This window comes from Cajanus cajan, chromosome 1 (genome assembly GCF_000230855.2).
Source record: "Cajanus cajan strain Asha chromosome 1, NIPB_CcT2T_4, whole genome shotgun sequence".
Taxonomy (NCBI): domain Eukaryota; kingdom Viridiplantae; phylum Streptophyta; class Magnoliopsida; order Fabales; family Fabaceae; genus Cajanus; species Cajanus cajan.
In genome coordinates, this window is record NC_138517.1 from 34278118 (window position 1) to 34349781 (window position 71664).

At 32.0% G+C, this 71664-nt stretch overlaps 8 protein-coding genes across 13 annotated transcripts in view; 5 read left to right on the top strand and 3 right to left on the bottom strand.

The window, feature by feature from the left end:
- Positions 1-2234: 2234 nt before the first annotated feature.
- Positions 2235-5206, top strand: LOC109803678 (uncharacterized). The gene is made up of 6 exons (XM_020365363.3): positions 2235-2406; positions 2497-2551; positions 2642-2692; positions 4377-4468; positions 4549-4626; positions 4841-5206. The coding sequence occupies exons 1-6, from the start codon at positions 2351-2353 to the stop codon at positions 4986-4988; spliced, it is 480 nt and encodes a 159-aa protein (XP_020220952.1). The 5' UTR covers positions 2235-2350; the 3' UTR covers positions 4989-5206.
- A 1417-nt stretch (positions 5207-6623) lies between these two features.
- On the bottom strand, positions 6624-12975 carry LOC109803207 (DNA repair protein recA homolog 3, mitochondrial). The gene is made up of 8 exons (XM_020364674.3): positions 12798-12975; positions 12609-12672; positions 12048-12265; positions 11655-11742; positions 10649-10821; positions 9952-10098; positions 7905-8039; positions 6624-7465 (listed from the first exon to the last, which is right to left on the bottom strand). The coding sequence occupies exons 1-8, from the start codon at positions 12867-12869 to the stop codon at positions 7088-7090; spliced, it is 1275 nt and encodes a 424-aa protein (XP_020220263.1). The 5' UTR covers positions 12870-12975; the 3' UTR covers positions 6624-7087.
- A 5064-nt stretch (positions 12976-18039) lies between these two features.
- LOC109803630 (small ribosomal subunit protein bS16m/bS16c) lies at positions 18040-19991 on the top strand. 4 transcript variants are annotated; one of them, XM_029272572.2, is made up of 6 exons: positions 18093-18197; positions 18378-18428; positions 18561-18594; positions 18701-19045; positions 19128-19173; positions 19392-19991. In XM_029272572.2, exons 4-6 carry the CDS (start codon positions 18913-18915, stop codon positions 19609-19611), a joined length of 399 nt encoding a protein of 132 aa, XP_029128405.1. In that variant the 5' UTR covers positions 18093-18197; positions 18378-18428; positions 18561-18594; positions 18701-18912; the 3' UTR covers positions 19612-19991. The 4 variants fall into 4 exon arrangements, with proteins under 4 accessions (XP_020220885.1, XP_020220886.1, XP_082915660.1 ...); XM_020365297.3 differs by lacking the exon at positions 18378-18428 and having other exon boundaries at positions 18089-18197; XM_083059534.1 differs by lacking the exon at positions 18561-18594 and having other exon boundaries at positions 18092-18197.
- Positions 19992-30188: 10197 nt separating this feature from the next.
- LOC109804056 (uncharacterized) lies at positions 30189-34473 on the top strand. 2 transcript variants are annotated; one of them, XM_020365808.3, is made up of 10 exons: positions 30191-30544; positions 31005-31099; positions 31467-31534; positions 31644-31687; positions 31850-31927; positions 32023-32176; positions 33109-33261; positions 33391-33501; positions 33928-33993; positions 34093-34473. In XM_020365808.3, the coding sequence occupies exons 1-10, from the start codon at positions 30294-30296 to the stop codon at positions 34189-34191; spliced, it is 1119 nt and encodes a 372-aa protein (XP_020221397.1). In that variant the 5' UTR covers positions 30191-30293; the 3' UTR covers positions 34192-34473. The 2 variants fall into 2 exon arrangements, 1 of the variants encoding a protein (XP_020221397.1); XR_014427771.1 differs by lacking the exon at positions 34093-34473 and having other exon boundaries at positions 30189-30544; positions 33333-33501.
- Positions 34474-38230: 3757 nt separating this feature from the next.
- NPR1 (regulatory protein (NPR1)) lies at positions 38231-41247 on the bottom strand. The gene is made up of 4 exons (XM_020366279.3): positions 40393-41247; positions 39547-40294; positions 39011-39214; positions 38231-38691 (listed from the first exon to the last, which is right to left on the bottom strand). Exons 1-4 carry the CDS (start codon positions 40873-40875, stop codon positions 38420-38422), a joined length of 1707 nt encoding a protein of 568 aa, XP_020221868.1. The 5' UTR covers positions 40876-41247; the 3' UTR covers positions 38231-38419.
- Positions 41248-45002: 3755 nt separating this feature from the next.
- On the top strand, positions 45003-47027 carry LOC145954333 (uncharacterized). The gene is made up of 2 exons (XM_083068357.1): positions 45003-45559; positions 45611-47027. The coding sequence occupies exons 1-2, from the start codon at positions 45003-45005 to the stop codon at positions 47025-47027; spliced, it is 1974 nt and encodes a 657-aa protein (XP_082924483.1).
- A 16137-nt stretch (positions 47028-63164) lies between these two features.
- LOC109804242 (uncharacterized) lies at positions 63165-65257 on the bottom strand. 2 transcript variants are annotated; one of them, XM_020366034.3, is made up of 4 exons: positions 65055-65257; positions 64436-64652; positions 64254-64315; positions 63165-63593 (listed from the first exon to the last, which is right to left on the bottom strand). In XM_020366034.3, the coding sequence occupies exons 1-4, from the start codon at positions 65098-65100 to the stop codon at positions 63352-63354; spliced, it is 567 nt and encodes a 188-aa protein (XP_020221623.1). In that variant the 5' UTR covers positions 65101-65257; the 3' UTR covers positions 63165-63351. The 2 variants fall into 2 exon arrangements, with proteins under 2 accessions (XP_020221623.1, XP_082915671.1); XM_083059545.1 differs by lacking the exon at positions 65055-65257 and adding an exon at positions 64844-65025.
- A 6121-nt stretch (positions 65258-71378) lies between these two features.
- The window catches only part of LOC145954337 (uncharacterized), a 5309-nt gene continuing 5023 nt past the window's right edge, over positions 71379-71664 (top strand). The window contains exon 1 of the mRNA XM_083068358.1: positions 71379-71664. This exon is cut by the window's right edge and continues 744 nt beyond it. Within this exon, the coding sequence (XP_082924484.1) occupies positions 71379-71664 (286 nt within the window).

Sequence of the window (71664 nt, forward strand, 5' to 3'; positions counted from 1 at the left end):
CAAATTGATCTAAATCAATGATCACTGTAACAGTCTAAACATACTAGAATGAAAGGGATTCAAAGATTTGTAAAAGTGTGAGATTGTATAGTTTAGGATGACTTAAAATAATTAATTTATACTACATATATCAATAAAATGCATCTATTTTTTGATAGATCATCACATAATTTTTTCACAATTAAGCGTGCTTGACTTGGAATGATTTAGGGATAAGTGACCTTTCATGAAGTTTCCCAAAAAGTGTGCAAGTGAGGACAAAGCATGCTAAAAAATCTTGTGTTGGTTTATGAGGATAGTCGTTGATCCTAAAAGTGGTCAGACATCTCAAAAAGAGCTACCTAAAAAGGATTCTAATTGATTAAAGATTCTGACCAACGAGAGATTGTGTGAAATGTTACCGTGTCAAGTACTATGAGCTGGAGTCGTTGAGACATCAAATTTGATGGGTGTTACAATCACCCCTAAAAACTAGGATGCAAGACTAGAGGTGCCCATTGAATAAAATCACTAGATTAGAAGTGATGAAAATCCACTTGTAGAAAAGTCTTAATACCATAGTTGGTAGGGAAACTAATATATATCAATCTTATATTAGGTCTAATATTACATATGTTATTAGTGTTGCCAATCAATTTATGACCCCATGACAGACACATTCAAGTAGTTGAGAGAATTCTTCATTAGTTGAAAGCAAGTCTAAAGAATAGATTTATTGTTTAGATGAGAAGGTTCATTGTCCATAGAGATATAAATTAATATTAACTACTTCTGGGAAGTTTTCCAAATAGTGTGCGAGTGAAAATAAAGTACGCTAAAAAGTCTTATGTAGATTTGTAGAGACAATCTTTGATCCTAAAGGCGTCTAGGCATCTTAAAAATGGCAACCTACAAAGGGTTCTGACCAATGAAGGATTCTAATCAACAAGAAATTTTGTGAAATGTTACTATGTGAAGTGTTGTGGAGTGAAGTCACTCAGATGCTAAATTTGAGGGATGTTACATCACCCTAAAAGATGGGATGCAAGACTACAAAGGTACCCATTAAACAAAATCACTAAATTAGAAGTAATGAAAGTCCACCATTAGAAAAGTCTCAATACTATAGTTCGTAGGGAAATTGATATATCAATCTCATATTAGGTCTAATATTGCATATGCTATTAGTGTTTCCAACCAATTTATGTATAATCCTATCATAGACACATTCAAGTAGTTGAGAGGATTTTCTATTATCTGAAAACAAGTATAGAGAATAGATTTATTGTTTAGACAAGAAGGTCCATTGTTCATGAAGATATACATCAATGCTAGCTATGTAGGGTCAATCAATCTACTTTCGATTGTTACATGTTTCTAGGTAGGAATATGGTAAAATGGAAAAACAAGAAACAAAATGTAGTTGTTTGATCTTGTGCAAAAATTGAGTTTTGAGTTATGGCAATGACATATGTAAAGGATTATGGATAAAATTATTCTTAATGACCTCAAAGTTAAATATGAGGGCATTGTGAAGATGTTTTATGATTATAATTTGACTATCAACATTGTTCATCACTTAAATCAACATATAGAAGGAAACATATACAAATTATTGGGCACTTCATTAAAGAAAAGATGGTTAGTGACCTTATAGTTACATCTTGTGTATATAAGACTTAGAAGATATCTTCACAAAGGAACTTCTCATTACTAGATTCCAAGAGTTGAGAATTATTGATATTCATTTCCAATATGATAAGACATGGGAGTGTTCTAAATATGATATATATTTAAGATATTTGAAATATCTTAATATCATTAGATATATTATTTTCTATTTTTGTATTATTGTTATTTTTTTTTAAGTACTATGTAAAAGGGAAATTAAGGATACAAAATATATAATATATAATTAAATTTTTTATTTAATAATGTTTTTAGTCTTTCAATAGGGTGTATATATTTTGGTCCTCCAAATTCAAAATTTATTCTTTTAGTCAAAATATAAAATTAAAAAAAAAACATTATTCTAGTCACTTAAATTTAAAATTTATTATTTTAGTCAGACTTTCAAAAAATAAATATTGTTTTAGTCACTAAAACATTGAGAGAGATGAAAATAATAATTTTCTTACAAATTTTTAATTTAAAAAATGAAAAATACATTTTTAAAAAATAAACTAAAAGAATCGAATTAAATGATTAAAAAAACAAAATTTAAGCTTAATAAAATTGAAATTAGAATGAGAAAGAGTTATGCACTTTCTCTCACTTCAAAACATTTCACTTCACACTTGTTTGTGCGCCGGTGTGCAGAGAGTGCAGCGGGAGAAAGGAAGCTCGCTAGGGTTTCTGCGTTTCCGCCAAAATGACGAAGTTCAGGAAACTGGGTCGACCCACCGCTCACCGAATGTCCATGCTCAGGTCACTTAACGCTTTCAATTCATTCTTTTTTTCATTTCTTTGCAATGCAAACAAACATGTTCAATCAATCGTTGGTTCCCATTTCTTCAGAACCATGGTCTCGCAATTGGTGAAGCACGAGCGCATCGAAACTACTGTGGCCAAGGTACCGATCAAAGCGACGCCGTTTAAGTCTCTGCCAATTTCGGATTTTATTTTGCATAATGATAACATACATTTTGTAATTTGGTCGCAGGCCAAAGAGATCAGAAGACTTGCGGATAATATGGTGCAGCTTGGAAAAGAGGTCTGTATGCGTTTATTTATGATTCTTATGTAATTCGTGTTGGATTCAATTTGTTTGCTCTATAAGTTTTTTGTTCAAAATCCCTTATGGAATAGTGATGAGGCCATAATTGGTGAAAACATAATTTGCGGGTGAAAACATCGTATTAAACCTAGCTGATACTAAATAACGGTCTTAATCTGTTGTCACTCATTGTCAGTTATGCTACAAGTGGCCAGCGAGACTAAAATAAGATTTTTTGAAAATTGAAGATTAATTTAAAATTTGAAGAATTAAGAATAAATTTAGCCTTAATTTGAGGGACTAGACATATTTAAACCTTCGAAGCTTATTGAAGCTCTGTATTTGTTAGTGGCAACTAATGAAGTGCTAGTATGGTTGGCACTTGCCATTGTGGGGGAATGGCTTGGTGGGTTTTGGTCCTTTTGCCATCCAAATTTCAAGATATACATGGATGGAGCTAGAGTATACGATTTGTAGGGGCAAAATAGAAATTTTAATATTAGTTTTGCCTTTGGTGGCATTGAAGGTTGCTAATTGTTGTGCTGTGGTAAATGGCTTCTATTGCTACAGCAACTATTTATTTGCTGCTACAGAGGAGAAATTACTTATCTGCATGAGCCCACCGGCTTCAAATTTTTAGCGCAAGCTAGGTTTATCTTAGTTTATTTTCCCCTTTTGGCACTTGCGTCTCCTTTTCCCCCTTCAAATCAGTATTTTATAGTTTTTTTCACCTCAATCAGAGCATATGGCAAGTTTTTGGAGGTGGAGGGGGTCCTCATTTGTTTCGTGTAGATTTGATTTTGTGAAACTTTGTATAATAAACTTGTCCTTGTATAATGAATGAATTTGCATGTAGGGATGACAATATGGGTTGAATCCAGTATGTCAACCCGCCTATTTTTAGTGGGTTGGGTTGGACAAATAAACCCACTCAACCCAGCGGATTTAATCCGCCAACCCACTTTTTTGTATTTTATGTTGTTAAAAGATAAATTTATAGTAGATTTATGTTGGATCAATGTTTGTATTTTATAGTTTAACTTCTCTTCTAGGTAATTATTCTCATTTTATATGCTATAGAAGTATATTGTTTTAATCATATTTTTTACTAGTACATTTTTATGTATAGAATCTTTTTTTAATAAAAATATATATTACTTTGCCCCTTTTCATGAAAAATATAGCACCTCTAATTGATTTTACAAATAATAAATTTATCATAGGTTGATGTGATAATGTATATTGAAATATTTTAATTGAGATTTTTTTTAAAAAAAATTGGGTGGGTTGAAGGTGGGTTAATTTGTCAACCCACAATTTTAAAACCACCAACTCACTAAAGTGGATCAATCCGTCAACGCGTTAATTTCAACCCATTTTCTTTACTGGGCTAACTCGCTCCGCTCTACTTCTTTGGTGGGTAAAACTGTCTCGCTTTAGGTGGATTGACCTACTTTGCCACCCCTATTTGCATGAAACTTGCTACCAGCATGTTTACTTTCTACATGGCTGTTTTTTTCCGTATCCCCATATTCTATTTACTAAACTGCTGGTAGAAACAGATAAATGTGCGCAAAAAAATTTCACCCTTGCCTTGAGAATGAACTTCTTGGAAGGATAAATTTTCCATTTAGCTTGATTGCTGGGATTGGCATATAGTTTACATTATAAATTGGTATAGGGATCCCAATGTGCTGCAAGACGTGCTGCTAGTTTTGTGCGAGGAGATGATGTCCTTCACAAGCTGTTTACAGAACTGGCTTATCGGTACAAGTAAGTAATAAACCTGATATCATTTTGGTTGCTGGTTCATGGCAGTAAGTTGTACACTGACCAGACATTATGTTGTGCAGGGATAGAGCTGGTGGATACACCAGATTGCTTCGAACCCGTATTCGAGTTGGTGATGCTGCACCAATGGCCTATATTGAGTGAGTACATTGCTACTTTTTGATAGGTTCTGTTATTTGGGTAACCCCACTTGATTTCACTAAAGTGATTGTTTCCTCATTGTTCTTGATGTTGCATGTCTGCCTAATATATTGTGCTATGTTGTTATAGTTTAATCCTTCAAATCTTCAAGGTTACTTAAAATGAGGTTTAAATTGAAACTTTTTGTAAAAATAATTATATGCTTTGGATCAGGTTTATTGACAGAGAGAATGAGCTTAGGCAGTCAAAGCCACCAACTCCTCAACCACCACAGAGAGCACCCCTTGATCCCTGGACACGTTCCCGTCTCAGCAGGCAATTTGCACCTCCTAAAGAGGAAAAATCTGGATCTGATTTGTGATTCATTCGAATCTAATGCCATGTAATGCCGATAATGTGTTTTCCCCCATAGCGTGGGATATCTGGATTTTGGTCTTATTGACAAATGGTTTGAAAAAATAAATCTATTTTCTGCTTATTACTAGAGAAAAATGTTCATTGCTATGTAAGAATTATTTGACTGAATCTGTAACTGAGAAAGGAAAAGAAAAATCTGATGACACCTTTATCTCTGTATGAGTTTTGATGCCGAGTGTGCTTTTTTTTTTTTAATTGGAACTTGATAGTTTTATTGTAATAATCGCATAGAGTTATAGACAATGAAATTGTATTTCAGCCTAACATGGGAAAAAAAAAAAGTTAAATGAATGGAACTCGATAGTGCTAACACGGAGCTTTTTTTTCTCCTTCTGATTGCGGATTTTTCTAAAACTACCCTCAGGAGTAAGACTGCAAAATTCCAACAAATATTTGAACAAAAGTTGGGAAATTATTCCATACATTTGGTGAAACAATGTTGAAACTACAAAATAATTACGTAATGGGGAATGTTTACTAATCCAAGTTTCATACAGAAATGTTTGTCATAATGTCACATTAGTTGGTTAGGTTGGACTAGAAAATTTTATGCTTAACTGATGCACACATACACAAGTGACGCTTTCTTGACTTTTCAAAATGCACCTTGATTACGCAGTCACTTCCAGTTCAACTTTCCAAAGTAAAAATAGTGACTTGTTTCATTAACTAATTGACTTCTCTATTGTTTTTTAATTTGTCATTTCAATACCTAAAACTAATTGACATCCGCGGTCAGCACAGTATATCGGTTGAACTAATTGCTTAGTGTCAATTAAATCAGTTTTGTTAAAGATAATTAAGATATTAATAAATAAATAAATTATTAAAATTCAAGGTGAAAAATGTATGAGTAACATTAAATTTTACAGTTTTCTTAAACATGTATTTATATTTTAATCATTACCCTTAATAAAACCATAATGAAATTACTTCATATTTGCATGCTTGTTTTCTGTTAGTAGAACGTACTGAACAAATAATTATACTTGCCTATTTTTGCCAATTATAATTTGTTAATTAAAAAAATTCATTGATTAGAATGTAATTGATTTTAAATATCTCAAAATCGAGCAGTAGATAAAAGAAAAACAGGATAGAAAGTTGTAGAATCAAATCATTAGTATAATCAATTAATATTTCACATTAATAACATGATTATCAAAAACATATTATGATTTGATGATTCTCGACAGATAAGGAAGCACACCAACTCATGCCGTGGTCCATCAACATTGATAAACAAATTTCAACATAGCAGAATACTTTTTCAATCAATAGTGTTATTGCCTAAAACGTCATATAATCATGATTCAGTAATTTTTAACTGACCCTTCGAGCTATTTCAGGTAACGATCACTCATACAGTCATACTCATACTAATATACTATACACATCACTCCTAAACATGGAATGTCCGAGCTATACATTTCTTTATCTAAGTATATCTAAATTCTAGTTACTGTATCAAAGATTATCATAAAATAATCATTAGAAGTAAAACCAACAGCACCATGAGATGGAACCAGACTCCCTTCAAATTTATCACATGCAATCAACAACTCAAAACAATAGGATAAAATGCAAATGGCTGAAATCATTAACACGTATTAAGTTTGATTTGGTAAGATAAAATGATCTGTCTTCCCTGGTTCCATAAATGCATGCAAAAAGTTTACTGTTAGGAATACATATACACATACCATTATATAACTTGCAGATTAATATCCTTCCAAATAATCAGCACTGACTTAACTATTGATCAGCTTAGAGCCCTTGATTCCCCCCTTGAGTGTCTGTTCCTCCAAATAACAAAACTAAGACGACCCACATGACTCATGGCTCGCATAAAATGACCAAAATTTTTAATTTACAAAGGCAATGTGCCTTGTGCTTGCAAGAAGGAAGTGTTGTTCCAAACTAGGAAGCAAAGGCATCTGTTGTTTTACTTTTAGAGCCACCTTCATCTGTAAAACCCTTGAGTAGGGTCCATTTTGAAGCAGGGAAACAAGAGCACCCCATATTTTGTGGTTACTTGCAAATTCATGCTACTATAGCTGCTGCTTCATCAGTGGAATCAAGCGATACCATTTCTTCCGTGACATCTCCCATCATCACTGGTACCTCCGGCACCAGTTCTGGATCAGCATTAAGAATCTTCTCCCTAAGCTTTGTTGCTAATTCTTGTACACCATCTGTGTCTGCCAAGAACCTCTTTAGAGCATCCTTACCATGGAAATTTTGGCCATTATATTCATAAAATGAACCACTCTTCCTTATAATTTTGTATTTTATGCTCAACTCTATGATCTCGGCTTCTCTACTTATACCCTTGCCAAACTCAAGCTCAAACTGTGCAGTTTTAAATGGAGGGGCATGCTTGTTCTTCACAACCTTGACAAGGACCTGGCTTGCTAAAGTCTGCATAATAAAATGCCATAAAAGAATTATTCATCCCATAAATTAGACGCTAATGTGTTCTGTTAGCAGAATATTAGGAGGAATACTAATATGTTCAAAGCAATATTAGGAACAAACAGATATCACATATAAAAGATAAGCATGAGAGCGAGGAGCCTATCCAAGATAGCTAGTGAAGAGCACTGGTTTGAGAATCAGCATTAGAACATTCTTGCATCCAACGAACAAACAAGTAGACTGTTTTGCTTGGCTCCTTAATCCTAAATTCCTAATAAAAATCCTTCGATCAAACTGTCATTCAAGTACTTGTATAAAAGTACAAGACATTGGGAGGAGTTCAGAAATTTACTCGAGCTTATTTGAAACCATACTATTTGGGCAGGCATGGCAATAGTAATGCAGGATGCACAAAAGAGGAGAATTTTAAGATGTTTTGTACCTCTTCACCCTTCTTGATAAACCCTATTCGTTTGATATTTAGCCGCACAGAAGCATAGAACTTCAGTGCATTACCACCACAAGTAACTTCAGTGGGCCCAGCAAATCCCCCAAAAGTAGAAATCTTTGATCTCACCTGGAGAAGCATGCACAAGCACAAGAATTCCCATAATTAAAAAATAAACACTTTTCTAAAGTAATTTCAAAAAAGTTACGGATAAAAAGAAAATATACACATTCTTGTACAATATATAAAGTATAAACAGTAATATATAATACCAAGCATGTCAAGAACGTTCCCTAGGATCAAACAACTATCCCAATCAAACACAATCATGTAGGCCTGGCAGAGCATGCCAACTCTCCACAAACTTACAAAATTTGGTGAACTAGCAAATGAAAACATTGTCACACCAATACATCAGTCCAAATAGATCAGTATCACATTCAATTAATTTAGATAATCAGGAGGGTAAGAGTACATCAACACATTCCATCTTATTTAAGAGTTTAATGGGTCTGCTATTTACACCAGCAATGAAACTAGCATTCTTATTGGATAGAATTTATTGAAAACTACAAAATTAAGATAAAGTTATTAAATAGGGTATGAGACCTACCAAATTGTGTTTTCCGATAAACTTCAACTAACTAAAGAGTGTATTAAAAGAATGTGTTAGAAAGTGTATTATTAACATTTCTCATATCCATAAAATTATCTTGCTATTAGAAGAAAAAAAAAACAACAAAAGCAACAAATCACTAGGTGAGATTGGGTATATATATCACATGACGTCATTCAGCCTAGTTAAAGACGAAATATTCAAAGATATTCACCATGAGATTCCTTGTAACAACTTCCTCCAATGTTATTGGTCTTTCCTCTCCTTTTCACAAGACTAAAAACCATGCAACCTACTCTCCTCACAAGTGCTTCCAATGGCTTTCTTTGCACGTGTCCACACCACCTTAACCAATTTTCTACCATTTTTCCTCAATAGGCATCATATCAATATCCCCATGTATACAACCATTTCATATCTTATTCTTTCTTATATCGTCACACACCTATCTTAGCATTCTCATTTCTACTATTCCCTCCTTTTTTCTCTTGTCCCTTTAAAGCCCAAAATTCACTACCATAAAGTATAGCTAGATGTATAATGGTACGATAGAACTTGTCTTTGATCTGGAAAATACTTTGTGATCACAAATAACTCTCAATGCCTTTCTCTATTATAGTGATCTCACTTGTATCCAGTATGATATCCTCATTAATTTCCCTCATCATTTTGTAGACCCTAGATATTTAAACATAGGATTGTATAACATGTTCTCCCAATTTTACTTCCAAGTCATATTCCTATTGTCTCTTGTTAAAATTGTAATGCATATACTTTGTCTTGCTTCCTACTTAACACAGACCTTTTATTTCCAAAGTTTACCTCCGAAGCTCAAGGTTAAAGTTAATTGCTTCCCTTGATTCCTTAATCAGAGATATCATCCGCAAAAAAGAATGCATGTTATATATCCTCATTGTAAAAAGTTTTTAAGTCAATTAATATAAAGTTTGAGCTTTTTACCTCCAAAGTCTACACTTTTCACACATAAAAGCATGCACTCAATTTTTCATGCTTGCAACTTAAGCTGGGTAAAAAGGAAAGAGTGAAAATGTAGCTAGGCAAAATGACACTAAATAGGAAAGAACACCAGCAGAACAAAGCTAGAAAGGGGACAAACGTTTAATTTCACCATAACAATGGGTAAAAGTTATAAAACATACTAATTATAACAGAAAAATCATAATAATGAACCTAAAAACATGTTGGCTGTTAGACTAACCAAGCCCAACCTCAACCACTAAATGAAAGTGAAGCACTTTGGCTCAGAGGGACAGAAAATATAATCATACACCAAGATTAGTACACATCAGACTATCCCAAGACAAAAAAAATTATGCATGCTAAGTTGCTCAATATAAATAAATAAATATTCACAATTTGACCATAGGAAAATTGATGACAGAGCAACGCAACTGTAGCTGATACCTGGTTTATAAAAACCAATATACACTGTGAAAGTGACAAGGAGTGACACAATTTCCGAAGAGCCTGGCTCATCAACCTAGCCTGCATTGCCATGTGAGCATCACCCATCTCACCATCAAGCTCGCCTTTAGGAACAAGAGCAGCCACCTATAAATGGAAATATAGCAAAAAAGTTTAAGATATTAACTCAACTTATATAAGAACATCAACCCAGTGAAACACGATATCAGAGAAATAATCTAAACCCTATCAAAGTTAAAAGAGCAAAAATAAGGTAAAATATTTTAACAACTAAAATTAGACTGTCTATGCTAAAAAATGTGTCATTTCCAGAACAGCATCCAATTCCACAACACATATTTCAGGCTCCCAAGAACCTGCAATTAAACACATTATTTGCTGCATAATACAGGCAGCAACAAAGATCTCCAAGTGCAAAACTTACATCAGGAATATTTCATTATATACATACTGACACATAATGTCAGAAGCATTCAAGTGTCAGAAGAATTATTTGTTACAATACAATCATAATAGATAGTTAACATTAGATTTAAGCAAAATCATATTTATGGCGCATGTATAGTCATATGTAAAGCAAAATTAATGCTCTCACACCATGCGTACATGGACACAAACTGACAAACATATACAGTAAGTATTAATAAAAACAAAAAATGCAGAGCTCCATACTTACACTGTCAACAACAATTACATCAACTGAACCACTCCTGATTAAGGTATCCACAAGGCTAAGTGCTTGTTCACCACAATCTGGTTGTGAGAGAAGCAAGTTCTTAGTATTTACACCAATTGACTCTGCAAGTGTCTTATCCAGTGCATGCTCAGCATCAACAAAGGCGCAATAGCCTGCATGATACATACAAATCAATTAACAGAGATACTATTGACAAGTTAAACAGTACCAAGAATATACAGCCTTCTTGTTATCATTATTTTATGGGAGCATAGGCCCCCAATGATAAATTTTCTTTAAAACTTAAATTATACAAACAACCTCTTCCTTCTATACATAGTAAAATGTATGACAAGTGGGGAGGGCACAGGGTAGAATACAACCCTGTCTATCCAACTGAAAATCAGGAAGCACCTAATTGTTGGTATAGGACCAATTTGGATTAGCTTCTAACTTATGGGAGTTTTTTAACAGTAAAATTTATAATAATTAAGACTTTTAAAAGGAAAGAATGCGGAGCTCTCTTAAGTTTATAGACGCTTACAAAGAAGCTAATTACGGAACTTCTGAAAAAGTTGAGGTACAAAAGTTAATTTTAACTTAAGTGAAAATTTTGATTAATTTTAAAGTTTGTACAGAAGTTTATCAAAATTGGCTCATAGTAATGAAGCATGGATTGATAAACTTAGAACTCTTGCTTGGATTAAAATCACAAATTTCCACTTCCAAACAATACTAATCAAAAGAGTGTGTTAGAAAATGATTTAGACATTCATTAAAAAAAATCAAAAAGCATCCATCTAAAGTATTACCTCAGCCACACAAAAGAGAAAGGGAAAATTATTATAAAAAAAAATGTGACTGCATGACAAATGACCACTACATTACTGTTATGGTTGTATTTACCAAAAACATGCTAAAATTGTAATCGTAAATTGTAAATCTAATACAAGCAAAAGCGGTAGACATTTTAATTATCACTTTCAAAACAGCATATAAAGACAACCTCCTAGCTTTTGTGCTTCTGCAATCACATGCAGAGCAAGGGTTGTTTTCCCAGAAGCCTCTGGACCAAATATTTCCACAACACGCCCCTACAGACATCGCAGTTACTTATAAGTATCAGAATATAGCAGTCGCATAATGAAACATGAGATAGTTTCTCTCCTTGCTCTGTCTCAACATATATCCCTAACACATAAGGAAACCAAAATGCAAGCAACATGAAATAACCAGAAACATATTTTGCAGTTGCAGAGTACACTATCAAAACCAAAACAATCTGTCAAGAATATTAACAAGAGATAATGGCCATATAAACTGAAATAGACACTGATATTTTCAAAGGAGAAGATAAAACTGTATTATTGTAATTGGCAAATACACAAGAGAAATATACCTTTGGAAGACCTCCAACCCCAAGTGCTATATCCAGAGCAAAAGAACCAGTAGACACCACAGGTACATTTTTTGGTGCCACGGAACGACCAAGCCACATGATAGACCCCTTTCCATGAGCAGAGGTGATCTGATCAATAGCTTGCTGCAGGGCCAAATCTTTCTTAGACATGTTTTCTTCACCTGAGTCACTTGCATCTGATTTAGACCTCCTTTTACCTTCAAGTGCATAAAATATGAAAAATATCATTAACTTAAAATCAGCACAAACTCAAAGAAAAACCCAAAAAAAATATTATAATAATAATAACAACAACAAAAATCTTACATAAAGAAAAGGGCAAAAACTCCTAAGCCAGTATATGTAATTACTTTGACTAAAATGCTACAAACTTCATAGAATTATAAATAAACTAAAATGCACATTTTTCTTTTCTTGGATCAGAGCTACAGAAAATGAATAGTCACCAAAATGAATAGGTATTGGTGGTTCCTGACAGACAGAGTCCCTATATCACAATGTTATGTTAGACAACGAAACACAAATAATACTTTGAAAAACCTTTATGGGTTGAAAAGCTCAAAATTTTAGACGTGCCCAATACTCCTGGTTCAAGGCAAAAGCGCTGCAAGCAAAAGGGTAAATAAAAAATTCATCATCCATTCACGCACCAATCCAAAAAAACAAAAAACAAAAAAGGTCTTTAAATTTTTTTTAAAAAAAAATTAGAAGAAAAATATAATGCATCACCGTTAGAAGGTCGGAGTGGAAGAGGGAACGTTTGAGGAGGGAAGTGTTGGCGTTGCGAAGCAGCCTCGCCATGGAATAGAAGAACAAAAAAGAGGAACAATTATTTGTTTTTGTTCACAAATGAAGTGTGCAGTGTCAGTGAGTGAAGTAAACTAGAATGTCTTTTTCCTTTTTATTATTTATTTTAGTTTTATATTTATATTGGTGCCATGAAAGAACACTTTAGCCGGTTATTAGGGTTTGCTTTCCCTCCATTTTCAATTTCCATCCTCGCTGAACGAAATTTTTTAGATATTTATTGGGCCTGGCCCATGAAATTTAACTGTTTTCCAATCTTGACTTTCATTACCTCCATTCACCTTTTTTTTTTCTCTTTATTTGTACAGAGTGGTTAAGGCGCTTTATGTCTCTAATAATTAGACACAGACAAATATTATAAATTATGGATAGTTATTTAAAAAAATTAAAAATATTTTTTTTATATTCAAGAAGTATAATCGTCCACAAAAAAATGAAGACCAAATGGGTGGTTACCAAAATATATCTCTTTTATAATATGTATAGATTAAGAATTGATACACTTTTTTAATATTCAAGAGATATAATGGTCTATTAAAAAATAAATACAAAAAATGATTACATATCATGGTATTTCTTTTATAATAGGTATAAATTAGATATTACATGATTGTATGTGATTATTCAAAGAGGATGAAAAGTTATATTTTTTAACATCCGAGGAATATAATAATTCATTAAAAAATGGAGATAAAAAATGGTTACATATTATGATATCTCCTTTATAATAGATATAGATTTCAAAAAAATCATTTTCCAAAAGGTAATTCTAAAAGATAAAAAAAAAATTAAAAATACCTTTTGAAAATATATTTTAATAATCACTCTTATATCGAAAGAGCAAAAATATATTTTTAAAAAATACTTTTCAAAGGAGAAAAAATATATTTCTAAAAAATACTTTTTAGAAGAGTAAAAATATACTTTCAGAAAGTATTTTCTAGAAGAGTAAATACATTTTCTCTTCCAAAAAATACTTTATAAAAGTATATTTTAAAAACCACGAAGCACAATTTCAAAGCAATAATAACAAAAAAAATGTTAAACATGTTTTAAGTCCACGATCTTTTGTCAACTTTTGTTTTTAGTCTTTAAACAAAATTTATTCAGTTTTAATCTTTGAAAAATTTTCTAATAAACGAAAAACATTGATGTTAGTTGATTAGATAAGAAGCATTCAATCTAACATTTTATAAGAGGATTTTGAAATTTTACATGTGATCAATCACAAAAACACAACTTAAAAAGAGAGTGATAAAAAGGTGAGAAATGGTTCCTAACCATTTTGTTGACAAGTACAAATATAGTTTTTGTACCTAAAATGGGATACAATGGTAAATTCATCCTCTTTCTATAAGCTCCTAGTCTTAGGTTCCATAGTCTTTAGTAAGTGATATCTGGCTTAATATGTTTGAGGAGAAAAGGGATGTACGTACAAAAAGTCACTTTAATACTCAAGTTGGTATTGACCTCGATAAGAGTGATGCAATAAATATTGTTATAAATGCAATGTTAAAAAGTGTCATTTCATCTTACATAATATAATTATTTATATTATACTCTTATTGGGCTTGGGCCTTGATGATAGGCCCAAAACATCAAACTAATTACTTTTAACTTCTATGATAGACATTTTACCATGTCTTTGGTACATGTCACTTCCAAATTGTCTTTAGTAAGAACCCAACAAGTCCTCAATCAAACCCCTACCAGTATACATGTCCCATGCTTTCAAGATTTTAATGACTTACTATTAATTCATAAAATTGAGAAAACCTTATTACTTAACCTGCCAATGTGTTTCTTTATATTCCTCAATTAATGTTATTGTTTCATCATTACTTTTAACTATGTTGGAGCTAAAACCTTTCATCATGAGGGGGTTGGTCACTTCATCTTCTCCATGAAACAAAACGTTTCTCTTTCTTAGTAAATGAAAGGTTGCATGTTGGTGACCATTGATTATGTTTGAATCAAACGGTTGTGGCTCTTGCTATCGTTTGCTTTTTGCAAACTTTCCTCTTGTAAATAGGAGTTTATTTCTCTGAGGCTCTCACTCTAAGATCGAGAACCTTTTTTCTATTTCTTTGAATCCTCGACTTTATCAATAACAAGGATGAGTAACTCTACTTCTTTCTTAGTGGACTCATCTTTGTCCTTTTTCTCTTCTTTATCTTCTTCTTCCAAGAGTCATCATGCTAATGATCGAAAAAAGCATTTGGTCGAGGGTGAGGACTCAAATTCAAGTCCTGGTGACTCTTCCAAGACCCCATCAAGTCCATTATTATTCATGGTTTCAAATGGGTCCATAGTGTCATTGTTACATGCAACTCCCGTTTTAGTGATCCAAAAATCCTTCATAACTTTGTTTCTAACATAAAAATATATACATTTCTTATTGAAGAACAACCTTTTCGTGTATATATTTGGTGTTGTAAGATCAATGTCTCTCTAAGACCAAATTATATTTTTGTTGGAAAAACTCCTCAAGATAAAAGTCATTTTTTTTTCTTTATGTATGTTTGCATTTTTAGAAATTTTAGTATTACCCGTCATATGAATCCTTTTTTTCACTAGTGTGCTTCGGGTATTGAATGTTACCGTTACTCAACTTCATCCTAATAGCTAGACCGCTATGAAAGCAATCTAGTATTTATGAAAATATACCCATGTAACCCTATTTCTAACTTATTTTTGCATCACTACTATTGTTGTCCGAGTGATAAGGCTAAATGGGTTTCATTAGCTCGTCACCCTTCTCGAAAACTTTTGAAACCTTACACTTCTTTATATAAAAATGTTAAAGTTAGTTTTTAAAAATCGAGATTCACCCTTTGGGCCATGCCTATTTTTTTTATAGTAATGACAAACCTCTTTTTCCTTTTTATTAGGCTCGTGTGCCAAGAATATATGACAAACTCCCTCTTGCTTATTTATCCCCCAATGAGCACTCAGATCTTTCCTTTGTAAACACCCTTCTTCATAATCTTCCCTCCAGATGTTTAATTGAGATGCATAAATGCCATAAGCCCCATGGAGATATTAATGATAAGCTTTATTCCTATGGAGTTTTTATTAATATACTATTTTGATTGTTGACTTCTTTATTTTTTTAGGTATTATGGCTTCAACTGGTGCTAAGATTCTCTCTTTTTGTCAAGTGCACAAGGAACGGACTCGATTCAACATTGTTGCTCTTGCTGCCATTAAGAACTCTTCGGCTTTGATTGCTACTCCTTTGCCTTACTCCTATTGATACTTTACCCCTAAGCTTAGAGAAGAATAAAAATGGTAAAAGTCCCAAGAAAAAAAAACCCTAAGTATAAAGTGAATAAGTGTGCCGAGGATGTAACAAAAAAAACAAAAAGGATAAAATAAAGGAAAATGCCTTTTTATATGGGGAGCCATGCTATCCCCCCTCAATTGATGCAACTATTTTTCCTTCTCCCTCCATCAAAACTCAAGAACTCTTCGGCCAAGGCATATTATCATCTGAAGGTCGAGAGTTTCTTTCCTATGATAACTCTTTGACGAAATGGTCTATCATTTGTGAATTGATGGATCGTTCTCTTGGTATTGCTCAAACTTTATTTATGGAGTCCATATTTGAGACCGACAAATTGAGGACAAGGCTTAAGGAGTCAAAGATTGCCCTTACCTCTACCATATCCACCAATCAAGAAATTCATATTCACAATGAGAAGATTGAGATAGGAAAAGGCTTCAAGACTTAGTTGATAGCATAAAAGAAAAACTAGAAGAATCAAATGATGTTAAGACCAAGTTGGTGTCCACTTTGACATGCTGTCTTGCGTAAGCCATATCCGAAGCTTCCAAACTCAAAATTAGACAGTCTTGGTGTCCCAAGAAAGCTAAGTCAGAGTTCTATAACTTCTTTGTTGGGAGTTTCACCCACTTTAAACGTCTTAGGGTCCAAAAATGTGCATCAATGTTATGTTTCTACTCTTCATTTTGGGTTTACTTTAGGAACTTATTGTATTAGTAGTCTAACCTTGTTAATTAGTTTATTAGTGGGTCGAACCTTGTAAATATTCTGATCAAGCCCACTATATTAGTCTATTAATAGGTATTATGAGATTAGTTATGTACATTTTCACTTATTTTTTTAGATTTTAGAGTTATTTTTTGTACAAGTTTTTTTTTTATTTAAATTCCCCCTCTCTCTTGGATTTTTCTCTTTATATTTTCTAAACGAATGAATTGCAACAACTTGATGGAGATGTGTAGTCAATCCATTTACTCGATTCAAAATTACATAAATTACGATAAAATTAAAATTTCCAATATATTTTTACCATACAAATTCTCTTCGTTTTCTTTTCCGTTCTAGATTAAATTTTCGTTTTCATGATAATGAATTTCATTTAAAAACAATCTATAATTGAGATTGAAATTTATTTTTAGATTTACATATAAAATAACCTAAATCGTCTAAATCAACTGTTCACCATTTTTAAATTTTACAAAAATTGTGATATTGAGATTACATTTTATGTTTTTATAAAATTCAATTAATCTATGTTTATATCTATATTTTAATTACGTTCGTGTTAATTTAAGGTTGATTGAATTTATATTATATTTTAAAATGTGAAAATTTTACAGTAAAGATTAAAATTTTAAATCAATGTAATTTCCTATTGAAATATCTCATTAATTTTTTGTTTTGAAATTTTTATTATTCATTATCGTTTTTCTGTCCAAAGTCCCCATTTTACCAATTGAGTAATAAAATTATATTTAATTGACTTGTATCTTTGAAAAGAATGATCTAAGTTATTTTTTATATATTACAAAATTTTTTAAAAAATAGAATAATTTTTATTTACCATAATTATTTATAAATTAAATTTTAGTTTTCTAAAATTTTAAAATAAATTATTAATAAATAAAAATAATATTATATTATAATATAAATTATTTATCATAAATTTAAAATATAATTTATATATTTAAAATATCTATTTTCAAATATAATTTATATACTTAAACATAATATTTATTTATATATATAATTTATTATAAATTTTAATTATACATAATAAATATTTAACTAATACATTTCACATATTAAAATCATTAATAAATAAAAGAAAATGAATTCATACGACAATATCCACCCTCACTAAAAAAAAAAAAAAAAAAAAAAAACTAATGTTGGCGATAGTGTTGTCGTATTGACCTACCACAAGCCAGGCCCACTCACTGCGATCGCTGGGCACAGTGTTAGGGTTTGTTTAGTGTTGTTTTCGCCTCCGCCCCCCTATCAGAGAATTTACAGCCACATCCCACAGCCCACAGGTATCTTCTCATTTGTTCTGTGCCATTTTAATTTAAGAAATTGCTTACTTCATATTTTGATGTGCTTAAGCTTAAGCGATTGCTCTGCTCTGTATACATATAATACATGTTGTCTTATACAGCTTCTATTTTATTTTATTTTTTTTAATTTCTTTGAAATCTTCTATGAATATGCAACAGAAATGTGGTTCCTGTCTGAAATTTAGCATGAGGTATTTTAAGATATAAGAGGTATTTTTTATAAAGTCGGTTTTTTTATATATATTCTTTTTATTGACATTAAGTTAGCCAAAGTGATGTCTGCAATTTACCATCAAGTTAAGGAAATAGATGTTTGATTTGTAATTGTGTTAATTGGTGTAGATTGAACCAATTTACTTTTATCCCTGTCTGTAATGTAAGTGTGTAATAATCCCTTTGACTATTTTAATTATTACTAGAGTAGCATGAATAGTATAATTAGTTCAGCATTTTAATTTAGTGTTTTTTTAATGGTTTTAAAGGAACAAATCAAAAATTTTGGGTTGGGTCCTATAACCTCTAAATAATCAGATTGATCAAGGTGTAAAAAAGAGACCAGATTGAACAATCACAAGGCTTTATCAAAACAACAGACACAGATTGAAGTGTCGTTTGGCGATTAAACCCAGAACCCTATTGCACCCACGAGCGTGGTTCTGTTTACAATCAGGTTTGAAGGAAAAAGTGTTGGAAAATGGTCGTGAGGATTCGGCTGTCCCGGTTCGGGTGTAAGAACAAGCCGTTCTATCGGGTTATGGCTGCTGATAGCAGATCCCCAAGAGATGGCAAGCACCTCGAAGTTCTTGGTTACTACAATCCTTTGCCAGGTTATCACTATTCCCAAACATGATTAATTAGATACACGCATTTACGCTTCTAGTTGATTCTCACGTTTCTCTTTCCTCACAGGTCAAGATGGTGGCAAGAGAATGGGTCTCAACTTCGAAAGAGTCAAGTAACTCACTCTTTCTTTCTTTGTCAATTTTGGAATTAATTTTAAATATTTCAATAATTAATATAGTTGTTTCCAAGGAAGAAATAGAAGTTTTTCTGGGTGGGTGATTATGATTATCATGTGTATGTGTCTTTTACAAAATTAATCCTTATTGTTTTCTTTGTGAACAAGGGACGAAGAACCTATTGTGAGATAGTGTTGGTTTCTTTTTTGTTTAGGTATTGGCTTTCTGTTGGAGCTCAGCCTTCGGAGCCGGTGGAGCGTCTTCTATTCCGGGCTGGTGTGCTGCCACCGCCGCCAATGGTGGCAATGGGGCGGAAAGGTGGACCACGTGATACTCTCCCTGTTGATGCACTAACTGGACGTGTCCTGAATCAAGAAAAGCCAGCTAATGCGAATAACAATGAGCATCAACATGACACTCCTGAAAACTCTTAGCACATGTTTGATTCTCTGTTACATCAAGTTCAATCCATGTCATATAGAAGCTAATAGGAGTAGCTTCTGCGTGTTGGACATGAATTTTTTTGGTGGATGGAGTTTATGGGCATGGATCCAAACATTCTCTTAGAGTGTCGTATTTTAGGATCTTTCTGTCCCTTTGTCATTGATGGTTTTATTTGAGATATATCTTTAATATCTATGTTCCTGATTGACTTTACGAATCAAAAGAAAAGAATAATTGCTGTTTGCTTGGGGAATTTGGGTTGTTTTGTGGTGGGGCAAGAGCAAGACTGGTCAAATTTTTAGGCTGCTAAACATTATGTATAAAGGAATTGCGTGAAATCATTGAATGGACAGGTTGACTTGCTCTTGAATTGCGTGTTACTTTTGTTTTGTGGAACTTTTGAAAGTTGCTAGGGCAATAGCAAAGTAGTTCACTTCATTTGATTTTTTCCTCTTGTACACTGTAACTAAATGCATTTGTAATATTTCTGTACTCTAGTTGATTTCTTTGTTTCTGCATATGCATTTTGAAATGTTATCCATTTATCCTGCTCTGAATGCATTTCTTGCAACTGTGTTATACTATTATTTGACCAGGGCTTTTATCGTGCTAACTCAGAGTGCTATTTGTTATTTGCTAACTCAAGAGGCAATTATCTGAATTTTGGATCGGAAATAATATGTCAGTTGTTATTCAATTGTTTATAATTATGAATTGAGTCAATCAGTTCTATACTTATTAGAATATATTGGAGAACTCTAAACAGCCATTGCTACCTCAATTTGGGTATTTATGCTATGCTGTATTTTGTTTATTCTCTAAATAATCTTATTATTACTACATCTAAACATTTTCCAATATTAGATCTTTTGGGATTGATTTATGTTTGAACTCGTGCAATTATCAGTACTGTATGCGTTGATATGTTGGTTGGTGTATGAATGTATGATTAAGTATTTGATTGTTAGGGTTCTTCAATGAGTGATTATACAAACATATTTACAGTGTTGCATTGCTCATGAATTAAATTTTGAAAATTCAGTTATCGTGCATTACAGAGGGTGATCAACAACCAAGTATGCTACGAATTTAATTCTCATCAATGATGATATTATTCTTGAGAATTTTGTAATTTGACTGTCTAGGAATTCATGTTACTATTTTTTTGGAGACTTAAGCATTTAAATGCACAGCAGATGTTCAATTCATGTCATGGTTTTTTTATTTTTTATTTATTTTTTAGGTAACAGTGAAGCATGGTTTTATTTAAGTCCTTTTAAGACAATTTGATCTCATTGCTTCCTCATTTTTAATATATATTCTCCTCATGTGACAATGTTGTAACCTTTGCTGATGAAGGTCTGCCATTAGCAGTGATAGTAGTTGTTATAGGTACTATGAATTGATCTGTTGAGAATGGCTCCCAGTCAGTCTTAAGAATCAGCTTGTGTAGAGCATTATTTCCAAATAACTTCCGAATAATGACAAAGTTGTAACCTTTGCTGATGAAGGTCTTCCATTAACAGTGATAGATAGTAGCTGTTATAGGTACTATGAGCTGATCTGTTGAGAATGACTCTCAGTTAGTCTTAAGAATCAACATGGGTAGATCATTGTTTTGATTCTTGGTTTTTGCACTTTTGGTTTAACTTTTCCGAATAATTTCTTGGGCAGTGCAGTGGTAATGTGGTATTGATTTGGATTCTCATGTAACTTTGTGTGAATGGATTTTAATATAACAATTTAAATTCAAGAAATTTCATTTTGTAAGCATGTTGGCCCTAGAAAATCCAATTTGATGCTGTTGGTGGGGACTTGGAATTTTCCTGTAAGAGTTTCGATAGATGATTCTACTACTGATTTTATAATGTAGCTTCCCATCCGGTGGGGACAATATTAAATCAGTTCAAATAGGCGTAAAGATGTTTGATGTTTTTCAGACCTCATGTATTCTTCTACTTTCTCTATTTTATCATCATTTTTTACTTGTAGGCAAAGATCAAAGAGAAGTTGGTTTCGCAAGTTACAAAATTTCCATGGATTGGGATCAAAATTAAGACGTTGACATCATTGAGTCTAGCTCAAAAGGCATTTTTAAGCATTTATAGAACAGATTGACAAGAAAAAAATAATTGCTGATCATGATTAGACAGAATACTCCTTTGGTGCTTCACCTGTATGATTTAGAGGGGGAATAAAGGCTTCTTTGTTTCAGCTTTTTTTTTTCTTTCCTAGAAGAATCATTTAAAAAGAAAATGAATTTGCTTCGGTTTTTCAAAATTAGGAACTAAAAAAAATTCTGATTAAAATTGGAAGCTAATTTGAATAGTTTCTTCTCAAAAGTCAGTTTCTTTAATAGGTTAAACTATTTTTTTTTTAGTCTCTATAGTTTTAGTTTACTTTTTACTTTTTAATTTATATAGTTTAAAATAGATTTTTTTAGTCTATAATTTAAGATAAATATGTATAATCATTTTCGTTCTTATCAATAACTTTTTTTTTTTGTAACTGTGATAAATATCTTTAATGTTGCAAGAGTAAAATAAAGGGGTCTCAGCAATGGGTGTTTCAGGTGAGGATGTAAAAAAGACAGATTTAATTTCGAGTAATCTGTAAAAATAAATTTGATATAAGACGTAAAATTGAAATAATATTTTTGTTATGTTAATTGACAATGTTACAAAAAAAAGAAAAGTAATAACAAAGACTAAAATGATTAAAAAATTGTAAATATAGAGATTAAAAAAATTTATGTTAAACTAAAAGAATTAAAAAAGATTAAAAAAAAATATAGAGACTAAAAATAAATATTTTAAATTATAGAAACTAAAAGATAAAGTAAGTAAAATTATATGGACTAAATATATTTAAACCTTTTAAATATATATATATATATATATATATATATATATATATATATATATATATATTTCTTAAGATTGTAAATGAATAAATTATTTTTAATAGATAAAATATATTTTGGGTTCTAAATTTTTTTAAGTTTTGTTTTAGTCCTTTAATTTTATTTTTGTCTCATTTTGGTTTATCTAATTTGAAAATGGATCACATTTCGGAGTGATGCTAATAGCACTTTATAACTACTAATTGTTAAGTAAATTATTTTGAGGACAAAAAGTGATGTGTTTTCATATCGAAGGAATCAAAATAGCATAAAATATATTTTAAGGGATTAAAACCAATTTCAAAAAAAATTCAGGGATTGAAATCATTTTTTCTTTATCAAAAGAATAATCACTAAATTGATTAAGATTAGATTTTTTTTTCTTTCATTTTTAATCTGCAACCAAACTGTCCTGAGGTCACAAGTACTAGCAGTTCACAGTTCCGAAATTATTTTCGGAATATCTTCTGAAATTGGTTGATATCTAGTTGTAAATTATGACTTAGAAGCAACTCCGGATTCAACTTTTAAACCATCTCATTATGAATCATGTTGGTACCATATTTCCCTATACTATTTACTATCTTAGTTGCACCCACTCACTGGTCCAGTGTACTGTGCTCACATGAATTTACATCCACATGATCATTGATTATTCATCACCTGGTTTGCTTGGCTATAAAGTCAAGGCCACTTTCACTGGGGAACTTTCTAATTCATAATTATGGTTAAAAGCCAAATAACAACCCTCATTGTTTACTCATTTAGAACATTTTGAACTAAAATTAGAAGCTATTAACTACAACTCCATTTTGGTAAGTAAGCTTTCATTATAGTTTCTAGTGTTGTTAGTGTTACATGTAGGTTCAAAGTATTTCTTTATTTAAAAGTCTTTTATTAATGAAAGTATTCATTATTGGACAAAACTTGGGTATGCAGTTAATATTATTTTTCAATTAGAGTTAGAGTTTTATTTCAATAATATACATAAATGTGTTGTGCCCAAAGTGTGTGGATATCCTCCAAAGTCCCACATCGGATAATTTTGAAGAAGGGAAGTGGTAGACTACTACTATAAATAAGGGGTGATAGTTTGTGTCTACTCACCACAACAACACTAGTTTTTGGGTGTATTGGGGACTTAGTAGTTGTGTGTTAAGAGAGAATTTGCAATTTTTCGTGTAAAAATTGTGTGAGAGAGTTTACAATTTTATCCTTGTAAAAATTACAAGTGGAGTAATAAAATAATTTGTTGAATGTGTTTGTGGATACAGGCAAGAAGTGTCGAACCACATTAATTTCTGAGTTTGTTTCTCTATTTTTTGTTTCTCTCATGTGTGTACTTCCGCAATTGAAGTTTTCTTTTTTCTCTTGTAGCCAACAAAATGTACATTAATGATATTTGCATCAAATGCAAATATATTATATCAATTAATCAAAGAACAATACTAACAATATCAATAACACTTAAGAATCTATATTTAAGTTTTCTCTTTCACTATAACTCTCATATTTTCATAAGCAATAGTGGAGGTAGAGATAATATAGTTTTTTCATGATATCTGGTTACAGATTGTAATCTGTGTTTTTTTTTTCCTAATTGAATTTTTTGTAAGAAAATAAGATGATCAAATTATCTTTCTAAAGGTATTAGAGAGTTGAGTTTTAGAAGAAAAGAGAGGGGAGACAAACTTTTCATTTCTAATAAATATACTCTTATTTGAAAAAAAAATAAAGAAATTAAAATGATAAATTAGCATTAATTTATTGCCTTAACGTTTTGTTTATTTTTATAAAATTTATATAAATTCTAACATAAAAAAAATCCTCCCCTCTCTTTTGTTTCCAAACCCAACTCCTAAACGTATACTAATGAACTTGTTATCCAGTGAAATCCCTCCAAAGATTTATTTGCTTCCAAAATTGTTTCTGAATATGCAGCTCCTCTTTTCTCACACCAGACCACATCTAACATTCTATTTTAGTTTCATTGTTATTAGAAGATATTGACCATAGAACATTGTACAGTGTACACTGTTGCATTGTTATGTCATTTTGTGTATTTGATTATGGTCATGTCATTGTAACTTGTATATTTTGTAATCAAATTCTTACTTACATAGTAAAAGGAAAAAAAAAAAAACTAAAAAGACTAAATTAAAAGAGCTTTCGGTGTGTGTGTGTGTGTTTTTTTTTTTTTTTTTTATAAAGCAAAGCTTGTTAAACGTGATTTTCTTTCTATTAAAAATATTTTCTGCTTACCTCCTTCAGAAAAACAAAAAGGGAAAAAAAAAAAAAGAAGAGATTCATGAAAGGTGTTAAATCATGGGAGAGAGAATATTGAAGGTGCATCTATCAATAAAAATAAATAATTAAAGAGCATAGACCCTCGTTTATTTGAATTCATGTATAAAGTCATGCTTTATTGGAAATTATTTAAGAACCTTTTCCATTGTTAACTGAAAACCTTTTGCTTTCAAGATTCAAATTCATTTGAAATGGGGAACTGAATAATTGTTGCATTGTGAATTGAAATCAATGTTGTCTGGATGACTAAAGTAGTTTTATTAGGTAAATTAAACAACAATGTGTTTGTGTTTGATAGAGGAAAATAAATAAGAAATAAGAAGAAAAAAGTGAAAATATTTGTGTAAAAATAGGTTTATAACTTGGTTGGTATGAAATAAATTAAGGGAGGAAAAAATTTAAAATAAGTGAAACTCACATTTATTTTATTTTCCCGTGTTGTGTGTGGAAATGGACAAGAAATTGAGTTCATCATGACCTACTTTTTTCTATATTACCTCTTCTCCTGTTTATTTTTTGAAACCATAATCTAATAAATATAAGTTTTAATCGGTTTTGATCATTACTAATTTATCCTCATGAGACATTTTTAATTGATTACATTAGTCAATGTAATTAATTATGAAAATTTCATAATCGATTAGGTTGACCTATTTGTTTTTTTTAATTCAAATTTAAATAAAGTGAAGAGAATTTCATGACCCTGAACACATCGTAATCAACCAACAAATTTTGTTAATCAATTAATTTCATTTTACATGAGACCCATTCAATAGATTTTAGATTTTTTAATTGACTAACTTTAAATTATCGGAAAATTTTTAGATATGCCACATAACCATTTTTGAAGGGTAAATTAGTAAATTCAGTGTTATCATAATTTTTTTCTTCTCTTTTATCATTCAAATAAAATAATTTTATAATATCATTCTCCTCTATTTTCAATTGTTTTTTAACTAAACATACTAATTTTCACTTTAGTTTTTATTTATTTTTACTCCTTTTTTTATTTCTCTTCATCTTATTTTTTTCTCATTTTTTATCATCATAATCAGATGGAGTGCATGTATCCAAAAGAAAGTCTTAGTAAATAATTCTTTTTCAAAGTTATTTTAGAAGAATACATTAATTTTTTTTATTATTAAGTATATGTTTGTGTGGGAGAATAACTTCACAGAACATAAATTACACTAAATATAAACCATTAAAGTCGGATTAATTATAAAAATTAAAATAACATACACCAAGTCTTAAATTTGTATTCACATAATTTTTACTAATTAAAAAAAAGTTGCTAACAAATATTAATTGGCTATAGGTGGCTAATACTGTCACTGCACGTTACGTCACTTTTCATAAATTTATTTATTTATTATTATCATTATTATTAACAGTTTTCAGTTTTCACTATTATTATACATGGTTTATGTGACAAAAATAATTGACCCTGAGATTTCGCAGCAATTTATGTTACTGAAATCATAGAAAATGGTTGAATGGCATGGGACCCAATCAGCAGTCATGTCAGAGAAAGAAAGCAACGAGTGGTTGCATATGAAATGATATGATGTTATCTCAAAGTTTAACTAAATTGTCTAGAAAATAGTTCAAAATAGTTCAACATTAATGTTATGATTCGTCAAAATTGCATGGCAATAAAATAACATTTATTTCAATGTCATTGACGACTGGTCACTAACTTTTGAACTACATCTTATTAATTAAAATTAGTGTAAATTTTTTTACACTAATAATCAATTATATATTTTAATTATACTATATTACTATTAAAAGTAAATATGTTTATAATGATATGATATAATTAAAATATATAATTAGTTATCAGTGTAAAAAAAATTTACATTAACAGTAGTGTATAAGTGATTAACTTATTAATTAATTATAAGTTAAAATATACTCTATTTTTTAATTTATATAATTTCAGTTACTTTATTTTTAGTATTTATAATTTAAAATAGATATTTTTAATTTATATATATATATATATATATATATATATATTATTATCTATTTTATGTTGACGTGATAAAGTTTTTGAATTTTGTAAAGATAAAAAAAATATTCTAATAATAAGCATCACAATTAAAAATACAAAAAAAATAAAATGTCAAGAGATTTATTTTAAAATAACTCTCTAACATAATAGATTCGATATCAAATATATGAAATTGAATTAATATTTGTTAACACACGAAAGAGACATTATAAAAAAAATTAACGACAAAATCTAAAAAAATAAAAATTGTAAATACAGGACTAGAAAGTACATATAAAATTATAAGAACTAAATTTTTCTTTAAAAAAATAACTATAAGATTAAAAATATCTATTTTAAACTAAGATAAAATAAATAAAATTATATAGATTAAAAAATATTTTAACTTTAATTATAAATACCCCTTATATTTTCTGTTATTAAAAAAATTACTTCGTACCTATTAAGAAAATTATTTGTTTGTATTAAATTTTAATAATTTTATAATATTATTTTTAAATTATTTTTTTTATAAATGAAGAGAAAAAAGTTGTACAATTGAAAGTCATATATTAAATAAGAGTTATTTTAGGAAGATTATCATTAAATGACACAAAATAATTAAAGTTTAATTATATTTAAAAGTAAAAAAATGTCCTTTTGTTTTTTGTTACTTATAATGAAAAATAGAGGAAGTAATATGTAATAATATTCCGCACACTATCTTTTGCCTTGGCACAACCTATGATATCTATTTTTAATAATCATGGTACAAGTTTTATCAACCAATTTTATTGGTAATTAATCTCTATTATATTTTTCATTTATAAAATTTAAACATAAAATTTTACTTTAAGAGAATCAATTATTTTAATATTAACTTTGTCAACAATTAAGTTTTTGTTAAAAAATTTAATTATTTTTAGTAAAGTGTCTCTTTTTAACTGTCTTTTCATCATTTAAAAGACTTAAATATAAAACTTAAAAAAATTAAGAGTCACTACAATAAATGTTACATATAATAACATATAAAAAGTGTTATTATAAGTATAAATATATGTAAGTATATACCTATTTGACATATAGTTGCACATAATTTTAGTGTTGATTTTGAATGAGATTTAACGACATATTTTATATATACCAACATTAGTGACACATATTATATCATTATAAGATGTGTGTCACTATATAACAATTTCTTTGTAGTGAGTCTATTTAAATACAATTTAAAAACTTTTCTACTAAAATGAATCCTTGATATTTAAGACACTTGTATTTAAACCGGTTCCAGTAAAAAAGACTTATTGATGTATTATTACATAACCTATGAATCTATGATGACAATTGATGAGTAATGAAAAACAGGTGCGAATTAATAATGTGACAGCAGTTAAATATGAAAGAGAAAAAAGCAGCATGATGACAATAATAAAAGCAAGACATGTGAAGCAGATGAATATGGGGTACTTGCAATTACAACATGTGCCCTATACTTGCATCAGTTTACCTTCAACCACTGCTCACATGATCATCAAAGGCTACTTTAATCTCATCACAACATCTTATTAAATAATTCAGATTATATACATATATTTACATAATTTCTAAAACTATTTTTCTTTTCTAAACATGATACTAACTCTAGCATTATCTGTTGGAAAATGCTGTATCCTCCAAAAATGAAGGTTGAAGAATTGTCCAAAAAATTTAAAAATTATTTGGATAATTTTTCGACTTCCATTTTCGGAGACTGTAGCAGTGCTCTTATCTATTTGAAAAAAACAGTAACAAGAGACTTATAATTGTGTTCTTAAAAGAATAAATTTGTATGTCAGTTCAGTGTTGACTTTAGATAATTTAGGTTCAAATTTTGGTATTTTATATATATATATATATAATAAAAATTAAACACATGTATTAAATAGAATTATAATATGACTATCGAAAAGGTTTATGATTCTCACGTATTTTGTCCAATCAAGTTAAACTCTTTTAATATTATTATTACAAGTTAAGAAAACTTAAAATATCTTTTAAAAAAGCAAACTAAAGAATAATTTTTTTCTTTATATAAAAAGTTTCATTTTCATACATTATTAATAAAATATCTAAATTTTCATCAATTAAAAATTATGTTAATTAGAAATAACTTTTAAGGATTATTATAAATTGATAAGCTTATTTTCCATAACAATTTGTTATTAAATGACACTACAGAATTAAATAATATATGCATGTTTGAAAAATTATTTATTATCATCGAATGATAAATTATAATAGACAACTAAGTTGACTTCTAAAATAAATATTTTAAATGTTATATTCAATAATATTTTGTTTCTCTTTATTTATTTTTAAAATTCAAATTAATTTTATTATTTTAAAAGATTCAATTTGATTTTTTATTTTTAAAATATGTTCAACGTATTTCTTTCGTTTAAATTGACATTAACGACATTAATAAAATTATATAAAAAGATAAAATTAAATATTTAAAAAAAATCAAATTGAAAATCTCTAACATGTCATTAACTCCCTACTTGGTGGTCATGGAAGTATCATCCCTTATCTATCATTTTACTCATAAAAATACGTAAACAATATATTCAATCGAATATATTAAAGAGTTTACCAACACCCTTTTTTAAAGTAGAAATTTTTATTTATTTATATATAAATCTTGTTTTTACTAGTAAATTCTTTTCTTATTTTTTATTTATTTATACATTTTGTTCTCCAATAAAAAAGTACATTATTATTCTTATTTTCTTTCTTCTCAATCAAATATGTCATAAGAAGAAAGAAAATATGAAAAGAAATGCTTCGACCTAGAAACAAAATGGTCGAATAATCCTCCTACATGTAAAACCTTCACAAATTTTAAATTAAATTAATATCTATATTAAAATTAATCGACAGTTATCAATTTTTTAACGATCTGAAGGATAAATCGGGGAATGCAGTCAGAAGATTAAGCATTTTTCAAATATAAATAAAGTTTTTTCTTTTGAAGAAAAAAATTGAGTCGATTTGTGAAAACATTTTTTTAAGAAAAAATTCTTCCACTTTTTTGTTAAGAGTACCAGTAGTACACCACAATATATCATGATTCATATTTTCTTTTTTCTTAATCAAACATGCCATAAAAGGGACTACGATTATCCAAGTGGTGATGAATTTGAACAAGTTCTGTTGTAAAAGTAAAATACCATAAATTAATACATAATTGTTAGAAAGATAAATGTGTTAACTAGTACAGCTACTTATAATAAATGGATTAAAAGGCATTAAAGTGAGTTGAATTACTCAAATCTAGTACAGTTGCAATTAAAGAGCAGGCTTATAAATGGAAACACACCAACATCTAATTTGAATCTTGCAAAGACTAGAGTACAGCAACTTTAACATCTATCTAACAATCTCTGTCTCACTTCACAATCGTACTACGTTAATTCCTGTCTCCAATGGCCACATCGGTGAAGAACAACTTTCTGAACCCTGCACTGGTTTCAAATCTCCAACAAGCACTGATCCGTAGAAAGGACAGTGTGCAGGAGCAGCACCTCAACAAAGCCAAAGAACCCTCAAAAGCTTCTTCCAAGCCCGTGGTACTAGTCACCAATGGAGAAGGCATAGACTCTCCTGGCCTCACACTCCTCGTTGAGGCACTCCTTCGTGATGAACTTCTTGATGTCCATGTCTGTGCCCCACAATTGTGAGTCCCTTAAAAAATGTTTTTTGTGAATTTGATATCGAAAACTAATGAGATGGCCATGATAATGTATATAAATTTAGAGTAATATCCATTTTATAAGTCAATTTTAAAGGATTTAGTTAGATTCAAACTTATAATTCTAAGATATTATCAGAGACTATTTTACAAAGTGTTGTTGGATTTTTCAGACCACTCACAATCAAGCCATTACTTGAATCATGCTTGTAGAGTCTTCGATATGAGTGAATGTATTAAAGATCTCATATCTACTGATAATATGATTGGAATAAAATATATAAGTAGAAAAAAAATTTCATCTTATAAGTTTATTTTCTATGGTTGAATTAGGCTTAATTCAGTTTCTTAAGATTTGAGTTGTTTCAATGTGTGGATCATGAAAAAATTTCAACTGGGGTGGTTTGTTTAATGACACGATGACGATGAATTTTTGTTGGTGCAGGGATAGATCGGTGTGTGGTCACTCGGTTACCACTGGGGAGACTCTAGCTGTGTGTTCAGCACAAGTTGGTGGTGCCAACGGTTTTCAAGTGTCAGGTGGTTTCACACGTTAGATAATGAACAAAATTTTTGTGCTATTTTTCATTAGTCTTTGGTAATTTGTATAATGAAGGTTTTCATTAAATGTCATACAGATTACTTAGTTGAAACTGTAATTCTGATGGAAAAATAGTGCCAAAATCATCTTAAGAACTGCGCCTCACTTTTGTGTTTTTCCTTTTGGTTATTTGGTTGAGAATTATGATTATGACTTATGAGAGTAGTACATTGATATGTTCTATTCTTACTGTTCTAGAATCTAGATTTTTATATGTTTTTGAATTTTTTTCACGATGTTATGGGGAAAACGCATTTTTGGATGCAGGGTGTTTGAATTTCTGTTTTTGTTTTTACTTTATGTCAGGAACCCCTGCAGATTGTGTCTCTTTGGCTTTATCTGGGGCATTGTTTTCTTGGTCAAAACCTGTTTTGGTAGGTATTGGTGTATGCAAAAAATCTATCACCAACTATCGAATATATATATATATATATATATATATATATTTCACACCCCATTTTAATTGCATGACTCTGAAAGCAGGTAATTAGTGGACTAAACAAAGGAGCAACTTGTGGTTATGACACGTAAGTGTGTGACATTCTCTTTTTGTTTTGTTTTTTTTTTCCCCATAGAATAGTCTAAGTCTTCGCAGTATTTAAAAACTGAATACAAAGGATTAATTTGTGTTTATGAAACATAGTATTTGCTGGGCAAACCTTATTATTTTTTTGTCTTTAATGATGTAGGTTGTACTCCGGAGCTGTTGCTGGAGCTAGAGAAGCACTGATTTGTGGTGTGCCTTCTCTTTGTATATCATTGAACTGGTACTTATGTCAAATGTTCTGCATTTTTGGTTTCTGTTCTACACCTTTTGTCCCTCCAATGATCACATGAACTATTTTAATGTAACATCTTGCAGGGAAAAGAATGTGAGCAGTGAAAGTGATTTGAAGGATGCAGTTACCGCATGTTTACCATTAGTTCACGCAGCCATAAGAGATATTCAGAAAGGGATTTTCCCCAAGAATTGCTTCCTCAATATAGCGATCCCAAGCTGTCCTCTGACAAATAAGGTTTGGTATCCTGATCATCATATTTTCATATTCTAGTGTTTGCCAAGAACTAGATTGCTGAGTTACAAGTTCATGTTGAAAAAATTGGTTGCATATTAGGAGATATTTTGATGTCCATAATTTTGTAAAGAAATTAGAATCCCATGATTTAATACATCATAAGTTAATTAATCAGTATCCTAACCTTTTGTTTTACATAAACTCAATTTGGATAAACTTCGTTACAACTACGTATAGGAGAATACAGCGATTAGAGATGTAAAACAAATCAAATTTATCCCAAAAATTAAAATTGAGTTATGCAGTTCAACTTTTAGAGAAAATACCAAGAGAACTTATAAAGAAGTTAACATGCATGAGTTGATTTTAACTTTGGTTGAAAAATTTGATTCAATTTACTTATTTTATTTCCAAATTGGGCTAATAGGCTATATATTTTGCCACCCAAGTTTTACAATTTTACAAATTTTACTACCCAATTTTTGAAATTACACATTTTATTACTGAACTTTCAAACTTTGCACATTTTTTCATCTCGTTAAGTGATAATTTGTCTACGTTAGTTGATTGTTGATGTAACATATTTGTTGGCATGAATTGTTGATGTCATTGGACGATAACATGGCATAATGTGTCACGTTCATAATCAATGGGTCACGTTCATAATCAATGTGTCACGTCAGCAATTGACATACCATATTAGTAGTGAACTAATATAGACAGACGATCAATAAACAAGGCGACAAAATATGTAAAAGTTTTTTAAAGTTGAGTAGTAAAATGTGCAATTTCAAAAGTTAGATGTCAAAATTTGTGAAATCATAAAACTTGATTGGAAAAAAGTGCAATTAAGCCTATGACATTTAGTTAGACATTGTGCTTTCCAATGACAATTCAGGTGGGTGTTCTTATGATCTACATTTTGTGAATAGGGTGTCAAAGTGACAAGGCAAAGTCCACAGAGGTCTTCCTTAAGTTGGCAGGCTGTGTCAACAAATACGAATCCTTCAGCAGGACGTTACATGTCTAACCAGCAAAGTCTTGGAATCATGTTAGCACAACTAGGACGAGATGCCTCTGCTGCTGTAAGACTCTCTTATCTAAGCACCATAGCTTAATGCATTCAGGTTTCAACAGCTAGTTTCCTTCTTTATAGGAACAATCTTTGAGCCTCTCATTTTTCAATGGAACTTGCTTTGTATTAAACTCTTTAGGCAGCAGCACGGCGTTTAAACTCAAACCGTAAGAACGTGGAGGTTGAATCAGTTGGTGTTGCTGGAAAACTCAGTTCTCAACAAACCATAAAGAAATACTTCAGAATGGAGGTACCATTAACATGACTTGCTTGCTAAGCAAACAAACATGATCACATGAATGTAGTTTTCATTTGGCACAATGGGTATTGATTAAAGGGCAAATTACTCAGACACCCTTGTGATTTCTTGAAATTTTACACAATATTCTTGTCTTTTTTTCACCTATAGCGACTCCTCTTAATTGTTTGAAACACATCGCACTTGTATCCTTGTAATGTGTTTCTTGGATAATAAGGATACATAATACAATGTGTTTTGAACGATTAAGGAGAGTTAGTGTTAAAAAAACATGAGTATCATGTGAAATTTTAAGAAACTTCAAGATTCTCGGTGTAATTTACCCTTTAGTTAATTTTTTTTTCACGCTGATGCTTCTTCTCATTTTCTCATGTATGACACAACAAATTGCATTCATTGCCTGAATTCACATTGCAGTTAACAGAGAAAAGGCAGCAGAACATAGAGGAGGATTTAGACTCAAGAGCACTTGAAGAGGGATTTGTGAGTGATAATTTTGTGTTTTCTACCTATCCTATATAAGAACTAAGCATCCTATATTATTGTGCTAATTTGGTACTATGTTTCCTTTTGACATGACAGGTTACAGTTACCCCTTTATCTTTGTATGCAAATAGTCACATGGAAATTCAGTCATCAGTGTCCAGCTGGTTAGCTATTGCACTCAGTGGTGATCAATGAAACAAGCTGCTAAGTTTCTGTGGCAGTAATTGTAGAGTAATTTGCATTGTAGTTGTGGCAATTTGATAGTGAGTCAATGCTTCACAAGTTCTATATTGTGAGATCTTTGAGAGTAGTGTGTATCATTGATTAGGTACTTGCTACTATTTCATTAATTTACATCAAATATTCCTAGTCCACAGTTGTGATTCAATCTTTTACTGTTGGGGTGAAATCAAAGGATATGCACATATTGACAATGAGAAGAACAGTGGCTCCAAAAATGTGTTTCCACCTCTATTACTGAAGTTTTATGCGCGAGGGTGTAAATTTCACTCTTGTCAATGAGTAGATTGAATGGTGCTACTTGAGAAAAATATCAAGGGACCTTGGTTTGGTATATTCTAATATAGAAAAAAACTACCAATTAAGTTCCTAAAATTGTGGGGCGCTATTAAAAAAATGTGAAATAAAATCATGAAATTAAAATTTGTTAGTCACGAAGTTCTAATAATGATAGTATGTTATAAAATTTAAGGTACTATTTTGGGAGAATTACTCAGAAGTTTTGGATCTAACCACCCCATGGGAATGAGGCCGAGGCAGTTGAGTAAGTCGTGAATTTGGAAGGGAAAGTTAGACCAGCCATGACTCACATTGTGGTCAATTTTCAGAGGGCTTTCGCCATCTGTGAATGTGATAGTAACCATCCTAACATTTCCCGTGCTATTATGGTTATATTTAGGTAAACTTCTCCAAAAGTATTTTTTGAAAGAAAAGATTAAAAAAAGTAAAATAAGTTTTTTTTTTTTATAAATTATTTGAATTTCTTTGAAATCTCCTTTTATTTAATTTGTGCATAAGTTAGTTTTAACTTATAAAATAATTTACTTCAATTTTTCTTCCTACATTCCTATTTTATAAAAGTTTATCCAAATATTTTCTTAACTCTATTGATTCATATGATATAGTCCAACCACAACAAAGAGGAGGGAGGGGAAAGTGGAAATATTAAAAGTTTTGTGAATTCTTTTATATATATATATATACATTATTAAAATTATTAATTATTTTTATTTATAATCTAAAAATTTATGATTTACTCATCTCATCTCTCATAATAAAAATAATTAATGATTTTGATAATGTATATATATATATAGAGAGGGATCCACTTATTCTAAGAATAAGTTTTAGTAGACTTACTTCATTTATTAACTCATTCTATATTAAATTTCAACGATTCAACCATTAAATTAAAAAAATTTAATACAAAGATCAAGTTTACAATTTTTTTTTAAAATTTATCATATTTCGTTATATAGATTCAAATCAACATATAAAATATTTTTATAATCATATATCAATTTGAATTAATATAATGAAGTATCAAATTATTCTAATTTTTTAAAAAAAATTACAAACTTGATCTATGCATTGAAAAACTTTTAATTTAACCGAATCGTTAAAATTTGATATAGAACATGCGTTATTGAGTAAGTCTTCGTAGACTTACTCTTAGAGTAAGTAGATCTCTCTTATATATATTAATGAGATCGACGTATTTCATACCTCTATATCTTATTAAAAAATTTAAAAATAAAATAAAATTGAGGTTAAGTGATAAAGGTAGTTAAAAATTTAAAATTTTGAGTGGTTAGAAGTGATTAACTTATTTCAGTGGTTACACAATGATTAGTTTTTGATATTATTTAAATAGCTAAAGGTAAAATTGTCCAAAAAAAAAGTGAAGATGAAAAGTCGTTATATAAATTGATGTATCCTTACTATATATATATATATATATATATATATATATATATATATATATATATTAGTTGGGTTGGGACATTCATTATAGTTATTTAATAAAGGTATTTAAGAATATTGTTAAATCAATTGGTGTTGCGTTTGGTTCTCGAAGTCTCAAGTTTTAGACTTTGAATCTTGTGTTTAGAAGGGTAGTTAATTTTTAATATTATTTTTTATATTTAAAAATTAAAGAGTAAAGTTATCTAAAAATATGTGTACACTAAATTAAGTTATCGCCTTTATATATATTATAAACTAATGGAGTCGAAACAATTTTTGTTTCTATATATAATTTAAAATATAAAAATTAAGATTAAGTATTAAAAATAGTTAAGGAATAAAAATAGCATAGTGGGTAGTTTATTAAAAGAGAGTAGTTACTAAAAAGATTATTAATTTATTAATTATTTTTTTAATAATAAAAGAGTATAATAATCTATCAAATGTGAAGACCAAAAATAGTTACTAAAAGAGTATTTTCTTTACATATTAGTATACATTAATAAAGACTAGTGAGATTCACACATCTATTTATGTTTTGAAAAAAAATAAAATTCTTGAGAACAATTGTGTATCAACAATACAAAGGAAGATAAAAGTCTTACAATAAGATGGAAAGCAAAAAATGAGAAAAGAAAGAAAAAAAAAATCACATGAATAATGAAAAATTTTCATTTACAATAGAACTATAATTGCAGCGATTACTAAAAAAAGGTTAAAAAACTAAAACGTAAAAATAAAAGTTTAGATAAAATAAATGAGTTTATTTTTTATAAAAAATTTGAAGGACAAAACAGTCACATTAAAAATAAGGACCAAAAACAGTTCAAAGAGAAGTTATTTCATTTATGTATTATTATATATCATATTATATATATATATATAGAGGAGGGTTCAAACGACACCGGTGTAACTTTTACTAAGTGTTACACCGCTCAATAACTTTATATTAATTGTAAATTTTATAAATCCAACCGTTAGATTGAAAGTTCTTTACTCTTAAATCATATATACAAAATTTTATATTAATCCAAGATGATTTGATATTTCATTCTTATAAAACAAAATTGACGTAATATATTCATTTTAAAATTTACTAAAATATGAACACTTTGATTACCTTCAAGTTGTTGTTCAATTTTAACAAAATTTGATATACACATATAAAGTGATATGAACTTTCAATCTAACGGTTGAATTTACAAAATTCAAATTTAATATAAAGTTATTGAGCGGTGTAACACTTAGTAAAAGTTACACCGGTATCGTTTGAACTCTCCTCATATATATATATATATATATATATATATATATATATATATATATTAATTTCTTTTGGAATAAAAGTATAAATACATAAAAATCGGATATAATTTGCTATATCATATATTTTATTGTCTCCATCGATGAAGAACTTCAACATGCTCCAATGCCAAGTTTACTTTGCATTCTGTATTCTAAGACTTGCCATGTGTATTACTTTCTCCTGATCATGTCGCGTGTAGTGATAATAAGATACTTCTAGAAGGAAGTTGTTTATAGGGTTTATCATATTCATATAATTTATTATTATTCAAAAAGATAAATAAAAGCTTATCATTTAAGATTGAGAGAGGTTTCATTTATTTAAGAAATAAGTCTATTTAAACTTACTTCATTTAATAACTCATATTATACATTTTATATTAAATTTTAATGATTTAGTCGTTGAATTTAAAATTCTTAATATATAGATCAAATCTGTAAATATTAAAAAAAAAATTAAAACCATTTAATACTTTGTTTCATTAATTCAAGTTAATGTATAAAATGATTTTATGATTTACTATCAATTTGAATTAATAAAATGAAATATTAAATAAATTTTAAATTTTTTTTTAAAATTTACAGACTTGATTTATGTATTAAGAACGTTAAATTCAACGATTCGATCATTAAAATTTGACGTAAAATATGAGTTATTAAATGAAGTAAATTTGATTAAATTTATTCTTAGAATATAGGAATCTCTCATCTTTAAGATAATTTATATTATTCATAATGCAAAGTAGACTTTTACAATGAGCTTATAAAATGTAATTAATGTCTTATTTAAGATCATTTGTCATATTCATATCGCAAACTAGACTTTTACAAGATAGTAAATTAGACTGCGATAAAAGGCCACGGTCATCAATTTTAAAAGGGTCCACAAAAATCATTTTCCCAAATTTTGCAGCCAGTAAAGGATATTTTTTTGGCTATAAAATTAATAAGAGAAATAAATGATCACAATGTAATAGCTATAATATATCATCTCCTATTTGTTTCCTTAATCAATGAAAAACAGAAAATACAATATAGGTAGGAAAAAGAGAATGACTAAACAAAAATTATCATTGAGACTAAGGAAAATCATTAGAAAATGATGCTCCTCTAAAAACATTATTATTTTCACCTAGTTCTTCATGGGTAGATTGCCATTTGCTCTCACTACTCCCATTGATGTGGAAGAGGATGATGATGACATGGCAGACCTATCAAACTCCTCCTTGTCCTCATTGAAGACCTTATTCAGAACTTCTTGAAGTTCAACATATCTTCCTCTCTTCCTTAGTCGATCTTCAGGACTATCATCACCCATACATGTGAGCTGAGATAGGTCATCAGCATCCATGATCTTATTCAACACTTCTGAGCAACGAGGGAAGAAGCGTTTTCCCAATTCCACTGCTCAAAGCAAAACAAAAACCAATCACATCCAAACCCACTTCATGAATTGATTTCTAAACATCAATTTGTACCATTCTGGTATTCAATGTCAATTTCAAAAATGAAAAAATCCCATCAAGTATATTTTGCAAATATAAGTGATAGCTAATCATGCAAGGTCAATAAAAGTGATGTAGAAACATTTTTAAGAAAGTGAAACATGAGAGGCATACATTAAATTAAACTCTCTTTTATTGTTCATAAGAATAAGTTTTAGCCTTATCCTCTAGGAAAGTTTTCATTGTTCAATAAGGAAAAGAGAAGAAACATCAATTACCAGTTCTAGACAGTGCTCTCAACCTAACTAGATGCTCTTCCTTCATTCTGAAAGGTGCATCGTTTAAGTCCACAGTTGTCCTATGGTGATCGTTGATATTTGGACAGTAGATGTCTGACGATGGAAATTCAGATGTGCCATCAATTTGAGATATGTCCATAATAACCTTTGCTTCCATGGGAAACAAAACTTCAGCCAGTCCAACTACAAAAAATGAATCATCAGTTTCCAACACAGGTCGCTGAAATTTAAGCATTATGAAGTACCTGATTTTGCTAATAATTTACTTGATTCAAGACCCACCCAGATGTTGACTCAATTGTGTTACTGAAAAAATAACAAACCACCATGTATGCATAGTAAAAGATGTTTACATTATCCAATTATTGATAATGTAAAATATATTTATACTATCATTTAATCACAAACTGTCATGTACGTATGATTAGGTTGTTAACTTTTGTAGTAACTATTTTAAAAGTCTTACTAATGATGACTATTAAACTCACTCAAGAATATGTGATGTGAGAAAATACCTCTATTTTCTAGGTACAACAATTTCATCCGTAAATCATCCCCTGCCATAGCAAGAGAAAGTGATGCCTCTCCAAGTATAGGTTCCCTTCTCTCAGCTTGCTCCAATATCTCTATGCACAATCTGTCATTGCATGATACCTTTCCTTCCTCTGTGGACTTATAATAATCCACAGCTTTTGCGAGACGCTTTGAAATCTGAAGGGCCTTTCTTCCATCCAGAGTAAGATCAGAAGGTTGTGCTCCCTTTGTCAAGAGAGAAACTATAATCTTGGGCTCTTTCCTCATTGCAGCAACGTGCAACACACTATAGCCCCTATGGTTTTTGTGGTTGACATCAGCAAGACCAAGATCAAGAAGCTCAGTGGTGGTCTTCACATCACAGTATGCAACAGCATAGTGAAGTGCATAGGCATCATCAAGAGTGGTGTGCCCCTCTTTCAAAAGCAACCTTACTAACTCCACATCGTCCGAATCAAGTGCTCTGTGTATTCTGTTAACATGTTTATCAGAAAAATTGAAGTTTTGAGGCATGAACAAGCCCAATTCTCTTCGTGTATCCATGATTTGTTTCACCACAAGTTGAGGCAGCGACTTTTCAAGAGTGGTGATATCAACATCAGATTTAACTATCATCTCAGTACACCTTGCTAGCAATTTATCACACATTTTGCCACATATGTTTGCCACGGATAGAACCACCAAAATGTCATCTATTTGTACCTTATCAAGAATGTCTAGTAGATGCCCCTGCAAGTAATATAAACCCAACAATCCTTGAAGCCTATAAAATTGAATTATACATAGACCTCCCTCACTTCATACATGAAGAAAGAGTTATTGTGTACCTGATAAAGAGTAACCAAGTGGGATAATTGAAAAGTTGAGGAAGCATAAAGAAGCTGAAGCAAGAAATCCACAGCAGGCCTACACCCAAAATGCAAACACGCATCATCCACACACTCACAAACACGGCCTTGGGGCAAAGGCTTCACCCTCCCACTGTACAAATAAACAAGAACCGTGAAAAGCGCTTCTAGCCCCACATCGTAGTCCTTGGCCACGTCCTTCAACCGGAGCACGCCGCCAGCCGCAAACGCCTCCTTGAAGAAGCAGCTCCTCGCCGCCAGAATGCAGCGGTGCACGGCCACTTCCCTGCCGTCCGCGACTGCGATCCTCCCGTCGGAGAAAAAGTCAACCCCCCCGGCACTGACCTCTAGTAGGGAACTCAGATTCTGGGACAGAAGCCTCAGCGGCGTTACCTCTGACCCACTTGCACTGCTGTTGCTAACATCGTTTGAATCCCAAAACCCACTTCTCAAGTGCATCATTTGTAACACTGATTTTTTTTTCTAAATTAATTTCAAAATATTGTATTAATCATTGTTGAACTTATCAGATTATCTGATATTATAAGTATGTCAAGTTTTACAAATTTCACTGGTACGAGAAAGAATGTTATAATATAATTTTGTAAGGTTTAAGGTAACATTCAAAGACCTTATATCATATGTATATGCAACATAAATATCCAAAGATGGAAGAGGCATGGAGTATATAGAGAAAAGGAAGAGGGAGGAAGTGTTGCATATGCATATCAGAAAAGAGCATGATGTCAAAAGAGAGAGAAGAGGTGCGTTGGTTCTTGGTTGTTACCGTAATCGTAGAAATTGGTTCCTTAAAATTTGGTACGAGATATTTTAGGCAAAAAATGTGAATTTGTCCGTACAATGGATTTGGATTGAAATAGTGTGTTTGTGTAATTTGTCCGTACACCACTGGAATGGATTTGAGTTTCACATCACACGGCTACGATGGATGTTTGTTTGTTTGTTTGGTGTTTCCTATGTTTTTCAACGGACGAGATTCACCACTAGTTGCCCACGTGCGCAGCAATTGTCTTTCTAGTGGATCTACGCCTAACGGCCTAGGTACGATACAATGGGATATGCTTTGGTATCATGTACTATATAACACGTGATTTTTATTTTTATTTTTATCCATTTTACATTTTTACCTTGTTTAACATATTTAATAATTAGTATTTTTTTTACGTGTAATGTAGAAGTTTAATATTTATTATATATATTTAAAATTTATAATAAATTATATATAAAAATAAATATTATATTTAAAATTTATATAAAATGAATATTTTTAAATATATGAGTTGTATTTTTATTTATGATAAATAATTTATATTGTAATAAAATATTATTTTTATTTATTGATGATTTATGTTAAAAATATTAAAATTTAATTTATAAATAATTATAATAAATTAAAATTAAATTAGATAAGAAGTTAAAAGAATTTTTTAAAAATTTTCATTAAAGAAAAACTTTTAAAAATACTGACATAAGAAAGAGGTTTATATTTAATATATAAGAGTTGATATGTTTTGGTACCATACTATCATGTACTATAAACTCATGAATTTTGTATCCAATTTACGTTATTTAAAAGATTTAATAACAATTAAATTCATTCTTGTACTATAGATTAAATTTTTAAATTATATCACAACTCAAATTATTTATTAGATATTCAAAATATATTTTCACATTAAAAATATTCAAGAAAAAGAATATTCTTGATTTTAGTAACCACTACTATAAGTAGAAACGACTTGAGACTCTTAATTAAATATTAACACATCGAGTTAGAAGCTTGAAGATGAGTTTATAGTGTTGTAACATTATGTTAGAGTATTGCCTAATGATATATTTGATAGAGAGAGAAACGAAATATAGGAGGAGGAGCTGTGCTCGAAGCATTTTAAAATACAACTACATCAAGTCTCTTAACTAAGGGGGGTGTATTGGATTAGGATTTTAAATGACTTTTTTAGTTAAAAAAAATCCTGCGGATTTTAAAAGACTTTGCAAGATTTTCATGACTTTTAAGATTTTGCAAGATTCTACAAGACTTAAAATTAGAATTTTAATAGATTTTGTAAGACTTTTAAATCAAGATTTTAATGGATTCTATGAGATTTTGTAGAATTTTCGTGGATTTTTTGACATATGATAAGATTTCAAATTTTTTCATAATTCAAATTTAAAAAGATTCAAAGACAAAAATAATAAAAAATAATAAAAATATCTAGATAAATAATAATAATAATTCTCCATAATATCTTATCTCTTAAATAGCATTTACCCACATATCCATAGTTATACTAGTCCTCCAAGCATTAATATTTTTTCGCTCTTGCTCCTTGGTTTGAATAATAGGCTCAAAAGTATGATCTTCGTTAACCGGTAATATTGAAGATGAAGGTTCGTCCACCGCTTCAATTAAAAATTCATCATAACGACATTCTTTACGTAGAAAGTTATGTAGTGCTGCACATGCTAACACAAGTTCTACTTGTGTCTTAAATAAAAATGGAGGTGCTGACTTAAAAATTGTGAACCTTGATTTAAAAATACCAAATATTCTCTCGATCACATTCTTTAAAGACGCATGACGAAGATTGAACAATTCTTTCTCATTTTCAAGGTCATTACCCTAACCTGTAAAATCTTGTAGATGATATCTTAGTTATATATTGTGTGATAATTTTTTAACGATATTTATAAATATAAATTATTCTAACAAATATTTTAACGATATTTCCTTTTTTTAAAAAATAAGTTAATGGAGGCATAAACCCTAAACCCTAAAAAATTAGATACTGCAATATCTTATGATTTTTTTTCTTTTTTTAAAATATAAAAAAATTCTAATTTCACAATATAAAAATAAAATAAAAAATTCATAGTAAATAAAATAAAATAACTGTTAAGTCATAAAAGGAGGAGGGATAAGAGTAACAAACTCAAGGGAAGGAGAGATATCGTAGTTTTTATGTTGAGAGGGTTTTTCCCCCAACTAAGATCCATTTTCATATCATTCTACTCACAAAAACCCTAACTCAAATTCATCTTATATATATATATATATATATATATATATATATATATATTATAGAGATCATGATATCAATTTTATCTTTCACCTTTCCCTTTTCTTGACGTGTGTTATAAAAAAAATTACCACTTAAAAGTTGAAATTTCAAACGTTTTTGTGTTATATAAAGGAACAAATTCAACTAAATAGAATAAAATAGAGCAAGTCAATTAAAGATAACAAACAGAAAAATAGAGCAAGTCAATGACACTATCATTTACATATCGGAGTTTCACAAAATAAGAGAATGGAATGTGAACAATACTACAATATTATATATGAGCAATGGACAGTAGTGCAATATTATTAGCAGAGAAAAAATGGATAAGATAGGAGCATAGAAAAAAAAATGAAAAACTCACTTGAAAAATCTTGGAGCACTTGAAAAGTCATTTCAAACAATCCTTCAAAATCCGATGGGTTTAGATGGGATTGTTTTATGAATTTAGTATTTATAGATAACACTAGAAAGTCCTTCAAAATCCCTCTAACACAACAATCCTTTAAAATCCTTATATTTTTTAATACTAATGAATTGTTTTTAAGTTGTAAAAAGTCTCAAATGAATACTAATGGATTTTAATGGACTCTTTTAAAAATCTTGAAAATTCAGATTGAATACTACTGGATTATTTTTAAGTGATATAAAATCTTAATTGAATACCAATGAACTTTTTTACTCAAAAAAAGTCTTTTAAAATCCTACGAAATCCTAAACCAATACACCCCCTAAGTAATTGTAAGATCTATTTTGCAACATGGGCATCAATCTAGTGCTCTTTAAGTTCAATTTTCATTATGTTAAAATAATATTTAGTTTGTAGAAGCTATATTTCAAAAATATAGATTAGTTATTAGCTATCAACTTTGTAACACTATGTGGTAGACCTATCAAATAAACTCAGTCCACCCTCCATAGCCCTAGCTCACGTGGATCAGGCTCAAAAGAATCCCATAAAGCCTTTAGGACTAGGGCTAGCCCATGGACCAAATTTTATTTTATTTTTTTTTATAAAAATAATAAATTAACTATTAAAAAATTATCATAGTCCATTATATAACTTGTACTAACCGTACTTCGCACCCGGGCTCCTAGCCCGAATTAGTGTTGCAAATAAGTAACCCCGGGCACGCGGTGCATGACGTCAGCTCGACATTTGAGCGAAGCATACCTGATTCCGAGGATCTCGTCCCAGACCAGATCCGCCCTTCAATTATATCATATCATATCATGATATATCTTATCTCAAGCCCAAAAGCCCAAGGCAAACCTAGATCACCTTAAGGTACGTGCATTATATATATGAGACTATTACTCATGCAAACCCTAACTTTAGCATCGGAGTCTCTTTTGCAGCTACCTCCCCCATCTCAGAGCACCAATACACCCAGCAAAGGAGGCTCACCGATCTTACTGGACGGATCACTCCCACGACCAAATTCCGGTAAGAACATTTGGCGCCCACCGTGGGGCCGATCAGAACAGCTCTTATCGGCCACCTGCATGGTTTCTACTAGAAGCCACATTAGACGAGCAACGAATGACACAAGCCACTCCGTTACCATGGACAGCGACGCTGCAACCCTGAGGCGGCTGATCGACCAAGTTGAGCAGATGCGACAACAACATGACGCCGACCTCCAGAAGATGCGTGCCCAGCATGAGGATGACCTCGCAGCAATTCAAACCACTAACGAAACAGACCTCGCAGCGCTACGCGCCGAGAACGAACGCATCCGCGCCCAACTCCCTCGACATCACTCCAATCAACCCCCGCGCAACAGCGCTGATCATGAAGAGGAGGCGCATTCAGCCTCCCAATCCCCAGCGACAACCAAGGCACCGACCTCACGACCTGCCACACACCGGTCTCATGCATCAACGCACAGATCGGGGCAAGGTACTAGCAAGGCCCGTACTCATGTCTCCGAGGGCCAAGAGCCCTTCCGCCGTCATCCATTTGTGGACGACATCATGGAAACTCCACTGCCCCGCGGATGGAAACCCCTCCACCTCGATCGCTACGACGACACCACGGATCCCGACGAGCACATCAACTCGTACACGACTCAGGTAAACCTTTACACTAACAGTGACGCTATATTGTGTAGGGTTTTCCCGACCTCGCTCAAAGGACCTGCGCTTCATTGGTACACCCAACTACCAGCCGGATCCATCGACAGTTTTGCCACCATGGTGCGGCGATTCATGGCACAATACGCCACCAGCCGACCTCACCACACAACCTCGGCCGCCTTGGCCAATCTCAGGCAGAACGACGACGAACCCCTGCGGGCCTTTATGGAGCGCTTCTCCAACATCTCAGTCCGGATCCGAAATCTCAACCCGGAGGTCGCCCTGCATGCCATGCTCATGGCACTGAAACCCGGATCATTCGTCGACAGCCTATTCCACGATGCCCCCCGCGACATGGACGAACTGCGCTCCCGCGCCGCCGGCTACATCCAGATGGAGGAGCACTCGGCTTTCCGCGACCAAGTTCGCGGGAAAGGCCCCGCGAAACCGGAGCAGGGCCACAAAGATAAGGTGAAAGTCAATAATGACACACAGTTCAAGAAGTCGGCCAGAGCGAACAAAGGCGGGAGGTATGACTTCTACACTCCCTTGAACGCCCCAAGAGTCCATATCCTGGAGGAGGCCAGTAACAATAACCTACTAGCCCTCCCACCACCCGGCCACACACCCAACAGCGCCGACAAGTCCAAGCACTGCCGGTACCACAAGAACTATGGCCACACCACGGACGAGTGTCGCACGCTCCGAGACCGCATCGAAGAACTTATCCAGGCGGGCCACCTTGGCCACTACGTCCAGCGACAGCCAGGTCCCCGAGGTGGCTCTGGAGGCCGGGGACGCGGGAGAGGTCGCGGGTCAGCACCTCGCACAGACTTACCCACAGGGTCCCAGCAAAATGCTAACGGCGCAGTACAGGCCAAAATAAGTCAGGAGACAGAAGCAGCCCCCTTGCGGGGAATCATTAACACAATCGCAGGCGGCTTCGCCGGAGGAGGCGCTAGCAGCTCGGCCCGGAAAAGACACCTTCGAAGCATCAACTGCGCCCACTCCACCGCCTCGATCTTGCACAAGAGCTCGCCACCGATCTCTTTTTCCGATGAGGACTATGCGAGAATCAGCCCTAACCAAGATGACCCTATGGTCATCGTGGTAGAGATCGCCAACTGGGAAGTACAAAAGACACTCATCGACCAAGGGAGCTCGGCCGACGTCCTGTACTGGCCAACATCCCTCAGGCTCGACGTCCCCCATTCTCTAATCCAGCCACACACCGAGCCCCTAGTCGGCTTTGCCGGCGAACGGGTCCACACCCGCGGATACGTGGACCTGCTGACAACCTTTGGAACACCTCCGGATACAAGGAGGATCGTGGTCCGATACCTCCTTGTGGAGGCCAACACCTCCTACAACATCATCATCGGGAGGCCGACCCTAAACCACCTCGGTGCGGTGGTATCCACTCCGCACCTCACCATGAAGTCCCAGGAATGACGGAAAGATCATCTCCGTCAGAGCAAACCAGAAGACAGCTCGGCAATGCTACGCCGAAAGCTTGAGGATTTCCTCATCCGACAAGGAAAGCAAGGGGAGTCCCTCCACCGCTCCCCATTAGATTCTGTTCCCCCACTTGTACAAACGAAACCGTGCACTCTTTTCCCGCCTCAGCTCCCAACTGAGAGGGTTTTTAACGAGGCACGCAAAATCATTTAATAACATTCTCCATTTTGCTCACCTATTGCTTTCTCAACTACTGCTTTCTTACCTACTGTAAAAATCGAAATTGAACCACCATCATTCATGAAAATCCGAGGTCTAGTGCGAATCCCGGTATTCTCGTTGAAGGTCGAGTACGAACCTTAATCCAATCATTCGCGCAGATCCGAGGTCGAGAACGAACCCCGGTATCCTCGTTGAAGGTCGAGTACGAACCTCAAGACAATTAAGTCACATAAATCCTAGGTCGAGAACGAACCCCAGTATTCTCGTTAAAGGTCGAGTACGAACCTTAATCCAATCATTCGCGCGAATCCGAGGTTGAGTACGAACCCCGGTATTCTCGTCGAAGGTCGAGTACGAACCTTAATCCAATCATTCACGAAAATCCGAGGTCGAGAACGAACCCCGGTATTCTCGGTAAAGGTCGAGTACGAACCTTAATCCAATCATTCGCGCGAATCCGAGGTCGAGTACGAACCCCGGTATTCTCGTTGAAGGTCGAATACGAACCTTAATCTAATCATTCATGAAAATTCGAGGTCGAGTGCGAACCCCGGTATTCTCGTTGAAGGTCGAATACGAACCTTAATCCAATCATTCATGAAAATCCGAGGTCGAGTGCGAACCCCGGTATTCTCGTTGAAGGTCGAGTACGAACCTTAATCCAATCATTCGCGTGAATCCGAGGTCGAGTACGAACCCCGGTATTCTCGTCGAAGGTCGAGTACGAACCTTAATCCAATCATTCACGAAAATCTGAGGTCGAGAATGAACCCCGGTATTCTCGGTAAAGGTCGAGTACGAACCTTAATCCAATCATTCGCGCGAATCCGAGGTCGAGTACGAACCCCGGTATTCTCGTTGAAGGTCGAATACGAACCTTAATTCAATCATTCATGAAAATCCGAGGTCGAGTGCGAACCCCGGTATTCTCGTTGAAGGTCGAATACGAACCTTAATCCAATCATTCATGAAAATCCGAGGTCAAGTGCGAACCCTGGTATTCTCGTTGAAGGTCGAGTACGAACCTTAATCCAATCATTCGCGCAGATCCGAAGTCGAGAACGAACCCCGGTATCCTCATTGAAGGTCGAGTACGAACCTCAAGACAATTAAGTCACATAAATCCGAGGTCGAGAACGAACCCCAGTATTCTCGTTAAAGGTTCCACCATCGAACCAGTATCCTTGGTAAAGGTCGAGCACGAACCTTAACCTAACCGAATCCGAGGTCAAGAACGAACCCCGGTATTCTCATCAAATACGAACCTTAATCTAATTATCCACACAAACCCGAGGTCGAAAACGAACCCCGGTATTCTCGTTGATGGTCGAGTTCGAACCTTAACCCAATTATTCGCATGAACCCCCATCAGCCAGTATATAAACCCGAAGGGGTATACAAACCCCCAACATGCAAATTCAAGGTCGAACGCAAACCTCGATATCCCCACAAGGTCGAGTTCGAACCTTCATCAAATGTCAAATCCGAGGTCGAGTACGAACCCCGACGCTTTCTTTAAAGGTCGAGTCCGAACCTTAATGGAACCAAGTCCGAACCTTAATGGAACCAACTCGCAAATTACTAGGTCAAGTACAAACCTCGACGCTCTTGTCAAAGGTCGAGTTCGAACCTTAGTAACTCATTCGGAGGCCGAGTCCCGACCTCATATCCGAGATCGAGTTCGATCCATGACGAAACATACATGTCCCTAAACTTAAGGGCGGACATGGACCACTTATCCAATTTACTACACTCCGGCTTGAGGTCGGCTCAGAACCTCGACGCTAATAAATCAAGGTCATCGAACCTTCACAGAAACACTCACCCAAACAGAAGTCCGAGGTCACGCCCGAACCTCCTTTAGCATATAAGGTCGAGTATGAGCCTCGATGTCCCCGCTTAAAGGTCGAGTCCGAACTTAACCAAATCGCCTAATTCAAATCCGAGGTCGAATACGAACCTCAACACAGAATATGAACCTTAATCCAATCATTCACTTAAGGTCGAGTCCAAACTACTAACCTGAGGACAACTCTGAACCCTGGCAAAGCACACCCCACTCTCTATACCAGGGTCGAATTCGAACCCCGACACGACCGACTTAAGGTCGAATTCTGACCTTGACTCCAGCCTAGGGTCATTTATGAACTCTCACAACAATTACTTAGTCAAAATTCGAGATCGAATACGAATCTTAACACATTCATTTACTGCCGAGTTCGAACTCCCACGAAAAACCCTACTAAGCAAAAAACTAAGGCCGGCCTCGAACCTCGACTTCACCAGCTCAAGGTAGAAGTATCACCCGATACAAAAGCATATAACAGACACCAAACATGTGCCTCAAATAGCGCGAACAGCCAAAATTGAACACAAAAACGAACAAAATAGAGCAACATACATATATGTATACAAACAAAGTTTACAAAATCCAGTACATCAATTCAAGCCAAAGAAAAAGGAAACAAAAATTACAAAGAAAGCCTAGGCGGAGGCATTTTCACTGGAACTGTCGTTAACATCGTCCTCCGAAACAATCCTCCCACGACAGACCACCTTCTCCACATGCATCGAAGAGAAGTCGAACCCGGGAGCAAGAAGTCGTGCCTGACGAGCAGCCTTCTGAAAGCCCCTCTTATGCTCCGCCACGACGGAGCGCTCCACCTCGGCGAGCCGTCCTTCCACGGCCGCCTTCCCCGCTGCCAGCTCTGCGAGCTCTACTCTCAGCGCAACAATCTCATCCTCTCGACCGCCCAGAATGGCCTCACTACGGAGACGCTCCTCAGCCGCCGCTGCCAACTCCCCCTTTAGAGAGGCCACAACATCCTCTAAGACCCGCACCTGGTCACGGGAGGACGTCACCTTGTCCTCCAAAGAGCGGGCCCGCACCCGGGAGAAGGTGGCGAGTTCCTGCAGCTCCCCCACTTGAGAAGCATAAGCCTCATTGGACCGCAATGCAATCTCAAGAGATTTCTGCACCCGCAAAAGGTCGCTACGCGCAGTCCGGAGTTCAGCCTCCCGCCGCTTCACCTCATCAAGGGCTGCGGTGAGAGTCTTGTTATCCTCCCTCAGGATCTCGTTCGCCTCCTTCCATGGCTGAAGCCGGCCCCTCACCTTAGCCAGCTTCTGCTCTTGCTTGGCCAGCTCCTGCTCCTGCTGCTGCTTGGCCAAGTCTTCTCGCTGCTGGTCCCACTTGGGTTTCCAGTGACTCATTATGCCTATCACCCTCTACAGCATGACTTGGGCAGCATCAAAACTGTCCTCGGGACCGATCCTGTCAATCAATCCTTGGTCCTCGGAGCTCAACGAACCCTGAGGAAAGAACCTCTCCGCGGTCACCCCCGCGCTCCACAATGAATCCATGTCGGCGGACGCACTCACGTGATCCAGCCGCACCGTATCTATCCCCTTCCCAAAGCGATGTGACAGATATTGGGTCCGGACAGGACCCTGCGATGAGCCCGCCTACGGCGCCAAACCCGCAGCAGAGGATGGCCCCCCCTGCTCAGCACCTAGAGAGTCCACCTTAGGGACTCCCGACTCCGCCTGCAAAAACCAGTCCCGCATCACAAATAGATAAGGAGACATGCGAGAAAGCCATGAAAACAAAAAACAAAAAAAACCAGACTCACCCCAGCAACCTGGGCGGCCAGCCCGGAAGCCTGCACCTCAGGCTCAGCGGCTTTCCCCGCCTGCAGCTCTGGCCCAGAGGCATTTCCTGCCTACAAAAAAAATCACCCAGATCAAATAGCCAGACAACAAAACAAAAAGGCAGAGTGAAAAGTCCGAGAAGACAATACTTACCACCTTGGCAACTCGGACGGTCTGCCCGAAAACGCAGACCTCCACCTCAGCAACGCCAACCCCGCCCTGCAAAGGGATCCATAACGCCTCAAAAAACAAAGACGAAACTCACACGGAAAATGCGAGCAAATGATAAGCTACTCACCTCGGCGTTCGATGCAGTAAGCCCGACACCCTGCACCACCTCCGCCGTAGCCACCGGCGAGGCCTCCTTGGCCGGAGGGCTGTCGGTGAGATCCACAGCGTCCACAACCCGGGAGGTCGCCTCCTCGGCATCGCGAGAAGCGGAGGTCCCCCCGACCTCCTCCTCCCCCCTCTTCCTCTTCCGGTGGGTCTTCAGGGGGGCAGCATCCTCCTCTGGAGGCTCGGGAACCTCGAGCTCAGAAACATTATAGCGGTGTTTAAGCTGACGCCACAAGTTTCTGCCCATAATGCCTGCAGAAAATAAACAGAAACACATCAATAACGGGCAACCACACAAGTCCTAATAACCTACCAGAGCACATAATACTCACTCTCTAGGCCCCTCTCCCTGAAAGGCGAATTCGCAAGCGACAAGACGAGCTTGCAATCCAACGGACAAGGGAGCGCGACAAGATTCCTGATGGTGGCCGTCTCCGCGGCCGTCACCTTCAGATCCCTCAAACCGTGAAACCTAGACGGCTTGGGACACCAATAGAATGGAAACCTCGGCAAACCGTCGAAGTAGAACACCTCGTCTTCCAAAGGGTCAACACCCACAAGGGCGACCCGGAAAAACTCCTGCTTGAAATTTTTATTCGATTGGGAGTAGGGAGTAAACAAGCCCCCATCCCTACTCCCGCTCAGGGACAAAATGCCATAAGGCGGAACGCCCATCTTCAACTAATAAAAATGAAGAAAGACGCGAAGAGACACCTCTATACCTAGAACTGTACACAGGACCTGAAAAGCCCTCAAAAAAGCCCAACTATTGGGATGCAACTAGCAAGGAGCCGCGTTGATGAAATTCAAAAAATCGCACTCAAACTGGGTAAAAGGAAGACAGTCACCCAAATCTCTAAAAAAGCACTGATATACATAGAAATGGGGGGGATCAGTAGACCTCCCCATATACACGCCCTCATCAGCCTGACAGGGCTCAAGCCGAATCATGTGGGAAATGGAGGATTCGCAAACCCTATGCGCTCTCCGAAACGCATTCACTTCGAGGAAAGAGCGAAAAATGCTCTGAGCCTCAGCCACCTCGCGTTTGACCCAGTCGTAACCAGGAACGCCTGGCTCTGGGCCCCTAGGTGGCGGCGGGTCTTAACCCAGAGGATCCGGCACCACTTCCACCGGCCATGAAAAAAGAGAAGAAGCAAATAAAAAGGAAGTACCTGGTACTCCTCCTCAGAAAACAACCCTAACAAAAAAGGGACTACCGGAAACGACGACGGCGACGGAAGCGCAAAAGGAAAGGAGGTAAAGGGAAGCAAGAAAAGCTCTCGTACTTGAGAAGTCAGAAGAAAGACAGAGAAGAGGCGCGAGTGGAAGAAAAGGAAAAACTCTCCCCCAAAATTCAAAACCGACGCGACACGTGTCAGCTGAAAAGCACAACTGACAACACATTTATTGCGAAATCATCATTACACAACCGTCACTGCCCTTATTGCGTCACTCAAACGTCTCCAGAACACTAACAGTCGCGACACGTGGCGGACCTCCAGTTAGCGTACGCGCAAAGCCATTTTCCCCTCTAGCAAACCCAGTCTTAACTTCTCGACCTACGGCCTTCAGAGCTCGGGGGGCTAGTGTACTAACCGTACTTCGCACCCGGGCTCCTAGCCCGGATTAGTGTTGTAAATAAGTAACCCCGGGCACGCGGTGCATGACGTCAGCCCGGCATTTGAGCGAATCATACCTGATTCCGAGGATCTCGTCCCAGACCAGATCCGCCCTTCAATTATATCATATCATATCATGATATATCTTATCTCAAGCCCAAAAGCCCAAGGCAAACCTGCTAGATCACCTTAAGGTACGTGCATTATATATATGAGACTATTACTCATGCAAACCCTAACTTTAGCATCGGAGTCTCTTTTGCAGCTACCTCTCCCATCTCGGAGCACCAATACACCCAGCAAAGGAGACTCACCGATCTTACTGGACGGATCACTCCCACGACCAAATTCCGGTAAGAACATAACTTAACTTACTTCATGAAATAATTAGTATAATCTATGGATTGACTTCCAATTTTTAATTTTTTTTTGTAAACAAATCTTTAATTTATATTCTATGGACTAACTTTTAATTTTTTATTTTTATAATAAAAAATTTAAATTAAGATAAATTTATTTAAAATAAAAATAATATTTTAACCAACATAAATATTTTAAAAAATTAATATTTTAACCAAAATTAAGATAACCACAATTTCTATAAAATTAAGAAAAAATATCAATTAACATAGAACAATCATTAATTAATTAATAATTATATTTAGAATTGTATAAAGACCGAAATTGATTAATTAACTAACATAACTTATACAAGTTATCATAATTAACTAACATAACTTATACCAGTTAAACAAATCAAAAAATTATAGAATATTTAAGATCGACCTATAATGTTGATTCATGATCTTCCATACCAATTAGTTATATTAATTATTTTAAATAATAAATTTGATCTTTAAATTCTTGTAAAATTATATTACATTTAAAAATCTTGTAAAAATTCTTAATTTGATAGTTAGGAGATGGGAGAGATGTGATAGTTTGAGAAACGACTTTAACTTTTTATATATTATTAGTGTAAAAAATTTTACATGTTGATTAAAAACCATTTTAAATAACGAATATGATTTTTAAAGAAATTATTATAAAAATAAATAATTTTATCATATATTATAATATATGATTGAATGAAAATATAAAAAATTATTTAAATTCTTGTAAAATTGTATTGCATTTTAAAATCTTGTATTTTCATTTAAGTGGCTAATTTTGTTAAGGTATATTTTATTATGTACTATCATGTGAATATAATTTATTTCATATAAAAAATGATTTTAATTAAAATTAATGATATGTTAGTTTATTATTATATATAAAATTAAATAAAAATAAATAAATTTAGTCAGATTCTTTTACTTCTGACTTATGCTGTTTTTAAAAATAAAATAAATATAATTTTATGTAATAAAGTCAAATAAAAATATTTAAACAAGAATTAAAATAAAAAGGGCAGAAACATGAAAAATTAAATTACTGGTCCGATTTTGAAAATATTTTAAAAAGTTGTATAAATCCATACTTAAAAAATTATGCACTATCATACGTTATTTATAAATAGTTAAACTATGAGTTAATCACCTATACATTGTTAGTGTAAATTTTTTTTACACTGACAACCAATTATATCTTTTAATTGTGTCATGTCACTATAACACATTTATTTTTAATAGTGACATGACACAATTAAAAGATATAATTGATTACCAGTGTAAAAAAATTTACACTGACAATGTATAGGTAATTAACTCTTAAACTATTATATAAAATAAATAAATAAATAAAAATAAGTTAGAAAAAAACTTTCTTATTATATATATATATATATATATATATATATATATATATATATATATATATATATATATATAAATAATGTGACAAGTGGACATTAAGTTCCTTGGGGCCTTGATCCTAACCCCCTTTCATTTGGGGTTGTGTGGATTGGGGCTATAAACCCCTCCATTAAGTGATACTAAAATAAATAAGCCTCTAGCTTACGGGGGGAAGGAGTATGGGTTAGTCCTAAAATCATGACCAAGTTGACACATTTACTGTGCGGATCATGTATTTATGTTTATGCTCATGATATATATATTTCTCTTTTTTATTTATTTATTTAAATAAGTACTCCTTTTTTATTTTTTATTTTTAAAAGAATTCCTAAAATATTCATATTTTTTCTTATACCTTAATTTTTTTAATTTTACTCTTCCAACTTTTCATTTACTATTTTTTTTTCACACACCTTTTTTTTTTCTCTATTAGTTTTCATATGCATTCTCTTGTTTTCTTCTAATTTTTCACGTATTTCAATAAGTAGTTTTAATTTTCTTGATTTTTACATTACTTTCTTCTCCCCTCTCTTCTTTCACTTTTTTACATGTACCCAGACCATAAAATTGGTACGTGATAACATTATAGGTATGTGCGACTTCCTCACTTCTTTCACTCTTTTACATGCACCTAGACCATAATATGTGACAATATTATAGGTTTGCACGACTTCTTCGACAATTTCTACTGAATTTAGTGTTATGAAAAAGATATTTCAAAACATTAATTTTACTATTCTAAAATACTTTTCGATAGTGTTCTAGAAAATATTATTCGAAGTGTTTTTTTTTACATACTTTCATAAAGTACTTTCCAAAATAGTAAATTAGGTGTTTTAGAAAATAATTTACTGAAGTATGTAAAATAATACATTTCCAGAAAGTATTTTTTGGAACGTTAAATTTACTATTTTTGGAAAGAAGTTTATAAAATTATGTAAAATAACACACTTTCGAAAAGTACTTTCTGGAACACTAAATTTATTGTTCTGAAAAATATTTTCTGAAAGTTTAACCCAATTTCATAAAATGCTTTTAGTGACACAAATTTCACTATTTTGGACTAGAACATTTAAATTATTTGATGTTGTGTTTTTTTAGATGTGTAATTGAGGAGATGCTTGAAGAAAAAATGTACATTTGACTTGAGACTTTCGACACTGTCAAAAAAGCTACACGCACCTATTATGTTGTCGAAAACTAGTTTTACGTTTCGGGTGCATGTGAAAACTAAAAGAAAAAAGGGAGAAGATAATAGTGAGAAAATTAAAAGAGGAGGGGAGAAAAGAGTAATGTAAAATTGAAAGAATTAAAACTACCCATTAAAATAGATTGGGGTAGAAGAAAGATAAAGATGTGCATGTGAAAAGTGAAAAGAAGAGGGAGGGAGGTGTGTGAAAAAAAAAGTATTAAATTAAATATTGAAAGTGTAAAATTAAAAATTAAAAATTAAAAAATTAAGAATACTTTAAAATGTTTTTTTAAAAAAAGTGTAATTATAAAAAAAAAAGATATATATATCATGAGTCTCATGCTTATAGGAAAAAAAAAAACTTATAAAAAAGATATTAATTACTTTTAGAAAAAAATTAAACTGGACAACTTTATAAAAATTGTTCAATTTATCAACCCATCTTCAAAGGTGGTTTTGTTCATATTTGATAAAGAACAAAACATACACAACTTTTGAAGAGAATAACTGAATCAAACAAATAAAAAAATAATCATTTAAAAAAAAATCCAAATCATAAAAATGGTTTAGTTGGAAGCAAACCAATTTTTGATAAAATAGTTTAATTTGATTTTTTTTAAAATTAAAAGAATATGTATGATTCTAATGATAATTAAGAGTGTATTTGAAAACCCAAGTTCAAATAAATTTAAAAGTTACACTTATAATATTTTTTTATATCAAAACTTATATTTTTATTGAACATAATTTTAAATTGATATTAAACATAAACTAAATCATTCTTAAGTAACGACCTAATTGTCTATTGTAATTCTTTTTTACTATCATCTCTTTTCCCTTTGTTCTTACTTTGTGAATTGTGAGTCCCACTTACTTTTTTCTTAATTAGCCTCATTCTCCGCCGTCTCTTTTTTTTTTTTTCTTCTTCTTGATGGTTTCTCTATGTTGTTGATGATGATTTATTTGTTGCGGGGTGGTATTGGCTTTGTATGCTACTAGTGTGTGGTGATAGTTTTGGGATTTTATATGGTTTGTGCAATTTTGGGTGTTGAATGTGGTTTTAGGATGTTGATTTGGGGGAAAAGAGAGAACACCATTGATAATAAAGATGTTATTTATTATTTAGTTTTCATAATTTTAAGTTTACTTAAGCAATGATTTAGTTATTTTAAGAAATATTTTATATAATCACATATCAAAAAATATTATTACAGATATAATATGTGTACACATAAATTTATTTGATATATATCTATATTTGAATAAAATTTAATAACATATTTTACTTGTTATTATAATCATTATTTACACTTTTAACAATATATCAATATTATTATATTTATATTATAAATAAAAATAATATTTAATGATAAATGAAGAGTGTGTACTACATAAAAATTTTCTTTTTGTATTACTAGTAAATGTTGGTTTCATTTGACCAATATAAACAAGTTTGAGACGACTTGATCAACAATAACCACATGACTATCACTTCACTGGCAATAAATGAAACATCAGCAACAAATTTTGGTTGTTACTTATCAAAGATTTTCTTGTAACGTTATACATCATGTTACATATAAATACATATATTGAATCAACCTTCCCTCTTATATAGAAAATTAAAGAAATTATTTGTGAGAATTTTAGTTTTTTCTATATTATTGATTATACAATTTTTAAATAAATTTTATAAAAATAATAAATTGTATTATAATTTATTAACAAATATTTTTATTCTTTTTCTTAATGAAAACAAAATAAAACACTAGTGCAAAATCAAGTTTTTAAGATTTACATTCAATGTCGAGTGTAATCTACATGACATAGAAAATAATGTAATGACAAACTCATAAATATGTGAAAATTATCTATAACGGGTGTTATTTTACTCATCATGGAAAACACTTTTTATGTTGGATGTAATTGCATTTGTTATAAAATATATTGGTAAAGTCAACTTTTAAATTAATCTCAATCTTTTTATGATGGATAGAATTACATCTCTCATAGAATATGTTGGTTTCAATGATAAGTACAATTATACGTGACATAGAAATTGTTTTTTTATATTATTGAAATCTATTACAGGTTCATGATTAATATAGAATGTAAAAAATAACTGATATAAAAAATTTCATGCATAATAATGAAAGAAAAAAGAAAAAAAAGTCTCTTTTTTATTTTAGATATTTTAAATAAGAGGAGTAACAATTCCTCCACTTTTTTTTTCTTATTTGTTTTCTCATTTTGATATTTTATTCTTTTTTAATCCTCTTCCATTTATATATCATACAAGTTCTTAGTTCTTCTCCTAATTATCTTATATTGGAATTTCAAATGAGGAAATAAGTATTAATTATTTAGATTTAATTTAATTTATTTTAAATGACTTGTAATAAAAAAATTACTAAGAAAACCCAAAAAAATGCTTATCCTTTAAAATTAATCTAACCCAAGCTCATTATTCTTAACAAACACACTAGGATTGATTCTTGAATATACTTATGTAAAATTATAAATTCTTGTTATATATATATATATATATATATATATATATATCATTAAAAAAATGAATATATACACATTAAACAACAACAAATAACATGTAACTACATAGTATATGTTTTATTGCAATCACATGTGCGTGTAATAAGTCTAACATGGCTCACCCACTATATATTAATTGATGCTAGCTAAGGGAAAGAGATTTTTTGGAGTGAGTTGAATACTCTTGTTGCGGCCCTTTATAATATATATGTGGTCCTCAACTCGATGATACATTAATTATGTATGCATTCAATTATTGGGGCTATGGACAAAGATATGTGCATCAAAACTCCTAGGATAAATGTGAACTTGGTTCAAAACATATAATCACCGTGACCACCGACTTATTCCTTTATTCTTTGCATTTTTGTTTGGAAAACCTTAGTTGCCTTCACTTGTAATGAATTTATATTTATATATACATCTTAGAAGACACTTGACGCAATGCAAACAGAGACATTTGACTTCCTAGTGCAATTTTATTTTCTCAAGAGGAAATTTTGTGATTTTACTCCATAATTTATTATAAAAGTAAATTTGACAACCAGCATGTGGGGTTCCTCCAACACAAGAGAAGACATTAAAAGCTTATTTTGGTTGCTTATACATCCTAGGATAACTATATGCCTACTTGAGGATTGTTTTGCTGGCACTTAGTTTATATATGGACAATGATTTGAGTATATAATTGTTAAGCTAAATTATTAATGTACGTGTGTCTCGAAGTTATGATCTGATTGAAAAAAGATGAAAGTGGAAGGATAATTACCATCTAATTAAAGTTACACATACTATCAAATTTTAAGCAACTCATTATTTAATAGTTTATTATATTACTTTATTTTAATGTATAATAAAATATTTAAAATAATTATAAATATCTACTTATAAATAATATATTTTAAAAAATTTAAATTATGTAAAATTTGATATAGATAATCTTAAGTATAATATCACTTAATTTAAATGTTAGATTAGTTAAATTTACTATGAAATTTTTTTGAAAGTATGAGATTTGGTGTAAGTTTTTAAACTTGCAACTAGCTAGTGTCATGAGATTCTGACTCTCTCTCTTTCTCTCTCTCTCTCTCTCTCTATATATATATATATAGAGGGAGAGAGGGGAAAAATTCACTCATTCTACTTAATAACTCATTTTCTACATTAAATTTTAATCAAAATTTTAGTCCATAACATCAAAATTCATTAATTATTCATGAAGAAAATTTCATAAACTAAAATCAAATAAAATTTGTTCAAGAACTAAAAGTAAAAAATTGATGAAAGTTTAGAGACTATAAACATATTTCATCTATATCTATCTATCTCTCTTTATATATATATATATATATATATATATATATATATATATATATATATATATATATATATATATATATATATATATATATATGAATATGAGGAGGGATCCGTTTATTTCAAGAGTAAGTCTATTTAGACTTACTCCGTTCAATAACTCATGTTCTACATCAAATTTTAACGATTTAACCGTTGAATTTGAAATTCTTAATGTATAAATCGAGTTTACAAATTTTAAAAAAATTTGAAAATCATTTGATACTTCATTTCATTAATTCAAATTGACGGATAATCATAAAATCATTTTAACATTGATTAAAATTAATGAAACGAAGTATAAAATAATTTTCAAATTTTTTTAAAATTTGCAGTTTGATCTATACATTAAGAACTTTAAATTCAACAGTCGTTAAAATTTGATGTAGAACATGAGTTATTGAAGAGAGTAAATCTAGGTAGACTTATTCCTGGAGTAAACGGATCCTTCCCCTTTTTTAATTATCGCATATTCAAAAATATTTTTTAACTTACTAAATATTATCTATTATTAAAATTATTTTAAATTATTTTTTTTAGGGGAAAAAATTATTTTAAATTATTAAATAATAAAAAATTGGACAACGCATAGATCAAATTTGCAATGAAATGAGATATCAAATGATTTTCAAATTTTCTAAAAATTTACAAACCTGATTTATGCATTAAAAAATTTAAATTCAATCGTTGGAGCGTTGGAATTTAACCTAGAACATGAGTTATTGAATAGAGTAAATCTAGATAGACTTACTCTTAAAGTATACAAATCCATCCTCATTCAAAAATAATTGATATTTTTTATGTTAACATTGAAAGAGAGGAGAGATATAAGAGAGAAGGAAGACATAAAGAGATGAGAGAATGAGAGAGATAGGAGAGAGAAAATAAAGTGGGAGAGATAGAGAGAAAGGTAGAGAAGTGAGAGAGAAAAAAGAAATAGAAGAGGGAAAAGGAAGAGATAAAAGTTAGAGAGATGGAGAGAGAGAGAGGGGAAGAAGAAAAGAGAAAGAAAGAATAGGGAAGAGAGAGAGGTAAGAGAGAATATAGGAGATAAGAGAGAGGGAAAGAGCAATCAAGGTGATATAAAACATACGAGACAAGAAATGTTACATATATAGTCACAAAAACAATAATACTTGACAATTTTAAGGGAAACTAACTAACAACCAAAGATTACTATCACAACAAGAAATGTTACTTATGGTAATATACAAAAAATGTCACTATAGATATAATATTTGTAGATATATATATCTATTTGATGTAATTACAAAATTTTAATGTTGATTTTAAATTTAATTTAACGATATTTTATATATTACTGTAATTTATACTCATATTTTTTAATAATATATTAACACATATCGTATTTATTTTATGGATAAAAGTAATTTTATTGAGACATATTATATTATTATAAAATATGTGTCACTGTATAATAATTTTTTATAACAATTTTCTTATAATGTATCGTTAATTCTCAAAGATTTTTTGTCAACGTCCACTTATTGAAGCCCCTCAAACAAGAGATTTTGGACAAACCAACATTGAGATAGGCCTAAACACTGTAAAAAGACAAGCCGTATCCGAGACCTTAATCACAAGGCCATTTCAAATGTATTCAACTTTGTACATACTCAATTCACATATCTACATTACCATATGACTCCTCTCAAATTTGTAAGAAGTATTGGGAAAAACCCAAGTCCCACATCGACTAGAGATTAGGCAATTAAATAGTATATAAGTGGAGAGCAACCCTCACCTTACAAGCCGGTTTTGTAGGGTTGAGTTAGGCTTAATCCACTATTCTAAGATGGTATCAAAGCCATTTAGATCCACTTTAAAAATGGGCCACCCACCATTCATTGATACATGCACCATGGGCACGAGGAGGTGTATTTCAAGTCCCGTCAATTAGAAAAGGGCCACCTACCATTCATTGCTACATGCACCATGGACATGAGGGGGTGTATTCAAGTCCCGCCAATCCTAGATCATTAAAAAGGGCCACCTACCATTTATCCACGTACCAAGCCCAATAGTGCTGGACGTGAGGGGGGTGTATTGGGAAAAACCCAAGTCCCACATCGACTAGAGATTAGGCAATTAAATAGTATATAAGTGGAGAGCAACCCTCACCTTACAAGCCGGTTTTGTAGGGTTGAGTTAGGCTTAATCCACTATTCTAAGAAGAAGAGCTCAACAAATTCTTAAATGACGGCATGTTTTCTTGAAAAAAAATATAATTATATGACTCCTTCTCCTTTCTATTATATTATTATAATAATAATTATTATTTATATTCAATATTTTCATTTAACTTTAAAAATTAAAATTAAAATTAATGCATTGAAAATACTTTGAATATACTATTTGATCCTTAACTTTTTTGAAAATTTTCAATTAAGTCTCTAAATTAAAAAATATTGCAATTAAGTCCTTCATCATTTTATATAGTTGTAATTTAGTCTATGGATAAAATTCATTTACAATTCGTAAAATTTCACAAAATATTTTTAACATCTGCGCAACTGAACAATTATATTAGATTATTATTTTGTATCGTTATTCATATATATTACAAACATTTTATAAAATTTCATGGATTATAAACAAATTTTTAACTCCAAAAATTAAATTACAAAAATATATATAAAAAAAAAATTAAGGATAATAAGAAGTTACCGATTTCAAGATTCTTGAACTTTATTTTGATTCTCAACAAATTTTCACCATCAACTACTTCATGTGAACATAAAGAGGAATTGGGACCATAAATGTCAAATCATTACAACAACTAACAAGGAGAATGACTGCACTATCCCAATTCATATCAAACTCCATTGAAAGCACAACTCTTTAAAACTAAGGGCAGCTCTGTACCTACCTTTACCTCTATTGCAGAAGTTGCTCCTAGCTCAACATTGTCATGGAAATGGTGAACGGGCAACATATATTTTATGAGTAAATCTCTTTGGGGATCAAAACTAGGCCACTTTCATTTGAGAAAAGTCATCATTAATGTAGTCCGTGTCTTGACATCTAACATAGTATTTACGAAACCACTTAGTTAAAAAACTTGTTTGAATACAAATTTAAAAGTACTTTTAAAAGATTTTCTATTGAAAATAAAGAACTTTTTTTTCAATGACAAAACTCTCAAAAACACTTATAATTTGTATCTAAATAGACTAATAATGGTCCAAAATTGAACAACTAACCAGACCAATCCTCCATCACTCGACTTGGCAAGAAGGTTGAGAATTTTGATGATAATTCACTGGACTCAACATCTTCAAATTATTGTCATCACTTATATTATTACATTTTTATTGTGATTATCATTTTTTATTTTCAGACGTGTATATATATATATATATATAAAACCATTTTTAACACATATAAGTGATATAACATTAACCGTTAATTTATTAATATTAAGTTTTCAGTTTTCTTTCTAAAAGGAGGTACCACTGTACTGAAACAATGCAAAATTAAAAAAATATACATAAGCATATGTTTACAGTTTACATCATAGGCACATAATCCTCCTAATCAAACTGGATTCAACATATGGTAAGGCAGGAAAATTGTCAGGTTTCCTTCTTATTCTTAGGATGTATAGCTTGGAAAACAGCTTCAAATTCTTCTTTTACTCTTTCATATACATTGGGGCCCTTAACTTCATTGGTAGGGGTGCTCTCATTAATATCATCATTCCTTCCATGAGTTTCTTTATGATGATGGTGTTCAGACTTATCATGGTGTATGATGCTTTTAATCTCTTTCTTAGCTTTCCGAAGTATGCTTGCTGCCTTTGTTTTCATTTCTGCCACTGAAAAGTGCCTCATATATATCAAGTCAGCAAAAATTATTGGCCCTGAGCTAGCATATATATCGAACCAACACACCATGTTGAAAGAAGCCTTTGGTTATTTTATAATGGCTCTAATGTCATTGATTTTCCCAATCAAAGGATATGTAAAATGGAATAATTTTCTTATAATTCTATAGAAAGACAAGAGCAAGACACCCAAATTAGGATTGGAACAATAGCAATGAGTGTTTCACAGGCCTAATGTGTTTCTATAATAACATTTATGTAGTCATTCAACATGATTAAGGAAATGTTTGGATAAACTTCTTCAGAAGTACTTCTTCTACAAGGGAAAATTAGGAAGAAAAAATAAAATAAGTTTCTCCATAATTTAAAATTAACTTGTACATAAACTAATTTGTAGAAGTTTTCTCCTATTAACTTCTCCAAAATCTAAGTTTTAACTTCTCTATAAGTTAATTTTAGTTTAAGGAGATGTTTATTTCACCTTTCATTCCTAATTTTTTATCCTAAAAGTACTTCCGGAGAAATTTAACCAAACATGCCCTCAAGCAATAACAATGAGACTCATGGGTATCATCATGTTCACAATTAATATTATGTACACAAACCCCAAATGAATAAGAAAATTTATCTTTCCCCTTCATTAATATATACCTGATGGAGAGTTTGGGGCTTCTTCTTTATGTTTTGATGACTGATCCATTTGATTTTCGTCCCTATATCACAATTAAAACAAACAAAATCAGAGTGTTTCAACAGTAATGTCTCCTTTCTACAGTCAATTTTCAATTTTATTTATCTCTTTTTCAAAAGAAGTGTATGAATATGATTTCAACCTTATATCACAAGTTGGATCATTTTTCTTGTGATGTAACACTTGAACAAGGGCTTGAATCTCCTCCTTTGCACGCTCAAACACATTTGGAGCCCTAACATCATCCATTGAAGAGTTCTCATCGATGCCACTATGCAGACCATGAGTTTCCCTGTTATGATAGCATTTCTGAGGATCCATTATACCCTCATATTCTTGCTTTGCTCTTTCTTCTTTAACTGATAAAAATGCAGAAAAAATCGCAAACATCACATACTCCTCGTGGTTTTTCCATAACTTCACACACAGTGACAAAAGACTCCATTGAAAAATTGAAAATCACTTTTTATTATCCTCTTTTTGTCCTAAGACACACATATAAAAAAAGGACATGTATTCCGAATTTTATGCTAATATTCAAATTTAATACCAGATAATTAAAATTCAATCTCTATAGCCCAACAACAATAAGATCCATACGTAATTAGCACGCTATAAGGTTACATGTTACAACAAAAATAAACACAAATGGGAAAATGTGAAAAAAAAAATTTGTAAATCAAAGTTTCAATTTAATTGCACAAATGGTGGGGAAGATGATTGGATGTAATCGATTGATACAAAAGTGATCGTATTCGTACCTGACGGAGAATTTGTCGTTTGGTTGTTAGACTTAGATTGGGTCATGGTGAATTTAAGGTTAATTCGTTTAAGGTTTAAGGTTCAAGGTTAACAAGGAAATCAAAGTGGGGCAATGCGTTGATGTGGTTGTAACGAAGTCAAGTAGTTTTTATTCTTAACGAAAAGATGGGAAAGAATTGGGAAAGCGAAAACGCATGACCAAAAGAAACGATATCAGAAACGACGTGTCGGATTGAGATGCCAACCTGTCATTTAGAGAGAGAAATTGCATGGGCCTGAATTTATAGATATGACCCATTTCTATTAATCATGGGCCTCGTATTTGGATCTGACCCATTGCTATTAGTTTGGTCACTCAGTATCGAACCATGGTTGTATCATATGCTAATATATTCTAATACATTTCTTTTGGATTATAATAAAAAAAATAAGTTTAAATATGTTTTTAGTCTCTCAAATTTAAGATAAATTTATTTTTAGTCTCTTAAATTAAAAATTATTATTTTTAGTCTTTATAATTTTCAAAAATCTTGTTTTAGTCCCTCAGGTCATCAATAACATATTTGAAAGTGATTAATTACGACAGTTATGTAATATCAACTAGATTTAATGTGATATATTTACTAATAGGGACACCAATAGATAGATTTTATAAAATAATATTTGATAAATTTTTTAACAAAATTTGAATATAAGAACTAAAATAATATTTTTTGAAATTACAGAAATTAAAAATAATAATTTTTAAATTTGAGAGACCAAAAATAGATTTACTCTAAATTTGAGAAACTAAAAACATTTTCTCCAAAAGTCAGGAATAATATAAAAAATATTAGTAACATTCTTTTTAATACTTTTATTATTAATTAAAATAAAAAATATATATATCTTGTCTCGCATTTTATTAAATTTTTTTTAATTTAATGATATAATCCATCAAAATTTATAATTTTTAACTAATAATAGAAAGTACTTTAAAAAAAAGTGTTAAAAGAGAGATATGGGTAGCATTTATTAATGATAATGGTTCAACGGCATTTACGTGTTTCCGATTCCATCTCGCGTGTGATACATGAACTATGCATGTGTTGACTTTGTGGCTTAAGTCGCTCCTTCACAACACTCTGGTTTCCAACTTGCCAAAATGCATGACTCACTATTTGTTTAATCCAACTTGATCTTCACTTCATCATATATTCACCTCCAAATAACTCAATCTAGTTTCGTTGTTTATTTCTTAAACCATTATAAAGGTAACAACTATTCCCTGTTACAAATATTGTATGAGTATGATTTTTATTAGAATTATAAGTGTATATAAAATGAAGATTGTATTTTTTAACATAATTTATTCAATATCCAAAACTAAGTTCGGACTCTGCACAACAGTTTGGCTCGTTTTAATAGTATAATTTTTTTGGATAATTTTTTTAATAAATATTTATAAGAAATAAAAAATAAAATATTTTTTTTCAGAACATAAACTAATGTGTAAAAGTTCTTTTATATTAATTTCTTTAATTTTTTTATATACAAAAAATTAATTTTAATTTATAAAAAAATAATTTTGTATATTTTAATAAGTTTATCCAAATATGTTTTAAGAAGAAAAATCAACTAGACTCAACTCATCCAAACCAGTGGATTACACAAGTTGAGAAACCTATTTTTTATTTTTTAAAAAAGGAAAATGGCTGTGAAAACATAGGTTGTAGATTCTTGTGCATAGTGGTTTGGCTTATACCACGGCTGGTTTATCTGTCAAGGATTGCCCATAGCACCCAATTTGGCAATTGAATAATTGTAACATGTACAAAATTATTTAAGGATGTGTAATTAATTAGTACACCATAGACACATACGAGTAATATTAAAAAAAAAAAGTATTAAATGGTGTCTTACCGAAATCAATTCATTAAGTAGCAAAACTCTTGTGCTATTTAAATCACGAGTTACTTTGTGGAGTAAGGAGATGTAACATAAAGATAAAATAGTAAAATATCAAATAAAATCCATACACAAATACAAGACAATTAATTGTGGATGAACCTAAAAGCTTTTATTAAAGTGTTTCAATTTTCATTTGTCATAAACAATTTTTCTCTACAGTTTTTGTTTTACTGTCGTAATTACAAACAGTCTCGCCAAATCTTTAATGACAGAAGTTTTAAGGTTAGAGAAGATTTTTCCAATTCAAGGTAAAGACAGAAACCTAAATCAAAAGAGACAAGTGTGGTAACTAAAATTGCAATTTATTATGAGATTAATCAGTAACTTTAATCCTGAAATTGGAAGATGTTAGTTATATTAGTTTTGAAATTAACTCTTACATATAAAATATGAGCAATTATTTTATATGAAAGTATTTTTAGAAAAAAAAAATCGAGGATAAAGTTTTGAGAAATCTTTTAAAAAGAGACAAGTGTAGTAACTCAAATTTACAATTTATTATGAGAATAATGGTGGGCTTTAGCCATGTCAAATGCCTGAGTGAGAAATTTTTTGCCTCAACTAAGCCAAGTACGAATAATTTGGTGTCAGGCATGGGTGAAACAAGGAGCCTTTATTTCAATGGTGTCGAGCGTCCTATGAGTGGCACTGGGCACAAGTTGCATGATGAAAACATGTTTTAAGTTGTCTTATAGTTGAATGATGATGAATGAGTTGTGTAGATGATGATGCATGATGATGAATCTATAAGTTATAAGTTCATGATTAATGATATTTATACCATTAAATTGTGAGATGATAGATGATTGAGTTGTAAAGTAGTGTGTTGTTTTAAGTTGTTAAGATGTTAGACATGTGGTGAAGATGCATGCCTTTGTTGATATACATAAACACTAGAAGAGAGTAAAAGTTATTTTAGAAAACTAAATATCTCAACATGTGGATATACTTTGTGGTGCTCAAAAAACCCAAGTTGAAACCCTTCAATAAATAAGTTGACTTCTAAATGAGTAGTTGTTTTAAGTTCTCTCTTCTATATTTTATGTGATATCCATATGTGGATAAGGTCAAGATATACGTGTATAAAACGACCAACCAAGTAAAGTACAAAGTCAGGAACTTAATTCCTAATCGAGTATTGGAAGGCATAATATTTGAAAGGTAGTTAGGGGTTAATCTCATAGGTGACTTAGTGTTACAAGTATAGTTTTAAAAACCGGATCGGACTAGTTGAACTGGAAACCGGTGGTCCAGCCGGTCCGAACCTTAAGTTAGATCAGTTATGCATTTGACCTGTTTCAAACAGGACTGAACCGGTCAATTTTTCGGTCTGACTAGTGAACCGGTGGGTCAAACCGGTTCAACCACAATTTTTTTAATATTTTTTTTAGGGACCATAACCACAAAAATAATAATGAGAATTCAATCTTTTAATGGAAGAACAAAGAGTCTTATTAAACATAACAATGACTACTTATTCTAATATATTTATTTGTAATATATTCAACTTAAATAACTTTTATAGTATATTATTAATTTTAAATTATATATTTAATAATATAATATCTATGTAGATATTACATATATTATTTTGTGATATCAATTACAAGCATATTATATATGTATATATAATTTATATTTTTAATTTGTATTAATATACAGTTTAACATGTAAATTTTTATGTATTTCTTTATACAAAATAAAAATAAAGATAATTTTAAATAAGATGGAAATTGAAATTTAAAATAGGATATGAATTTATACGTATAAAATATATTTAACATGAATTTTTTTAAAAAAATAATAATAAAAACTGGGTCATGCGATTCAATTAGTGACCTACCGGTTCAACCTTTGACCCACTGACCCAGTATCCTAACTGGTTTGATGACCAGTCTGGTTTTTAAAACTATGGTTACAAGCTAATGTCGTGATAAACTCATAACCAAGTTGTTTTACCTTAAGTTGTTAAGATGTTAGACATGTGGTGAAGATGCATGCCTTTGTTGATATACATAAACAATAAATGAGAGTAAAAGTTATTTTAGAAAACTAAATATCTCAATATGTAGATATACTTTGTGGTGCTCAAAAAACTCCTTCTAAATGAGTAGTTTTTTTAAGTTCTCTTTAGATTTTATGTGATATCCGTATATGGATAAGGTCAAGATATATGTGTATAAAATGACCAACCGAGTAATAATACAAAGTCAAAAACTTAATCCTTAACCGAGTATTGGGAGGCATAGTATTTGGAGGATAGTTGGGGGCTAATCTCATAGATGACTTAGTGTTACAAGTTAATGTCGTGGTAGACTTATAACCAAGTTATTTTACCTTGATAGTAGTACTAGACTTCCTAGTTTAAGTGACAAAACTTGAGAAATCAACTTAAGTTGTTAAATAGGTTCTTTAAGAAGCTTGATGTTTGCTGGGTGGCATCAATTATCTCATGGCAAAGGCCTAGGTGAGTCAAGTCATAGTTGTAACATCCTAAAATTTTATTTTTATGTATTGGGATTGTTAAAAGGATTATCATATTTTTTTTTATATGTATTTTACTATTATGTATACGTATTTTACTATTCACGTATACGTATTTTTGAATAGTAATATATGTATTTTTGAACAGTAAATCCGTGGACGAACAGTAATCTCGTGAATGCACAGTATTTTACTATTAATATTATTTTAATGAATAGTGCATAGTAAATATAATATTATTTTAATCTGCATAGTAATTCCAGAATTTCTATAAATAGAGGCTAGGGACTGAAGGAAATTCATAACTTGAGATAAGGAAATTCTGGAGGAAGAAAGAGAGAGAGAGAGAAGAATCTAGAAAGAGAGGAGGTTCTGCTCTAGTTCCGGTCCTAGTTAATAAAAAAGAAGAGGAAGTTCTACTCAAATTTCTATTTAATCAGGTACGGGGGAAAAGAGGGTTATTTATATGTAAAATACATGAGGGTATTGGGTAGAATTTCTTAGAATAACGTTTGATTTATGTGAATGGACGGCCAAGCCTCCTATTGATTTAAAATTTGGAATTTATGTGAATGGACGGCCAAGCCTCCTATTAATTTCTAATTTGGAATAATTAGGAATTTCACTGTTATTCTATTAACTTTTATGTTAAGGAAAGTTAATTGCTATATTACTTGTAAGAATGAAGAATATTGATATAATATGCTTGAGGGGTATGTAGATCTTACTTTGTTAAGTTTATTTGTTATATGGAATTATACATGTGTTATAAATTTGATGAGATGTTGTATGGTTGTGATATGATTGTGATTGTGATGTCTCACATCGATGGCTAGTATGGCACGGCTCTGTATAAGTGGTGTTACAGGGAAGGCGTGACCCTAGCATGGTGTGAGATGAGAAAAACAGTTAACACCACCACTTATGTCAGTTATGGCAGCCCTGACATAGGGTTAATTGCAAGAGATTGTACTGATTGTAATGTGATTGTTGTTACTCACACTAAAGGATTAAGGATGATACGAACCCTGTGTGGTGGATACTTCAGGGACGAGCGTACTCCTCGTAAATCAGGGATGATACGAACCTTGGGTAGGTGATGCTTCAGGGACGAGCGTACCCCTGGTATGGTGTGAGTAAGGGAGGCAATTAACCTGTATCACTTGTGTCAGATGTGGCGAGGTCTTGGCATAGTGTTAATTGTGATATTGATGGACATGAAAATGATTTTATGATTGTGAAAGTGACATGTATAATGGTTTGTGAAATGGTTGAATATTTGATAATTAAATCTATATACATTTATATGAAATAAACAAGTTGTTATAATAAATTATACTGTGATGTGTTTGTATGTGTTTTGCATATAGATAATTTTTCTTTTCTCACCGTATAAATTGTGGATATTTTTAGGTGGAGAGGATCCAGCTGCAATTGGTATATAGTATGTCAGCAGTTTTATTTGGAAAAATGCTCTGATAGTGTGACATCGGGGCAGAGGATTTCTAGTTTAAGATATTTATGAAAATTCTGTAATATTATTTTGAAAACAATTTTAGAAACTCTTGTATTTTAGGTTTGATATTTCTATTAATGTGGTGTATTGAATTTTTGTTATGTGAACCCTTTTACCAATTTCAAAAGTTTATTTTCTTTAATTTTGTTACACTATTTCGATATATGTTTTGGGGTAGTAAGGGTGTCACATTTAGTGGTATCAGAGCAGGTCGATTCAATCGGCCGTGAGTTATGAGTCTATTGTGCTTGTTTGATAAATGAATGTTGTAGTAAATTGATTGTTGAACATATTGATTTGTTAAAACGACAATTGATTAAAATTGTTGTTTTTAAAACATAATTGTTAATTTTTCTGGGAGGACAGAAAAACAATGGCAGGAGGTAGAAATGATCTTGCAATCGCCGACGCTCTGCAAGCAATGGCTCAGGCTCTTGGTAATTTGAACCAACGACCAGAAGTTGATTGGCTAGAAAGATTCCAGCGAAATAATCCACCAAGTTTTCGTGGAGGCTATAATCCTGACGGAGCTGCTGACTGGATATTTGAAATTGAAAAGATATTCCAAGTCATGGGATGTCCTGTGACGCAGAAGGTGACTTTGGCTACCTTCATGCTCTCTGGAGAAGCTGGTATCTGGTGGCAAAGTACTTGGCAAA

Coding starts and splice junctions, on each gene's coding strand:
- LOC145954333 (XM_083068357.1), top strand. CDS start 45,003: ATGGTTTCTACTAGAAGCCACATTAGACGAGCAACGAATGACACAAGC. Junction 45,560..45,610: donor CCCGACGAGCACATCAACTC/GTACACGACTCA, acceptor TATATTGTGTAG/GGTTTTCCCGACCTCGCTCA.
- LOC109803678 (XM_020365363.3), top strand. CDS start 2,351: ATGACGAAGTTCAGGAAACTGGGTCGACCCACCGCTCACCGAATGTCC. Junction 2,407..2,496: donor CACCGAATGTCCATGCTCAG/GTCACTTAACGC, acceptor CCATTTCTTCAG/AACCATGGTCTCGCAATTGG. Junction 4,469..4,548: donor GAACTGGCTTATCGGTACAA/GTAAGTAATAAA, acceptor TATGTTGTGCAG/GGATAGAGCTGGTGGATACA.
- LOC109804056 (XM_020365808.3), top strand. CDS start 30,294: ATGGCCACATCGGTGAAGAACAACTTTCTGAACCCTGCACTGGTTTCA. Junction 31,100..31,466: donor CAACGGTTTTCAAGTGTCAG/GTGGTTTCACAC, acceptor ACTTTATGTCAG/GAACCCCTGCAGATTGTGTC. Junction 31,535..31,643: donor CTTGGTCAAAACCTGTTTTG/GTAGGTATTGGT, acceptor CTCTGAAAGCAG/GTAATTAGTGGACTAAACAA.
- LOC109803207 (XM_020364674.3), bottom strand. CDS start 12,869: ATGGCGAGGCTGCTTCGCAACGCCAACACTTCCCTCCTCAAACGTTCC. Junction 8,040..9,951: donor TATTGGTTTTTATAAACCAG/GTATCAGCTACA, acceptor ATGCTTCTCCAG/GTGAGATCAAAGATTTCTAC. Junction 7,466..7,904: donor TTATCAAGAAGGGTGAAGAG/GTACAAAACATC, acceptor TTTATTATGCAG/ACTTTAGCAAGCCAGGTCCT.
- LOC109804242 (XM_020366034.3), bottom strand. CDS start 65,100: ATGACCCAATCTAAGTCTAACAACCAAACGACAAATTCTCCGTCAG. Junction 64,653..65,054: donor AACGACAAATTCTCCGTCAG/GTACGAATACGA, acceptor CATTTTTATCAG/TTAAAGAAGAAAGAGCAAAG. Junction 64,316..64,435: donor GATCCAACTTGTGATATAAG/GTTGAAATCATA, acceptor ATTGTGATATAG/GGACGAAAATCAAATGGATC.
- NPR1 (XM_020366279.3), bottom strand. CDS start 40,875: ATGATGCACTTGAGAAGTGGGTTTTGGGATTCAAACGATGTTAGCAAC. Junction 40,295..40,392: donor ACTTGGTTACTCTTTATCAG/GTACACAATAAC, acceptor TATTACTTGCAG/GGGCATCTACTAGACATTCT. Junction 39,215..39,546: donor GTTGTACCTAGAAAATAGAG/GTATTTTCTCAC, acceptor CATTTTTTGTAG/TTGGACTGGCTGAAGTTTTG.
- LOC109803630 (XM_020365296.3), top strand. CDS start 18,913: ATGGTCGTGAGGATTCGGCTGTCCCGGTTCGGGTGTAAGAACAAGCCG. Junction 19,046..19,127: donor TTACTACAATCCTTTGCCAG/GTTATCACTATT, acceptor CTTTCCTCACAG/GTCAAGATGGTGGCAAGAGA. Junction 19,174..19,391: donor CTCAACTTCGAAAGAGTCAA/GTAACTCACTCT, acceptor TTTTTTGTTTAG/GTATTGGCTTTCTGTTGGAG.